Raw genomic sequence first — 72,089 nt, forward strand, 5'->3', positions numbered from 1 at the left:
AGGTCCGGTACCTCTCACTGGCGAGCAGGTGCTTCATCCACGAGCTTGTCAGCTCAATGACTCACGGGAGAACTTTAAATAGACAACAGGATGTGGGAGCACACTGCTGAACTCTCAGGCAAGGTTCACCCCTGGCATTCTCGGACATGCAGTCTCTTGTAGTTCGCTACGATATTTTCTAGTATTTCGCCAAGGTTGGCGCAGACAGTGCTGATCTCTAGACATGTTTCTGGTTTATTAACTGTCATCAGTAGAGAATACCGTCTTGTATTTTGTGGTTTGCTGAGTAGGCTGCCAAACAATATATTTGGTCCGGTACCTCTCACTGGCGCGCAGGTGCCTTATCCACGAGCTCATCAGCTCAATGACTTACAGAAGTACTTTAAATAGACCACAGGATGCTGGAGCACACCGCTGCCCTCTCAGACAAGGTTCACCCCTGGCATTCTGGGACATGCAGTCTCTTGTAGCTCGCTCCGATATTTTCGAATATTTCGCCAAGGTTGGTGCAGACAGTGCTGATCTCTAGACATGTGTTTCTGGTTTATTAACCGTCATCAGTAGAGAATACAGTCTTGTATTTTGGGGTTTGCTGAGTAGGCTGCCAAACATTATATCAGGTCCGGTACCTCTCACTGGTAAGCAGGTGCTTCATCCACGAGCTCGTCAGCTCAATGACTCACAGGAGTACTTTAAATAAACAACAGGATGCGGGAGCACACCACTGACCTCTCAGGCAAGGGTAACCCCAGGCATTCTGGGACATGTAGTCTCTTGTAGCTTGCTCAGATATTTTCGAGTATTTCGCCAAGGTTGGCGCAGACAGTGCTGTTCTCTAGACACGTGTTTCTGGTTTATTAACCGTCATCAGTAGAGAATACAGTCTTGTATTTTGGGGTTTGCTGAGTCAGCTGCTGAGCATTATATCAGGTCCGGTACCTCTCACTGGCGCACAGGTGCTTCATTCACAATCTGGTCAGCTCAATGACTCACAGTAGTACTTTAAATTAACAACAGGATATGGGAGTACACTGCTGACCTCTCAGGCAAGGTTCACCCCTGGCATTCTGGGACATGCAGTCTCTTGTAGCTCTGTCCGATAATTTCGAGTATTTCACCAAGGTTGGCGCAGACAGTGCTGATCTCTAGACACGTGGTTCTAGTTTATTAACCGTCATCAGTAGAGAATACAGTCTTGTATTTTGGGGTTTGCTGAGTAGGCTGCCAAACATTATATCAGGTCCGGTCCCTCTCAAAGGCGCGCAGGTGCTTCATCCACGAGCTCGTCAGCTCAATGACTCACAGGAGTACTTTAAATAAACAACAGGATGTGGGAGCACACCGCTGACCTCTCAAGCAAGGTTCACCCCTGGCATTCTGGAACATGCAGTCTTTTGCAGCCTGCTTGGATATTTTTGAGTATTTCACCAAGGTTGGTGCAGACAGTGCTGATCTCTAGTCACGTGTTTCTGGTTTATTAATCGTCATCAGTAGAGAATACAGTCTTGTATTTGGGGTTTGCTGAGTAGGCTGCCAAACATTATATCAGGTCCGGTACCTCTCACTGGCGCGCAGGTGCTTCATCCACAAGATTGTCAGCTCAATGACTCACGGGAGTACTTTAAATAGACAACAGGATGTGGGAGCACACCGCTGACCTCTCAGGCAAGGTTCACTTGCATTCTGGAAAATGCAGTCTCTTGTTGCTCGCTCCGATATTTTCGAATATTTTGCCAAGGTTGGCGCAGACAGTGCTGATCTCTCGACATGTGTTTCTGGTTTATTAATCGTCATCAGTAGAGAATACAGTCTTGTATTTTGGGTTTGCTGAGTAGGCTGCCAAACAATATATCTGGTCCGGTACCTCTCACTGGCGCGCAGGTGCTTCATCCTTGAGCTTGTCAGCTCAATGACTCACGGGAGAACTTTAAATAGACAACAGGATGTGGGAGCACACTGCTGACCTCTCAGGCAAGGTTCACCCCTGGCATTCTCGGACATGCAGACTCTTGTAGTTTGCGCCGATATTTTCTAGTGTTTCGCCAAGGTTGACGCAGACAGTGCTGATCTCTATACATGTGTTTCTGGTTTATTAACTGTCATCAGTAGAGAATACAGTCTTGCATTTTGGGGTTTGCTGAGTAGGCTGCCAAACAATATATTTGGTCCGGTACATCTCACTGGCGCGCAGGTGCTTCATCCACGAGCTCATCAGCTCAATGACTCACGGGAGTACTTTAAATAGACAACAGGATGCGGGAGCACACTGCTGTCCTCTCAGGCAAGGTTCACTCCTGGCATTCTGGGACATGCAGTCTCTTGTAGCTCATTCCGATATTTTCGAATATTTCGCCAAGGTTGGTGCAGACAGTGCTGATCTCTAGACATGTGTTTCTGATTTATTAACCGTCATCAATACAGAATACAGTATTGTATTTTGGGGTTTGCTAAGTAGGCTGCCAAACAATATATCTGGTCCGGTACCTCTCACTGGCACGCAGGTGCTTCATTCACAAGCTCGTCAGCTCAATGACTCACAAAGTACTTTAAATAGACAACAGGCTGTGGGAGCACACCGCTCACCTCTCAGGCAAGGTTCACCCCTGACATTCTAGGACATGCAGACTCTTGTTGCTCGCTCTGATATTTTTGAGTATCTCGCCAAGGTTGGCGCAGACAGTGCCGATCTCTAGACATGTGTTTCTGGTTTATTAACCGTCATCAGAAGAGAATACAGTCTTGTATTTTGGGGTTTGCTGAGTAGGCTGCCAAACATTATATCAGGTCCGGTACCTCTCACTGGTAAGCAGGTGCTTCATCCACGAGCTCGTCAGCTCAATGACTCACAGGAGTACTTTAATTAGACAACAGGATGCAGGAGCACACCACTGACCTCTCAGGCAAGGGTAACCCCTGGCATTCTGGGACATGCAGTCTCTTGTAGCTCGCTCAGATATTTTTGAGTATTTCGCCAAGGTTGGCGCAGACAGTGCTGATCTCTAGACACGTGTTTCTGGTTTATTAACCGTCATCAGTAGAGAATACCTTCTTGTATTTTGGGGTTCGCTGAGTAGGTTGCCAAACATCATATCATGTCCGGTACCTCTTACTGGCACGCAGGTGCTTCATCCACAAGCTCGTCAGCTCAATGACTCAAAGGAGTACTTTCAATAAACAACAGGATGTGGGAGCACACCGCTGACCTCTCAGACAAGGCTCATCCCTGGCATTTTGGGACATGCAGTCTCTTGTAGCTCGCTCTGATATTTTCGAGTATTTCCCAAAGGTTGGCGCAGGCAGTGCTGATCTCTAGACAATTGTTTCTAATTTATTAACCGTCATCAGTAGAGAATACAGTCATGTATTTTGGGGTTCGCTGAGTACGTTGCCAAACATCATATCAGGTGGGGTACCTCTTACTGGCGCGCAGGTGCTTCATCCACAAGCTCGCCACCTCAATGACTCAAATGAGTACTTTAAATAAACAACAGGATGTGGGAGCACACCGCTCACCTCTCAGGCAAGGTTCACTGGCATTCTGGGACATGCAGTCTCTTGTTGCTCGCTCCGTTATTTTCGAGTATTTTGCCAAGGTTGGCGTAGACAGTCCTGATCTCTAGACACGTGTTTCTGGTTTAATAACCGTCATCAATAGAGAATACAGTCTTGTATTTTGGGGTTCGCTGAGTAGGTTGCCAAACATCATATCAGGTGGGGTACCTCTTACTGGCGCGCAGGTGCTTCATCCACAAGCTCGCCACCTCAATGACTCAAAGGAGTACTTTAAATAAACAACAGGATGTGGGAGCAAACCGCTGACCTCTCAGGCAAGGCTCACCCCTGGCATTTTGGGACTTTCAGTCTCTTGTAGTTCGCTTTGATATTTTCAATTATTTTGCCAAGGTTGGGGCAGGCAGTGCTGATCTCTAGACAATTGTTTCTGGTTTATTAACCGTCATCAGTAGAGAATACAGTCTTGTATTTTGAGGTTTGCTGAGTAGGCTGCCAAACATTATATCAGGTCCGGTCCCTCTCAATGGTGTGCAGGTGCTTCATCCATGAGCTTGTCAGCTCAATGACTCACAGGAGTACTTTAAATAAACAACAGGATGCAGGAGCACACAACTGACCTCTCAGGCAAGGGTAACCCCTGGCATTCTGGGACATGCAGTCTATTGTAGCTCACTCAGATATTTTTGAGTATTTCGCCAAGGTTGGCGCAGACAGTGCTGATCTCTAGACACGTGTTTCTGGTTTATTAACCGTCATCAGTAGAGAATACCTTCTTGTATTTTGGGGTTCGCTGAGTAGGTTGTCAAACATCATATCATGTCCGGTACCTCTTACTGGCACGCAGGTGCTTCACCCACAAGCTCGTCAGCTCAATGACTCAAAGTAGTACTTTCAATAAACAACAGGATGTGGGAGCACACCGCTGACCTCTCAGGCAAGGCTCATCCCTGGCATTTTGGGACATGCAGTCTCTTGTAGCTCGCTCTGATATTTTCGAGTATTTCCCAAAGGTTGGTGCAGGCAGTACTGATCTCTAGGCAATTGTTTCTGGTTTATTAACCGCCATCAGTAGAGAATACAGTCATGTATTTTGAGGTTTGCTGAGTAGGCTGCCAAACATTATATCAGGTCCGGTCCCTCTCAATGGCGCGCAGGTGCTTCATCCACGAGCTCGTCAGCTCAATGACTCACAGGAGGACTTTAAATAAACAACAGGATGTGGGAGCACACCGCTCACCTCTCAGGCAAGGTTCACTGGCATTCTGGGACATGCAGTCTCTTGTTGCTCGCTCCTTTATTTTTGAGTATTTCGCCAAGGTTGGCCTAGACAGTCCTGATCTCTAGACACGTGTTTCTGGTTTATTAACCGTCATCAATAGAGAATACAGTCTTGTATTTTGGGGTTCGCTGAGTAGGTTGCCAAACATCATATCAGGTGGGGTACCTCTTACTGGCGCGCAGGTGCTTCATCCACAAGCTCGTCACCTCAATGACTCAAAGGAGTACTTTAAATAAACAACAGGATGTGGGAGCAAACCGCTGACTTCTCAGGCAAGGCTCACCCCTGGCATTTTGGGACATGCAGTCTCTTGTAGCTCGCTTTGATATTTTCAAGTATTTCGCCAAGGTTGGGGCAGGCAGTGCTGATCTCTAGACAATTGTTTCTGGTTTATTAACCGTCATCAGTAGAGAATACAGTCTTGTATTTTGGGGTTTGCTGAGTCGGCTGCTAAACATTATATAAGGTCCGGTACCTCTCACTGGCGCACAGGTGCTTCATCCACAATCTGGTCAGCTCAATGACTCACAGTAGTACTTTAAATAAACAACAGGATATGGGAGTACACTGCTGACCTCTCAGGCAAGGTTCACCCCTGGCATTCTGGGACATGCAGTCTCTTGTAGCTCTCTCAGATAATTTTGAGTATTTCGCCAAGGTTGACGCAGACAGTGCTGATCTCTAGACACCTGGTTCTAGTTTATTAGCCGTCATCAGTAGAGAATACAGTCTTGTATTTTGGGGTTCACTAAGTAGGTTGCCAAACATCATATCAGGTCCGGTACCTCTTACTGGCGCGCAGGTGCTTCATCCACAAGCTCGTCAGCTCAATGACTCACAGGAGTACTTTAAATAGACAACAGGATGTGGGAGCACACCGCTGACCTCTCAGGCAAGGTTCACTGGCATTCTGGGACATGCAGTCTCTTGTTGCTCGCTCCGTTATTTTCGAGTATTTCGCCAAGGTTGGCGTAGACAGTCCTGATCTCTAGACACGTGTTTCTGGTTTATTAATCGTCATCAGTAGAGAATGCAGTCTTGTATTTTGGGGTTTTCTGAGTAGGCTGCCAAACATTATATCAGGTTCGGTACCTCTCACTGGTAAGCAGGTGCTTCATCCAAGAGCTCGTTAGGTCAATGACTCACGGGAGTAATTTAAATAGACAACAGGATGCAGGAGCACACCTCTGCCCTCTCAGGCAAGGTTGGCCCCTGGCATTCTGGGACATGCAGTGTCTTGTAGCTCGCTCCGATATTTTCGAGTATTTCGCCAAGGTTGGTGCAGACAGTGCTGATCTCTAGACATGTGTTTCTGGTTTATTTACCGTCATCAATACAGAATACAGTCTTGTATTTTGGGGTTTGCTAAGTAGTCTGCCAAACAATATATCTGGTCCGGTACTTCTCAGTGGCACGCAGGTGCTTCATCCAAAAGCTCATCAGCTCAATTACTCACAAAGTACTTTAAATAGACAACAGGATGTGGGAGCACGCCGCTCACCTCTCAGGCAAGGTTCACCCCTGGCATTCTAGGACATGCAGACTCTTGTTGCTCGCTCTGATATTTTCGAATATTTCGCCAAGGTTGGTGCAGACAGTGCTGATCTCTAGACACGTGTTTCTGGTTTATTAACCGTCATTACATAGAGGAATACAGTCTTTTATTTTAAGGTTTGCTGAGTAGGCTGCCAAACATTATATCAGGTCCGGTACCACTCATTGGCGCGCAGGCGCTTCATCCATGAGCTCGTCAGCTCAATGACTCACAGGAGTACTTTACATAGACAACAGGATGTGGGAGCACGTTGCTGACCTCTCTGCAAGGTTCACCCCTGGCATTCTGGGACATGCAGTCTCTTGTAGCTCGCTCCGATATTTTCGAGTATTTCGCCAAGTTTGGCACAGACAGTGCTGATCTCTAGACATGTGTTTCTGGTTTATTAATCGTCATCAGTAGAGAATACAGTCTTGTATTTTGGGGTTTTGCTGAGTAGGCTGCCAAACATTATATCTGGTCCGGTACCTCTCACTGGCGCGCAGGTGCTTCATCCACAATATTGTCAGCTAAATGACTCACGGGAGTACTTTAAATAGACAACAGGATGTGGGAGCACACCGCTGACCTCTCAGGCAAGGTTCACTGGCATTCTGGGACATGCAGTCTCTTGTTGCTCGCTCCGTTATTTTCGAATATTTTGCCAAGGTTGGCGCAGACAGTGCTGATCTCTAGACATGTGTTTCTGGTTTATTAATCGTCATCAGTAGAGAATACAGTCTTGTATTTTGGGGTTTGCTGAGTAGGCTGCCAAACATTATATCAGGTCCGGTACCTCTCACTGGCGCGCAGGTGCTTCATCAACGAGCTTGTCAGCTCAATGACTCATGTGAGAACTTTAAATAGACAACAGGATGTGGGAGCACACTGCTGACCTCTCAGGCAAGGTTCACCCCTGGCATTCTCGGACAGGCAGTCTCTTGTAGTTCGCTCCGATATTTTCTAGTATTTCGCCAAGGTTGGCGCAGACAGTGCTGATCTCTAGACACGTGTTTCTGGTTTATTAACCGTCATCAATAGAGAATACAGTCTTGTATTTTGGGGTTCGCTGAGTAGGTTTCCAAACATCATATCAGGTGGGGTACCTCTTACTGGCGCGCAGGTGCTTCATCCACAAGCTCGTCACCTCAATGACTCAAAGGAGTACTTTAAATAAACAACAGGATGTGGGAGCAAACCGCTGACCTCTCAGGCAAGGCTCACCCCTGGCATTTTGGGACATGCAGTCTCTTGTAGCTCGCTTTGATATTTTCAAGTATTTCGCCAAGGTTGGGGCAGGCAGTGCTGATGTCTAGACAATTGTTTCTGGTTTATTAACCGTCATCATTAGAGAATACAGTCTTGTATTTTGAGGTTTGCTGAGTAGGCTGCCAAACATTATATCAGGTCCGGTCCCTCTCAATGGTGTGCAAGTGCTTCATCCACGAGCTCGTCAGCTCAATGACTCACAGGAGTACTTTAAATAAACAACCGGATGTGGGAGCACACCACTGACCTCTCAGGCAAGGGTAACCCCTGGCATTCTGGGACATGCAGTCTCTTGTAGCTCGCTCAGATATTTTCGAGTATTTCGCCAAGGTTGGCGCAGACAGTGCTGATCTCTAGACACGTGTTTCTGGTTTATTAACCGTCATCAGTAGAGAATACAGTCTTGTATTTTGGGGTTTGCTGAGTCGGCTGCTAAACATTATATAAGGTCCGGTACCTCTCACTGGCGCACAAGTGCTTCATCCACAATCTGGTCAGCTCAATGACTCACAGTAGTACTTTAAATAAACAGCAGGATATGGGAGTACACTGCTGACCTCTCAGGCAAGGTTCACCCCTGGCATTCTGGGACATGCAGTCTCTTGTAGCTCTCTCCGATAATTTCGAGTATTTCGCCAAGGTTGGCGCAGACAGTGCTCATCTCTAGACACGTGGTTCTAGTTTATTAACCGTCATCAGTAGAGAACACAGTCTTGTATTTTGGGGTTCACTGAGTAGGTTGCCAAACATCATATCAGGTCCGGTAACTCTTACTGGCGCGCAGGTGCTTCATCCACAAGCTCGTCAACTCAATGACTCACGGGAGTACTTTAAATAGACAACAGGATGTGGGAGCACACCGCTGACCTCTCAGGCAAGGCTCACCCCTGGCATTTTGGGACATAAGGTCTCTTGTAGCCCGCTCTGATATTTTCGAGTATTTCGCCAAGGTTGGCGCAGACAGTGCTGATCTCTAGACACGTGTTTCTGGTTTATTAATCGTCATCAGTAGAGAATGCAGTCTTGTATTTTGGGGTTTGCTAAGTAGTGTGCCAAACAATATATCTGGTCCGGTACCTCTCACTGGCACGCAGGTGCTTCATCCAAAAGCTCGTCAGCTCAATGACTCACAAAGTACTTTAAATAGACAACAGGATTTGGGAGCACACCGCTGACCTCTCAGGCAAGGTTCACTGGCATTCTGGGACATGCAGTCTCTTGTTGCTCGCTCCGTTATTTTCGAGTATTTCGCCAAGGATGGCGTAGACAGTCCTGATCTCTAGACACGTGCTTCTGGTTTATTAATCGTCATCAGTAGAGAATGCAGTCTTGTATTTTGGGGTTTGCTAAGTAGTGTGCCAAACAATATATCTGGTCCGGTACCTCTCACTGGCACGCAGGTGATTCATCCAAAAGCTCGTCAGCTCAATGACTCACAAAGTACTTTAAATAGACAACAGGATGTGGGAGCACACCGCTCACCTCTCAGGCAAGGTTCACCCCTGGCATTCTAGGATATGCAGACTCTTGTTGCTCGCTCTGATATTTTCGAATATTTTGCCAAGGTTGGTGCAGACAGTGATGATCTCTAGACATGTGTTTCTGGTTTATTAACCGTCATCAGTAGAGAATACAGTCTTGTATTTTGGGGTTTGCTGAGTCTGCAGCCAAACAATATATCTGGTCCGGTACCTCTCACTGGTAAGCAGGTGCTTCATCCACAATCTTGTCAGCTCAATGACTCACAGGAGTACTTTAAATAAGCAACAGGATATGGGAGTACACTGCTGACCTCCCAGGCAAGGTTCACCCCTGGCATTCTGGGACATGCAGTCTCTTGTAGCTCTCTCCGATATTTTTGAGTATTTTGCCAAGGTTGGCGCAGACAGTGCTGATCTCTAAACATGTGGTTCTTGCCTGAGAGGTCAGCGGTGGGCTCCCACATCCTGTTGTTTATTTAAAGTACTCCTGTGAGTCATTGAGCTGACGAGCTCGTGGATGAAGCACCTGCTCGCCATTGAGAGGGACCGGACATGATATAATGTTTGGCAGCCTACTCAGCAAACCCCAAAATACAAGTCTGCATTCTCTACTGATGATGGTTAATAAACCAGAAACAAATGTCTAGAGATCAGAACTGTCTGCTCCAACCTTGGCGAAATACTCAAAAATATCAGAGCAAGCTACAAGAGACTGCATGTCCTAAAATGCCAGGGGTGAGCTTTGCCTGAGAGGTCAGCGGTGTGCTCCCACATCCTGTTGTCTATTTAAAGTACTCCCATAAGTCATTGAGCTGACAAGCTTATGGATAAAGCACCTGCGCGCCAGTAATAGGTACCGGGCCTGATATGATGTTTGGCAACCTACTCAGCAAACCCCAAAATACAAGACTGTGTTCTCTACAGATGACGGTTAATAAACTAGAACCACGCGTTTAGAGATCAGCACTGTCTGCGCCAACCTTGGCAAAATACTCGAAAATATCGGAGAGAGCTACAAGAGACTGCATGTCCCAGAATGCCAGGGGTTACCCTTGCCTGAGAGGTCAGTGGTGTGCTCCTGCATCCTGTTGTCTATTTAAAGTACTCCTGTGCTGATCTCTAGACACGTGTTTCTGGTCTATTAACCGTCATCAGTAGAGAATAGAGCTTGTACTTTGGGGTTTGCTGAGTAGGCTGCCAAACATTATATCTGATCCGGTACCTCTCACTGGCGCGCAGGTGCTTCATCCACGAGCTCGTCAGCTCAATGATTAACAGGAGTACTTTAAATAGACAACAGGATGCTGGAGCACACCGCTGACCTCTCAGGCAAGGTTCACCCTTGGCATTCTGGGACATGCAGACTCTTGTAGCTCGCTCCGAATTTTTTTTTCGAGTATCTCGCCAAGTTTGACGCAGACAGTGCTGATCTCTAGACACATGTTTCTGGTTTATTAACCATCATCAGTAGAGAATACAGTCTAGTATTTTGGGGTTTACTGAGTAGGCTGCCAAACATTATATCAGGTCCGGTACCTCTCACTGGCACGCAGGTGCTTCATCCACAAGCTCGTCAGCTCAATGACTCACGGGAGTACTTTGAATAGACAACAGAATGCGGGAGCACACCACTGAACTCCCAGGCAAGGTTCACCACTGGCACTCTGGGATATGCAGTCTCTTGCAGCTCGCTCTGATATTTTCGAGTATTTCGCCAAGGTTGGCGCAAACAGTGCTGATCTCTAGACACGTGTTTCTGGTTTATTAACCGTCATCAGTAGAGAATACAGTCTTGTATTTTGGGGTTAGCTGAGTAGGCTACCAAACATTATATCAGGTCTGGTACCTCTCACTGGCACGCAGGTGCTTTATCCATGAGTTCGTCAGCTCAATGAGTCATGGGAGTACTTTAAATAGACAACAGGATGAGGGAGCACACATTGACCTCTCAGGCAAGATTCACCCCCGTCATTCTGGGACATGCAGTCTCTTGTAGCTCGCTCAGATATTTTCGAGTATTTCCCTAAGGTTGGCACAGACAGTGCTGATCTCTAGACATGTGTTTCTGGTTTTTTAACCATCATCAGTAGAGAATACAGCCTTGTATTTTGGGGTTTGCTGATTAGGCTGCCAAACAATATATCAGGTCCGGTACCTCTCACTGGCGCGCAGGTGCTTCATCCTTCGAGCTTGTCAGCTCAATGACTCACGGGAGTATTTTAAATAGACAGCAGGATGTGGGAGCACACCGCAGGACCTCTTAGGCAAGGTTCACCCCTGGCATTCTGGGACATGCTGTCTCTTGTAGCTCGCTTCGATATTTTCGAGTATTTCGCCAAGGTTGTTGCAGACAGTGCTGATCTCTAGACACGTGTTTCTGGTCTATTAACCGTCATCAGTAGAGAATACAGCTTGTACTTTGGGGTTTGCTGAGTAGGCTGCCAAACATTATATCTGGTCCGGTACCTCTCACTGGCGCGCAGGTGCTTCATCCACGAGCTTGTCAGCTCAATGATTAACAGGAGTACTTTAAATAGACAACAGGATGCTGGAGCACACCGCTGACCTCTCAGGCAAGGTTCACCACTGGCACTCTGGGATATGCAGTCTCTTGCAGCTCGCTCTGATATTTTCGAGTATTTCGCCATGGTTGGCGCAAACAGTGCTGATCTCTAGACACTTGTTTCTGGTTTATTAACCGTCATCAGTAGAGAATACAGTCTTGTATTTTGGGGTTAGCTGAGTAGGCTACCAAACATTATATCAGGTCCGGTACATCTCACTGGCGCGCCGGTGCTTCATCCACGAGCTCGTCAGCTCAATGTGAGCCTGTGAGAGGTACTGAGACCTGAAAAGTTTGTGACAGCCTGCTCAGCAACCCCAAATAATTTAATTTTTTTTATCTGTACTGATGACGGATGATATCCAGGAACACGTGTCTACAGATTTACAGCACTAACCAGCACCAACTTTGGTGGAATACTCCAGTGACATTTGAAGTAAACATGTACCATGAACTGCATTGACTAGAATGCCAAGGGGCAAACTGTGCTGGGAGGTGAAGCAGTGTGCTCCCACCCCTTCCTGTTTGAAAAGGCTCCCTTGAGCCATTGAGCTGACTAGCTTGTGGAGATGCACCTGTGCGCCTGTGAGAGGTAATGAGACCTGAAAAGTTTGTGGCAGCCTGCTCAGCAACCCCAAATAAAATTTGTTTTTATCTGTAATGATGACGGATGATATCCAGAAACACATGTCTACAGATTTACAGCACTAACTTGCACCAACTTTGGTGGAATACTCCAGTGACATTTGAAGTAAGCATGTACCATGAACTGCATTAACCAGAATGCTAAGGGGCGAACTGTGCTTGGAGGTGAAGCAGTGTGCTCCCAACCCTTCCTGTTTGAAAAGGCTTCCCTGAGCCATTGAGCTGACAAGCTTGTGGAGATGCACCTGTGTGCCTGTGAGAGGTACTGAGACCTGAAAACGTTTGTGGCAGCCTGCTCAGCAACCCCACATAAAATTAGTTTTTATCTGTACTGATGATGGATGATATCCAGAAACATGTGTTTACAGATTTACAGCACTAACCTGCCCCAACTTTGGTGGAATACTCCAGTGACATTTGTAGTAAGCATGTAACATGAACTGCATTGACCAGAATGCTATGGGGTGAACTGTGCTGGGAGGTGAAGCAGTGTGCTTCCACCCCTTCCCTTCAACGTTCTTCCCAATGTCCAACAGATTAATCAATCTATAATTTTTCTGGGCTTTCATATCTTCCTTTAAATGTACAGGTCTAATTAAAGATCCCTTCCAGTTGTTTGGAATTTTGCCTGAATGTAGAATAACCAGGAACTTATGTGACAGAAATACAGCCCACCAATTTATCTGTGACTTTATCATAGTAGCTGGAAGGTAATCAGGTCTTCCTTCTTGGGTTAGTTTTAGCTTCTTTATGGTATGCTTCTCATTCTCTACAGTGAAGTACCCTTTTTTAATCTTTCACTGCCCACCCCAATGCAACAGTTCTCCAGCTTCAGGCACTTTACATGTACCATAAAATTCCTTCGGTATTCTTCCCATGCTGCATCTTCTACCACTCAGCTCATGGCCCGTGGGGTTGTTCTGAAGATTCCTGTATCAGCTTCCAGAACTTCCGTAAATGTTTTGCTTTAATGGTTTCCACCAGGTGTTAAATAAAAGAGATATGCTGTTCCTCTGCGATGAGAGTCAATAAACAGGGAATATAAACCAGCCTAACCAAAGTAGTTAAAAATTTGGAATCCATTTTATTGGATTATAATGCCCTCACACACCCTGTCGGGTGTAAGGCTTCATCATCGGGCATCTCTTTGTCCGGTCGGCGGTGCAATACCCGACGGGCTGCCTATAGTAGGGGCACTTTTTCCACAGCTGTTAGGTGAAGTGAAGGTGAGGGACCTGGTTTGTGTAGATAAGTGTGTATTGGTGTATTTGGAGTGAGTGTAAAATAGATTTGGGAGTGCCTACGAAAACAATGTTAATCAAGGGGTCTCCTACCCAAGGTAAAAACAAATGGTAAAAAAAGCGCTAAACTGAGGTTATGTCTCAGGTTGTGGCACTCTTATACGTGGTAGGTCAACATGTTTTTCGCCAATTGAATAGTCTGCGGGCGATTCATCAGGACCAAAACAAGGGGTATACTATCTACAACTAAAACTAAGAAGTATGATGTGGCTGCACACTCACATCAACCATAAGACTAACTCGTCGGATACCTGGTAGTACTGGAACTACCCAGAACTGTGGATTAACCAGGCTTCACAGTACCCGGTAGGTAATCAACACAAGGGGTTCCTCATGTATTTGGTGCAAGAGCACAAAGTCTGTGGACCTACCCACTCCTACTGTGCCTAGGTGTTCCCAGAATTTCTCTTTGTGAATCCTTTTCTGGTTCCGGCCTAGCATTTTGTATTCTCTTCACAATTTATTAAGCTTTATAACTCTACCCAGATCACATTTATCCCTAAGATGTCTTTCTTCTCACCCCTTCCTTCCTCATACATTCCTCAGTAAACCACCTTGCTTGTTTACCTAGATTATTTGTTGATTATTCGAGCTTGATTTATTATTTCTTAATTTTTACTCTGAGGCATTGTACTACTTTTCCCCTCAAACCATTACAGTTTCTGACCTCTGGTACTTCCCATATGTATCTCCTGTTGGAAGTTCACCAGTTTTGCCATGTATTCATCCGTTAATCTAGTTGTCAAACGCTTAGGATACTCTACTTGTTGAGGAATTACTGTATCTCATGGACTCATGTCATCCGTTTAAGACTTCGAGCTGCAAGGGATTGTGACCACTGTCTTCATTTTGGCTTACCCGAAACCCCTTTATGAAATGCAAAATTCCATGTATTGTCAAATACATAGCATATTGACCTACGTTGTGTGCCTATCTTAAATGTTTGCTGGGCTGGACTATCGGTTTCTATCCTACCATTCAGGCAGAATAAATCCTTTGTCCCCAAATACTTCCCTAAAGAAATCATATTTCCTCCTGAGGCGGAAGCCAGGAGTTCGTGTGTGCTCTTTTTTTAATCATTGTATGTCACTAAATACTGTGTTTTTTAACTGCTGCACTTACCTAAATCCCTGACACCTTTCAGGACTTCACCCTTAACTCAACCGCGCAGCGGAGCTAACGCTGCTGCGGTAACGTAAAATTTGAAAAATATCTTGCCGCCTTTGACGGCGTGCGACGAGGCCACGCCCACTTCGAGGCCACGCCCCCCGCCCATGAGTATAAAATGCTGACTGAGAGCGTCTCGTACCTAGAATCATATTTCCTCCTGAGGTGGAAGTCGGGAGTTTGTGTGTGCTCTTTTTTTTTATCATTGTATGTCACTAAATACTGTGTTTTTTAACTGCTGCACTTACCTAAATCCCTGGCACCTTTCAGGACTTCACCCTTAACTCGACTGCGCAGCGCAGCTAACGCTGCTGCGGTAACGTAAAATTTGAAAAATTTCTTGCCGCCATTGACGGCGTGCGACGAGGCCACGCCCACTTCGAGGCCATGCCCCCCGCCCACGAGTATAAAATGCTGACTGAGGGCGTCTCGTACCTAGATTCATACTTCCTCCTGAGGCGGAAGCCGGGAGTTCGTGTGTGCTCTTTTTTTAATCATTGTATGTCACTAAATACTGTGTTTTTTAACTGCTGCACTTACCTAAATCCCTGGCACCTTTCAGGACTTCACCCTTAACTCGACCGGGCAGCGGAGCTAACGCTGCTGCGGTAACGTAAAATTTGAAAAATGTCTTGCCGCCATTGACGGCGTGCGACGAGGCAACGCCCACTTCGAGGCCACACCCCCGCCCACGAGTATAAAACGCTGACTGAGAGCGTCTCGTACCTAGAATCATATTTCCTCCTGAGGCAGAAGCCGGGAGTTCGTGTGTGCTCTTTTTTTAATCATTGTATGTCACTAAATACTGTGTTTTTTAACTGCTGCACTTACCTAAATCCCTGGCACCTTTCAGGACTTCACCCTTAACTCGACCGCGCAGCGGAGCTAACGCTGCTGCGGTAACATAAAATTTGAAAAATTTCTTGCCGCCATTGACGGTGTGCGACGAGGCCACGCCCACTTCGAGGCCATGCCCCCCGCCCACGAGTATAAAACGCTGACTGAGAGCGTCTCGTACCTAGATTCATACTTCCTCCTGAGGCGGAAGCCGGGAGTTCGTGTGTGCTTTTTTTTTAATCATTGTATGTCACTAAATACTGTGTTTTTTAACTGCTGCACTTACCTAAATCCCTGGCACCTTTCAGGACTTCACCCTTAACTCGACCGGGCAGCGGAGCTAACGCTGCTGCGGTAAGGTAAAATTCGAAAAATGTCTTGCCGCCATTGACGGCGTGAAACGAGGCAACGCCCACTTCGAGGCCACACCCCCCTCCCACGAGTATAAAACGCTGACTGAGAGCGTCTCTTACCTAGAATCATATTTCCTCCTGAGGCGGTAGCCAGGAGTTCGTGTGTGCTCTTTTTTTAATCATTGTATGTCACTAAATACTGTGTTTTTTAACTGCTGCACTTACCTAAATCCCTGGCACCTTTCAGGACTTCACCCTTAACTCGACCGCACAGCGGAGCTAACGCTGCTGCGGTAACGTAAAATTTGAAAAATATCTTGCCGCCATTGACGGCGTGCGACGAGGCCACGCCCACTTCGAGGCCACGCCCCCCGCCCATCTCTCTTGCCCTGATAATCATGTGCATTCACTGGACGCGCAGCGGACAGGCGCAGCAGGTGCGCCTAAGGCAAGCCCGTCTTCGCCCGTCATCGCCAAGTCATCGCCTCTCGCCGGTCCCCCTGCTCAAATTACACGGACGGCATACCACTACAATAAAGACTATCTCCTGGCACTTAACCCGGGCCAACGCTGTGAAAAGCAAGTGGGCTGCATTGGACAGACTGATCTACACTGTAAATCCTGTAATTTAGTCATACCTAAGCCGAGCCTACCTCGACACAAAGCCAGCATGAGAAAACATACTCCGCTCACGATTCTTCAGCTTAATGTCAGGTCCCTGGTAAAGCACCACCCTGAGGTAAATACTCTATTGACCGATGAGAACCCAGATATTCTGTTCCTGAGCGAAACCTGGCTCAAGGATGAGCTAACCAGCATCCCAAACCTTACGCTGCCGGATGGATTCTCTATGATATCCATCAATAGAGAGTCTAGGGGAGGCGGCATTGCCGTTATCTACAGAACGCTATAATTGTGCTCCTTTCTGAAGGAAGACATCACGGGATGTGAGTGCGCCCGCTTCAAAATCACCACTAGCCCTCATTTCTCCCTCTCAGGCATTTTCATCTACCGACCCCCGGGGCCCACCTCCAAATTTATGGAGGAACTCTTAGAGGTAGCCCACGCTCTGGTTATTAGCTCCGCCAACTTTACTATTTTGGGAGACCTAAATCTCCACTTTGATTCCACTTCGGATCCTACCATCAGTAATCTCCTGGCGGACCTAACAGCCCTACAGTTGATCCCTCTTATACAGTCCTCTACACACTCTGCTGGTCACCTACTCAACCCTGTTTTCTCCAATATCCTGGAAGCCAGAGCTGATCCACCCAAACCTATGGGTTGGACTGACCACTTCCTCATCAAATTTTTGATATCGGCTGATATCCAACCCAACAAGGATTCGCCTCCATCCTGTCTTAAACGGCCCTGGCATAAACTCCAAAATAAGGATCTCTCCGCTATCTTAGGAGAACCTAACCCCGTAACCACTAATGACATCAATACGTCATATGCCTCCTTTAAGGACTGGATCACTAAAGGACTCGACGCCCTCATACCTGCCAAATGGACTAGAGGACGCAGCACCCCCTCCAATCCATGGTATGATGAAAATCTGAAACTTCTTAGAAAGGAATGCAAAGTAGCTGAACGTAACTGGAGAAAGGACTATAAGGACAAGGATAAAGCTTTCTACCTGTCCAAACTTAAATCTTATCATAAAGCTATACGCGCGGCCCGCGCATCCTTCTATGCCAAGGAAATCGACTCCAGCTCCAACCCTACGAAAACCATTTTTAAACTGGTTCAAAAGCTGCAAAACTGTGGCAATCCTGCCCCGGGTATCTCTTCCACTCAGCAGTGTGAGGACCTCGCCACCTTCTTTATTGAAAAGGTGAGGAAAATGTATAACACCTTCTCACAGAATCCTTCTGACCTCACTAGTTCCTCCAACTCCTCCTTTATAGGCACCAGACTTACTTGTTTACCTGCAATCTCCCACGAGGATCTAGATAAACTCTGTAGAAAGGTGAAATCCGGTGCCCCTTCAGATCCCATGAGACTGGCTCAATTTCTAGAGGCTCTAGACTTCTTTCTTCCATCCCTGGCCACACTCCTCAACCTCTCCTTCTCCTCGGCAACCGTTCCCACATGCTGGAAACAAGCATGGGTCGCCCCCATTATTAAAAAGCAGACCCTGGACCCCACAAAGCCGGAGAATTATAGGCCCATCTCGCTGCTCCCCTGGGTGTCCAAATTAGCAGAAGCCCATGCTAACACCGTACTATCAGACCACGTGGCCCAAAACAACATCTTGGACCATTCCCAACACGGGTTCAGGCCAGGGCATTGTACGGAGTCTGCCCTTCTATCCACCAACGAACATCTTCGAAGGGTACTAGATGCCGGTCAAAGTGCTGCGCTGATACTACTTGATCTCAGCGCAGCCTTTGACACGGTTTCCCATAATATCCTGCTGAGTCGCTTGGAAAACATAGGGATCAGTGATCTGGCCCTCGAATGGTTCCGCTCGTTCCTATCGAACTGATCCTTCCGTGTCTCAGCACCCCCGTTCACCTCCCGATCACACTCTATCGGCCAAGGAGTCCCGCAGGGTTCGGCTCTCAGTCCATCCCTTTTTAACCTGTACGTGCAGCCTCTCGCGGCAGTGGCTAGAGAATGGAACCTCACGCTGGTGTCGTACGCCGACGACACACAGCTGGTAATTACCCTCACCGAGGCCCCCTCAACTTCTGCCACGAGATTTAGGGATGGACTGGCCGCAGTCCCCCACTGGATGACGGGTAACTGCGTACAATTGAACGCAGGGAAAACCGAGGTGCTGCTCCTGGGTAAGAACCCCAGCTGTTGGAGTGACCACTGGTGGCCCCCCTTGCTGGGCCCCAGCCCACCCTCTAAAGCTCTGGTAAAAAACCTGGGAGTTTGGTTGGACTCCTCACTGAGCTACCAAACTCACACCAAAAAAGTAGCAGCTACGTGTACTGAGAAGCCTTAATCCCATTCTAGGGTTCTTCGACCCCAAAACACGTCAGCTCATAGTCCAATCCATCATCCTTTCCCGGTTAGACTATGCTAGCGTCCTATTGTTAGGCGCTAACAAAGCTGAGACAACCAGGCTTCAACGAATTCAGAATTCTGCAGCCAGGGCGATAGTTGGCCTTCCTAGAAGATGCTCTGTTAGAGCCACCATACAAAGACTCCATTGGCTCCCAGTGGAAGCCTGAATCCAATTTAAGGCTCTTACCACTGCCTTTAAAATCCTCAAAACTGATGGTCCTAAACTCCTCCGCCCGCTTCTAACACCCTACACCCCCCAGCGCCGCCTCCGCTCCCTAGGTCAACATTTGGTAGTGGTCCCCCGCACGAAACTCTGCCGTGTCGGGGGTCGCTCTTTCAGGCTTCTGGGAGTAAAACTCTGGAACTCCCTTCCCCTGAACATCCGCCGCCTTGACAATTTGTCCGCTTTTCGCAAGGCAATAAAAACTCACCTGTTCCCACTGCCTTAAGCCTTTGGCCTCCCAACCCCCTCTCAGTAGGGTATGCTATGGTTTCTCAGCGCCGGGACGCCCCGTTGCTGGGGCAGCTGTCACGCTTCAACAAACTCGTAACATAATATAACATAACATATCCTTTCTGGAGGGTGTGCAGTCTGGGAAATAAACCAACATTATATTATATGCTTCCAATATTTCCTTTAACCAGGGATCTCACTTGTTTGGATTCAGTTTATGGTTGAAATTTCCCATTAGAAGTACCATATCAGTGTCATACTTTTCACACATGTTCCTTAAAATTCCCTATCTCAGTGCCATATTCCTAATACACATTTATAAGTACCAGATTTTCCCACATTCTGTCTGTGGACGACAAAGATATCCTACAGGCAAGCAGCCATTCGCATTTTACGTTTAAGCGTGTCACCTCTTTCACAATCTTAGTTGATATTAATGTCATTAACCCTCCTGCTGGGCGCCCAAACCTTTTTTTCTTCACTGGTCTATGAATTTGAACAAATCCTTCAATTATAGGGGTGTTGTCGCATAGCCAAGTGTCTTGTAAACATATAATCTCAGCACTGTGTGCTAACTTTACAGGTGCAGTGGATGTAACACTGGTGTCGGGGAGTCCAGGGAGGGGATGGACATGAAATAGTGGCTATGCTTTAGTGACCAAAAACGGAATTGGAGGGGGAGTTCGGGAGATGGAATGGGAATGGTCTATGCAGTCATCGTGAAGAGACAGATTAGGATACCACAATTTATTGTTATGTTATGTTATTATGACTTGTACAGCGCACATATACCCTTAGGAGTCTTGGCGCTTCCGGTTCTCCATACTGTGTTTCATAACACTGTTCCTAAAAGAGCCATGTCTTTAGTTGCTTTCTGAGCTCAAGGAGAGAGGGAATTTTCCTAAAATATAGTGGGAGAGAGTTCCATTCCTTTGTAGTATTGTAACCAAAACTCATCCCAACCCAGTTCATTTTTTTTATTTCTAACAAAGGTATCAGATTGGTATTTGACGATCGTAGAAGCCTGTTGGGGGAATACCATCTGAAAAGGTCCCATAAAAATGTTGGACCTTCTTTATGGAGAGCCTTGTGAGCAATACAAATTGCTTTAAATTTTACCCGCTGACCGACTGGCAGCCAACGTATGTTCTGAATCCCTGTTCTAACAGATTGATATTTGGGGATATCCAGTATGAGTCTTGCATCGGCATTTTGCAACTTTCTGAGGAGAGTGGATTGGATATTAATATATAGGCCATTGCAATAGTCAAGTTTTGATAAGACTACAGAGGTCACAACCGTCTTTCTGGATTTTTTAGGAATGAATGGAAGTATTTCTCTTAAGGTTTTGATCATAAAGTATGCGGATGACACCACCTTTGATACTTTGGGCTTCAGGCTCAATTTATTGTCTATAATAACTCCAAGGTTTTTGCCTTTAATTACAAGTGTAGGAGTGGGGGCCGAGATTGCCTGGCCACCACTCAGGGGACCAAGGTGGAAAAAGATTACCAAATATGATCACTTCTGTCTTGCTTATATTCAATTTCAAGCAATGATTGCTCATCCAGTTATTTAATTTAATCATACAGTCGTGAGGATTTTAGAGAATGATTGATATTCTTATCCACTGTTGAGATTACCAACTGGGCATCATCGGCGTAGGAGGTGGGAATCAAATTGAAACTTCAGATCAGTGTTGCCAATTCAGCCACATAAATGTTAAAGATCGTAGGGCCCAAAAAGGAGCCCTGAGGGACCCCGCACAGCAGTGTAAAAGGTGCTGACTTGAACTTGCCTAGGTGGACATTTTGAGTTATTTCTGATAAAAAGGATGTCAAAAGGGGGAGCGCTTCTCCTCCTATAGCTATTGTTTTTAACCCTTTCGATGCTGATGACGAGCTCAGCTCATCATCACCCACGGGTGGCGTGTGCTGATGACGAGCTGAGCTCGTCATGTATCGCGGAAAAGGGAAAACAGCCGCACAGCGCAAAAATCGCCGTAGCATCGATGCGGTTAATCACTGGACCAGAAGAGCATGAGCTACAGTATCAAATGCTGCAGATAGGTCAAGCAGTATAAGAACTGCTGACCCACCGCCATCTAATCAGGATAGGATTTCTTCTGTGGTTTTCATCAAAGCCGTTTCCGTACTATGATTGGTTCTAAAACTGAACTGGCTATGATCTAAAACCTGACTGTCAGCGATAAAGGTAGAAAGTTCTGCACTTATAGTTTTTTCTATTATCTTTGCAGGCAAAGGAATTCTTGCGATAGGTTGATAGTTGGCTGGGTTGGTCGAATTCAAATTAGGTTTTTAAAAAAAGGCAAGATACAAGCCTGTTTCCACACAGTGGGAAAAGATCCATGTGACATCAAATGATTAAACTGCTTGGACAAATAAGGTCACATGAATTGGCTAATACTGTGTAATATTCTAGGGGGGTAAGGATCTTCTGGTGATCCTGGTTTGGCCAGAGAAATAAGTTTAACTATTTGATTTCGCGGTAAAATTAAGAAAAGACGGTTTGGCAGTGTCTTCTTCTTCTATATTACTGTGCAACTTAGAGTGGGAAAATTGGTTAAAGATTTGATCCACCTTAGATTTAAAAGTGTGAGCAAGTGCATCACAAAACTCTTGACTAGGATTAGCTGAGTCCTCTTTCATACCTGAGGTCAGAAGTTTTTTAGTTCAAAAGAGTTCTTTACTGGAATTACAAGCTTTTTCTATTTGTGATGTGTAGTATTGACTTTTCTCGGAAATCAACTTTCTTTTAAGTCTGAAAGCAAAGCTTTGTACTTATCTTTTTCCGGTGCAGGTAATGTTGTTGCCATATTCTGTCTTGCCTTCTGCAAGCCTGTCTGTCTAATCTTAGGGCTTCCAAAAACTACGGAGCTAAAGGTGTTTTCCTATTTTATTAATCGTCGTAATGGAGGCAATTTTCGAGCAATTGGATTTTAACCATGTAGTATAGTTTATGGCTGAGGATTCTGCCTCTAGCTCCAAGTCTGGCTGGGTTTGGGCTAAATGGTCCACAAGCGACGAAGGATCAATTTTGTGCAAAGCTCTACCAGTGGTCCTGGTGTGGGCCGTGCTCGTGGTATTGGATCAAAGGAGCTTATATCTAAAAAGAATAGCATAATGGTCAGACCAAGTTAGTGGAAGAGTAGATATGTTAAAGATGGCGGGATTGTTGGAAAAAAGACCATCTAGAGTATGTCTTGCAAGATGCGTAGGTTTTTGGATAAGTTGTCTGAGACCCACTTCTGAAGTCATTTCTAGCAGCTCCTTTGTGTCTTTACCTTCTAGCGCTTCTAAATGGAAGTTCCAGTCTCCTAGAAACGTAAAAAAATTGGATTGAAGGCTTAGTTCTAATAGTGGATTTAAGTTAGTCAGAAAATTGGTTCTAGGACCGGGAGGGCGGTAGATCAATAGACCATTGATTGTGTCTTGTCCCTGTGTTGAAATTTTAAAAAGAAAAGCCTTGCAGTCAGATCAACAGACAATTGAACAGTGGGAGCTTAGTTCAATTCTATGTATTAGAGCAAGTCCACCACCTCTGTTCAATTGTCTACCGTGTCTAAATACTTTATAGCCATGAGGGACTGCAATGTTAAAATCAGGTTCAGAGGTGACATTGCCCCACGTTTCTGTTATGAACAGTATATCAATGTTATTGTCAGTGTTGAGGTTTATGTTTTATAAGTGACCTGACATTAATAAGGCTAGCTTTAGTTCACTAAGCACTGTGTTTGAAAAAGTAGCTTCCATGTGTAAATGTGATGTCACGTTTAAGGACTTTTGTATTTTAATGTTGCATCCCAGGCATTGTGTGTATTTGGATTTTATTAAATCCTCACCTGTAAACACATTGCAAGCCTGTCGTCTAGGCGGGCATAGAGCTCTTAGGCTCTCTCCAACGTAGTGTAATCTTAACGTATATTCGGTGCCTGAACCAGGGTTTCTGATCCTGGGCCCGGTGCAGGCATGGGAGGGCGCAGACAGGCTTACCTTTGGCGTGCCCTCAGGTACCACCAACGTGAACAAACATGCATAGCATGGATTGTACCTTGTCTATATTCCTCTATCTGAAATGTGAATTGCTTATATATAGGGGATTGGTGATCTGTTCTCCTCTTATAATCAACAGGAGGGACGGGCGGGGAACTTTTTCTTTATTCCAGTATATGAATGCACAAGATGTCGACATGATTCACAAATGCCAATAGAGTTCATTTTTCTTAATACGAAGCATAAAGAATTTATTTTCTATACTTCAGGGTCAAATGTGAGTGCAAAACCAGTTTTCACTGGAAAGTAAATTCCGGTTCTATACTTTTCTCCAATTTATGTCACTTTAGTTAAGCAAGGCAGGAGCAAAGTGTCTGCAACTATGTGTTATTCATGCACTGGTTGTCACAATAATTCATTGAAACGGGAGAACATTTGAATCAAGGCACTCACTGTGTCTCCTATGAATCTGTTTTCCTAAAGCTTGAAGCTTTGTATTGTCATATTAGTCAATGAATGCATTAAATGTATGACTTAGGGCTTGAGGCTGATCTGCAGCTAGTCTCGGTTTAGAAATTTTTCGCTTCAAACTTGTCCGCTATGCTGGTTAGATGGCAATGTTTATAAATAAGTCCAACATTGTTTACTCATTTAGTGGCATTACAAGACTCTAATAATTATAGAAAGATTGGAGGATATTCACTGTGTCAATTAACTGGTAAAAGTCTTCACCTGCAAAAAAACCTAGGGCCATATTTAATTATCGCAAACCGCCCTTAGCGTGATTTTTTTTATCGCCTACTATTGCTGGATTTTATCATGGAAATAACGCAGTATTACCAACATTTATCTCCACTGCGATAAAAAATCCAGCAATAGCGGTGAATCCCATCTATAACGTGAGATTTCCTGCGATAAAAATCCTATTGCTAAGGAAAATCTCGCTAATAGGCAGGTGGGGACTTAGCCGCAGAATCCACCTCCCATTGACTAATATGGCTAAGTCAGGTTTTTACCAGGTGTAAAATCATGGCGCTAATCGCGGTTTGCGCTCGTTTTTTTGTCGCGGGTATTGCTAATAGGCGATAGCTGTGTTAGCGACTGCTGTCAGTCGCTACCAGTTTGGGTACGCGCAGTTTGCATGACATTAGCGATAAATATCGCTGACATGCAAAGCGGGCCCTAAACCGTTTGCTATCGCCTGGAAGCTGTCGCTAGCTGCTGCTAGCGACAGCTTGGTAATTGGGGTGATAAAAAAATTGCTGCTTTATCAGCAAAAAGCCGCGATAACGCCCTTGCTAATATGCTCCCTTGTACCTTAATTAAATAGCTAATACCTTATGCCAATAGGTGATGCATATATACTTGTTGTGCAAAAGCTTTGTTTTGGGATATTTTAGATTAGGATGTCATATTCAAATAGGAGAGTACCTGCTTAAATATGGAGATGTTCAGATTCAGGCGATATTATCTTCTGCTCACTCATGATCATCACGAAATTATTTCTTGGTTGTTGAAGTATGCACGTTCTTAATCTTGTTTTCCTTTCAGAACTGCAAAATATTTGGTTCCTATTTACTGTGGGGGACTATAATACTTGGTAATTCTGAAAATTCTCTAGAATGATTCTGAACGTTGTTTTGGCACAACTCCTGTTCCTATTGCTGCACGATATTAAACATTTAAGCTTCTTTATCCAACTTTGCACTGAGAAGACAATTCTAATACTGCTTTTTAGAAAAGAAAGTTGTGTATTTCGCGATCCATTTTTCAATTTTAATTATTTATTTACCTCAGCTATTTTCGCTGCAACAAATAAACATTTCTGCATCTCCGTGTCCTTAGTAACTGTGCATTTAGTGGTAAATGAAGCAACAAAATGGATATTTACAGCAAGGCAGTCTAATTGCTGCAAACAAAGCAAGCAGACACACACAGGCACGGTAAAATAAATACGGTAAGCATGATAAAGCCAAGGGCATCTCTGACTATCCACGCTCAAATCCTAAACCTGTATTGCTTTGTTTATGAAAATAAAAGTAGGGATATTTTGCAACATGGTCTCTTTTTTCAATTTTGTACCAAAACCTGTTTCTACATGCAGTGCAAAAGCACAGGATGCACATCATGATTCGGGTATTTATATAATGTCTACAAAACCCAATTATTAATTTGTGCAAAGTAACCCGTTAGCAAAAATATGTTTTTAATGTTGCACTTTAAGTGTTCCACCATTCACCACATTTCCGAGTTTCATAACCTGTGCAAGGAAAAGCCACAACTAAATTGTGTTAAACACCTTGTTCTGCTCTAGCTTATATTATTCATCCATGTTAAAAAAATAATATAATAAATACACATCACCCGTCTGCCCTTCTTCTCCCCGTACTCATAAATAAAGGACATTGATTTTAAAGAATCCTATTGTCTTTAAGATTTTAAATGACCTCTACAGCATGACAATGTCATTGTCCAGTAGCCAACTGGCTTCCTGAGTGTTCTTAACCTCTCCCATGCTGATGACGGAACAGCTCCGTCATCAGCTGCGGTGCCGCTCTGCTGATGACGGAGCGGTTCCGTCATGGCCCGCCCGCCGCTCATGTGCGGCGCGAATTCCGCGCCTGCGCTGAGCGTTCTATTGAGCGGGCTGGGCCATGATGGAACCACTGCGTCATAAGCACAGAGCAACCGACGCTGGTGACGGAGCGGTTCCGTCACCAGCATGCGCCCGCCGCTCTTCCGCCCCGCCCCCTTAGCACTGCGGCGGAAAAGCCGCCGCAGTGAAGGGGTAAAAAACAAGAATCTTCTGTCCTCCCCGGTTCCCGAGCTCTGTGAAAGACATGAAAACATCTCTGTGTTGCACTACAAAGCATCTACAGGCCACTGAAAATGAAAATTATTATCGAAAAAATTAGTAGATGTTCCAATCTGATAAACGGTCTCTGGAGCCCCTGATTCGAATATCAAATGATAACTCCACTGACACTGTGTCTATCTTTTAAGATATTGAAATCTGCTAGTCCTGCCCTTCTGAGCAATCTGCTCGCCTTCTACGTCCCTTCCCGCCGACTTCGTTCAGCAGAGCAACTCCTGGTGGTTGTCCCTAGAGTGAGGCTGTCCCGTGCGGGTGGACGTTCTTTTTGCTACCTCGCTCCCAGGCTATGGAACTCCCTGCCCGAGCAAATTTGTGGCATAGACTGCTTGCTTGCTTTTAGGAAAGCTATTAAGACTTTTCTCTTTCCTTCAGTTTAGTTATGCAACAGGATACTTTGCCACTTTTTAGACTGTTACGTTTGTCTGTGCCCTCTTCGTGGCCAGCGCCTGGACGCTCCTTCGCTGTGGCAGCTGTGTGCTCTACAAAACCTAATAACATAACAAACCTAATAACTGAAGGGGCAAATCCCAATGTGCAGGGACATTTTAACCCCTTCGCTGATAGGCCTTTCCACTCTGTGTTAAGCTTTTTTTGGCTATTTGGGGTACTTTGTGCTTAGACCCCTGTAACTTTTTGACCACATAAAAGTATCCATAGCAAATTTGTGTCCTTTTTTTTAACATCATGGGGATTTTAAAGGTACCCAGGGTTTGTGGATTCCCCTGGAGGAAACTCAGAAATTAGCCAAAATGCAGGTACATAAATTTTTTTTTGGGTTGGGAGAGAAAAAAGGGCTACAGACGAAAGCGTTTTTTCCCTGCAAATGGTATAAAAAAAGGGGTTGTGTGCTGAAATCACCAACGTTTTCCTACCCAGAGTGCCCTGCAAACTTTAAATTTAGCTGACAAAATCACTTTTTTCTCAAATTTCTGTGTGGCAAAGTTCTAGACTCTACGTGGAACCAAACATTTCCTAGCACCCAACATTTCCCTAGGTCTCCCAATAACAATGATACCCCACTCGCGTGGGTTTGTCAAGTACCTGTGACAGGCAAGGGCCCAAAACGTATTGAGGATACATCAAAATGACCTATCACAAAACAACCTGGTTTTGCAAGAAGGGCCCCGGGCTCGGTGGCCATCTTGGAAAACTACCAAACCCACACATTTCTGAAAACTAGACACCCAGGGGAGTCTAGCGAGGTATGGCTTGCATGGGTCCCCCAACGTTTTCCTACCCATAATGTCCTACAAACCTCAAATTGAGCTGAAAAAAATATTTTCCACATATTTTTGGGTGGAATCACTGTGCTGGCACAAATGTCCAACCCAGCAGCGTACCCCTCAGTCTCTTAAGTAAAATGGTACCTCACTTGTGTGGGTTGGGCAAGGGCCTGCAACTGGAAAGAGCCCAAAACATAGGGAATAAGGGTATAGCACCGCAAAATCTAAGCGCTACATGTTTCAAAAAATACATTTTTAGCCAATTCTGCATTGGACACCTGTACAAGTGAGGTATCATTTTTGTTCAGGACACTAAGGAGAATGCTCTGAGGTAGGACATTTGTGCCTCTACGGTGATTCCACACAAAAATATGTGGAAAATGTGTTTTTACCAGCTAAATCTGAGGTTTGCAGGGGATTCTGGGTAGGGAAACATTGGTGGATACACACAAGCCATACCTCATTGGACTCCCCAGGGTGTTTAGTTTTCAGAAATGTGTGGGTTTGTTATTTTTCCCTAGATGGCGGCAAGCCCGGGGCCAAAACCCCAGGTGTCCCCCCAAACCAGGTAGTTTTGTTATAGGTAATTATGAAGTCTACACAGTACGATTTGGGCCATTACCTGTTGCAGCCACTATGCCTACCAACACAAGTGAGGTACCATTTTTATTTAAAGACCTGTGGAAACAGTGGGTGGTAGAACATTTGTGTCAGCCCGGTGAGCCTACAACTTTCCTACACAGAAATGTCAGAAAAAATTTATTTTTTCAAAAGAATTTAAGGTTGCAGGGGACTCTGGGTAGGGAAACTTTGGGGGACCCACACAAGCCATACCTTTCTGGATTCCCCCAGGTGTCTAGTTTTTCGAAATGTGCAGGTTTGGTTAGTTTCCATAGGTGGCCGCCGAGCATGGGGCCAAAAACTCATGGGACCCCTCTTGCAAAACGAGGTTGTTTTGTGATAGGTAATTTTGATGTTGCCGCAATAGGTTTTGGGCCCTTGCCGTCGCGGGTACTTGATCTACCCATGCGAGTGAAGTACCATTTTTATCTGGAGACCTGTGGGAATGCTGTGTAGATGGAAATTTGTGGATCCAGGCAGGTTCCAGAACTTTCTCACACAGAAATTTGAGAAAAAAGTGATTTTTTTCAGCTAAATTTGAGGTTTGCAGGGGATTCTCGGTAGGGAAATGTTAGGGTACCCACGCAAGCCATACCTTGCTGGACTCCCTAGGGTATCTAGTTTTAAGAAATGTGTGGGTTTAGTAGGTTTCCCTAGATGGCCACCGAGCCCGGGGCTAAAAACTCATGGGACCCCCCATGCAAAACCAGGTTGTTTTGTGATAGATACTTGACCCACTCACACAAGTGAGGTACCATTTTTCCCAGGAGACTTTGAGAAATGCAGGCGTGGTGGAATTTTGTGGATCCACACAGATTCCAGAACCTTCCACCACAGAAATGTGAAGCAAATGTGTTTTTTGGGACACATTTTGAGGTTTGCAATGGATTCTGGGTAACAGAACCTAGTGCGAGCCAGTCAAGTCACCCCATCCTGAATTCCCCGGGGTATATAGTTTTCAAAAATGCATAGGTTTGCTAGGTTTCCCTAAGTGCCGGCGGAGGTAGGGTACAAAACCTACAGCTAGACTGTGAAGATGTGGTTCGTCCACGTTGCGTTTTGGGATGTTTCCTGTCATGGGCACTAGGCCTCCCCACCCAAGTGAGGTACCATTTTTCTCTGAAGACTTTGGGAAATGCGGGGTGCGTGGAATTTTGTGGATCCACCTGGGAGGCAGACAGACTGACATTTCTCTGTGGGGGTGGAGGGTGGGGGATTTGCCATGCCCTTTTTTGGGCTGCCCCACCCCAACATCAATAAAATAAATCCCTGGGTTCTAGTGTTCTTTCTGCCCCCCCCGGGGCTGACATTTCTCTGGGGGGCATTGCCATGCCCTTTTTGGGCAACCCCCACCCCAACGTCAATAAAAAAAGAATCCCTGACTTCTATTGGACTTACTGCCCCCATCTGTCATCCAGATGGGGGCAGACTGTTGCAACCAAACAATTATAAGGTAGCAAAGGCTCTTGACCAACGGGCCGCTCCCCCCTTCCTGGTGCTAATGGGGGGATCTATGCTTGGGGATCGCCCTCCTAGGGTGATCGCCAAGCAGGGATCCAACAGGGAAGGGGAACCATTGGAAAGCAGAGAGTCCCCCATTTCCAACGATACCTCTCTTATCTTTGTCTGTGCTCGGGGGCTGAGATAGCTCCACAAGCACAAAAACTGAGAAACTGAAACTACGTTTCAGTTTTGATTTAATTGTAATGACGTTTGTGTCCATGCGCGCAACTGTCATTGCAATGAAATTTAAAAATAGGCCTGGGAAGTTTAGGGAAGCTCTTCCCCACCTCCCCAGGCAAAAAAAGAGAATTTTTTAGCAGGGTTTAGCCACAAGGCCTGTGGCCAAGCCCTCCACCAAACACGCCTGGGGGTGGCCAGCCACTGCTGCACATGGTCTTCATCTGTGTGCAGCATGGATTGCTGCAGGGCCTGGGTCCCACCTACAGCAGATGGCCAGCCCCCATTACTTACAGCCTACTGTTTGCTAGTTAGAACTGGGGTGCTTAGTTGTCAGAGTATGCACCCTATACAAGCATGAACCACCATTTTAGTGAGGGTAAGCTAGATACTCAGTAAAAGATAACCTGTGCTCATTCTCTGGTTGGCTGGCACAGGGCAGTTAGGCTTATCTAAACAGGCAATGTGGCAATGTGTAGAGTATTTGTTCAGACCACACACACAGTGTAACACAATGAAAACACCACAAAAATATTCCAAAGCGGGTTAGAAACAGAGATCATATTTTGTATTAGTAAAACAAGACCAACAAGTCAAAAATCCAATATGTAGAACTGGAGTTATGAGTTTTTTAAAGAATATATTAACAAGTAGTGCTTAGAAGCAAATAGTGCTTAGGGTTATGATTTACTGGGTTAATATTGGCGTTCACTCTTCATGAGATGTGTGTGACAGCTCTAATATCAATTGCTGTACTCTAAGGAAAGGAGGAATCACCCACCATCCTTTATTCAGATCTAAAGCGATCCGTAACATAAGACAATCCAAGCCTTGTGCACAAGTTAGATCCTATCATAAGTAAAAATACAATGGTACAAATGCACAAAGATTCTTTTTTTTGTTCTTTATTTTCCTTCTTTTTCCCAGACAACACATATTTCTTCATATAGGGAATTCCCCATAAAGTATTCAGGGCTGTCTTCTTTTGGCCTCTTTTATTGGTCACAGATTACCTTCCAACCGGTTAATCCTCTGTCCCGGTAAATCTTCGTGAGTCTTTCAGTCAATATATTCATCCTTTTCAATTGAATTCGTAGTTGCTGATATTCCAAAATAAGGCTTGAGTTATGCAATCCAATGCTCCATTGAAATAACATGCACCTCTTTCATATTTCTTTTAGCAAGTACGCAATGTATTCATTCTCCTAGTGTTCATGTTCTCCGCCAGCTGCAGTCAGACTGGAAGTGGATCTGTGACAAGTAAAAGAAGAAGACAGCCCTGAAGAAGTCATGGGGAATGCCCTACATGACAAAACAAATGTTGACTGGGCAAAAAAGACAATAAAGAACAAGATAAAGAATCTTTGTGCATTTTTACCCTTGTATTTTTTCTTATGATAGGATCTAGCTTGTGCTCAGGGCTTGGACTGTCAGGTGCCTAGGGGTTACTTGAGATCTTGCTGGACCAGGGTAAATGTAAAATTCATCCGACCAATATGGAGGGCAATCTGGCTACAGGAATCATGCAAGTCCAGCTGAAAAAGTACCTTTGATGAACTTGTTCCAATAAACGCTGGTGATAAAGGTTTAGTTGACAAATCCCTTTATGATGCAGGCACTGTGCCATCATGCAGTCACCCTCTCTGTCAACATTGAGCCATGGAATCTGTCAAAGCGATGTCCATGATTGGCTCCTGCATCAGAGGGAAATGCATCAGTTCCAATCGGCGCAAAGTTGTCACTGTGTCGATTGTCAAGGGGCTGTGCAGCAGAAGTCACCTTTCAAGGGACCAGGGCTGGATTGGCACCACATAGCATGGCAGGACTCACAGATGCCAGAGTCCAGGTGCTATTGCAGGGTTGAAGGAAATTGTTGATGGCCCTTGGACTTCAGAATAGGGGAAGCCAGCAAGTTCATGGAGTCACTCTGGGTTCAAGATAGATGAGTCGAGTCCTTGTCTTCAACAGGGAAGAGATCAGCAGGCAGCAGGGCAGCACATCAAAGCAGAAAAACAGCTGCTACAGAGTAGCAGTCAGACAGAGTGGCTTTCCTTGTTACATAGCAGACTTTAATCTTGGCAGAGTTCTTCATAGGTCCAGTAGTGTACTGTCTTGGTAGTGTCAGCACCCCACTACTTATACCAAGTTGTGTCTTTGAAGTGGGATTAACTTCAAGGAAGAGTCTTTGAAGTGCATACAGGACCTGTATTCCCAGCCCTGGAACTAAGCTATTGGTAGGGGGTAATCCGCCCTTTCTGTGGAAAACAGGACACTGTCTATTCAGGAGTGAGTGTCCGCTCAACCTCTCTTCCTGCCCAGGAAAAAGTATCAGATGAATGCAGATGAGTTCTCTGTCACACCCACCCTTTTTTTGTTTTTGGCTTTCTGGAGGGAATGCAGACCGTGTAGCTGTCGCACACCCAAGAAGTGTATTAGATAGGCTGCAAGACACACATAGCAATAGTAGAGAAATTACTATTTTCAGAATGTAAAAGACACACAATTGACTGGCGGAATGCTGAACAAAACAAAACACTCTCCATCAGTCAAGAAATCTGAGTTAAATCCATCATTCTTTTGCTCACCATGACACCCCAGTTTAGACCTGGCACAATGCAAATCTTTCTGGACCCTGAGTCTCATGGGAACAGTCCAGCCCAAACTGCCAAGTCAGGACCTCCCTGGACCGGAAAGAAGCACTGTAGGACCGGTTTTGGGGTTTCACCCCTCATCAGCCATGATAGCTTGAATACAGTGGCACAGTGAGCCCGGGACCCACGTCTGGGCATTCTTGGTGCACTTAGGGCGAGAAAGCAAAAGACACACAATTGATGGACAGAATGCTGAACAAATCAAAACATTCACCCCAGTCAAGGGATCTGGGTTAAATCCATCATTCTTTTGCTCACTATGCCACCCCTGTTTAGACCTGGTCATATGCAAATCAGTCTTGACCCTGTGCCTCATGGTTACAGTCCAGCCCAAAGTGACAAGCCAGGTCCACCCTGACCGGAAGCAAGCATCCTAGGACCAGTTTCAGGATATCACCCCTTATCAGCCAGGATACCCTGAATCCAGTGGCACAGTGAGCCCGGGAGCCACGTCTGGGCATACCCGGCGCACTTAGTGAAAGAAATCAAAATACATAGAATTGATGGCTTGAATGCTGAATAAATCAAAACATTCACCCCCAGTCAAAAGATCTGAGTTAAATCCATCTTGGTTTGGTCACCATGCCACCCCACTTTAGACCTGGCCATATGCAAATCATGCTTGACCCTGTGCCTCATAGAACGAGTCCCGCCCGAACTGCCTAGCCAGGTCCTCCCTGGACTGGAAACCAGCATCCCAGGACCAGTTGCAGGGTTTTACTCCTCATCAGCCAGGATCGCTTGAATCGAGTGGCATAGTGAGCCTGGGACCCATGTCTGGGCATAACCGGCACACTTAGGGTGAGACAGAAAAAGACACACAATTGATTGACGGAATGCTGAACAAATCAAAGCATTCACCCCAGTCAAGAGATATGGGTTCCATTCATCATTCTATTGCTCAACATGCCACCCCAAATTAGCCTGGCCAGATGCAAATCAGTCTTGACCCTGTGCCTCATGGGAACAGTCCAGCCTGAAATGCCAAGCCAGATCCTCCCTGGTCCAGAAACAAGTATCCTATTACCGTTTTCGGTATTCACCCCTCACCAGCCAGGATAGCTTGACTCCAGTGACATAGTGAACCCGGGACCCACGTCTGGGCATACCTGGCACACTTAGGGCGAAAAGCAAAAGACACAAAATTGATGGATGGAATGCTGAACAAATCAAAACATTCACCCCAGTCAAGAGATCTGGGTTAAATCCATCATTCTTTTGCTCACCATGATACCCCAGTTTAGACCTGGCCGTACCCAAATCAGTCTTGACCCTGTGCCTCATGGGAACAGTCCAGCCTGGACTGCCAAACCCGGTCCTCCATTGACCAGAAACCAGCATCCTAGAACCCGTTTCAGGGATTCACCCCTCATCAGCCACGATAGCTTGAATCCAGTGGCACAGTGAGCCAAGGACCCATATCCGGGCATATCTGGCGCACTTAGGGCGATAAAGCAAAAGACACACAATTGATGGACGGAATACTGAACAAATCAAAACATTCACCCCAGTCAAGAGATCTAGGTTAAATCCATCATTATTTTGCTCACCATGCCACCCCAGTTTGGAACGATGATGGATTCAACCCATATCTGTGACTTGGGGTGAGTGTCGAATAAGTTTCAGCATACTGTCCACCACCTCCTTGTGTTTCCTTTGTTCGCGCTAAGTTGGCAGGTATGCCCAGACGAGGTTCCCTTGCTCACTTTGCCACTGGATTCAGGCTAGCCTGGCTGATGAGGGCTGTTAGCCTGAAACCAGTCTTGTTTCTGGCCCAGGACTGTTCCCATGATGCACAAGGTCAAGACTGATTTGCATATAGCTGTGTCTGAACTCGGTTGGTGAAGTAAGCTAAAGAATGATGATGGATTCAACCCAGATCTGTGACTAGGGGTGAGTGTCTGATAAGTTTCAGTGCTCTGTCCATCAGCTCCTTGTGTTTGCTTTTTTTTGCTCTAAGTTGGCAGGATATGCCCAGACATGGGTCCCTTGCTCACTTTGCCACTGGATTCAAGCTAGCCTGGCTGATGAGGGATGTTAGCCTGAAACCAGTCTCAGAATGCTTGTTTCTGGTACAGGGAAGACATGGCATGGTAGTTTGCACTGGACTGCTCCAGGAGGCACAGGGCCAACACTGATTTGTTTATATCTGTGTCTGAACTGGGGTGGTGAAGTGATCTAAATAACGATGATGGATTGAATCGTCCATCATCTCCTTATGTTTGTTTGTTTCAGAAAGTGGCATTTCTAAAATAGTAATGTTAAGTACATTTTACAAGTGAATAGGATTCATCATTACCATTTTAAAGAAATAAAACGTGATGCAGCTACTTCTTTTCATTCTGAAATTACAGCTTAAAAGTGTATTAAGAAATGCCAGATGCTTTCCTATAAGAAGAGTAGGCCTTACAGTAGCTACAAATGCATTGGGGTGCTGGCCACTGCCAGAACATGTGAAACTCAAAAGACATGTCCTAACTTTTACTCACACAGCACCTGCCCTAGAGCTACCTAGGACATACCTTAGGGGTGACTTATGTGTAAACATGGGGGAGTTTAAGGTTCGAGAAGTAACTTTAAACACCAATAGGACGTGGGAGTAACCTGCACACATAGGCCCTGCAATGACAGGCCTGAGACAGGTTTGAAAGTCTGCTTGTGTGTGTGGTACAATTAGTGCAACCGGTCCACTAGTAGCATCTAGGTTACTGGCCCTGGGTATGTCGTATTCTACTTTTCAAACATTACCATTTGTTTCACCTAGCGTCTGGCAACATTGGAATGCAAAAAAAACACTTAGGCTAACTGTAGAGCAAACAGTATTATCAGGTGATTTCTAACGGTTTTTTATGTGCTTAATTTCACAATAGCTTTTACTTTTATTCTTTATGTATGCAACCAGATAGAAAAATTGCAAGCAATTTGTGGGAATGGGGATAGTGTGACCATGCAGTAGGAGAAATAAAATATACTCTCTGGTACATTAACAGAATGTTGTGAGTTACCTGGAAGTTCCATTACCTTTTAGAAGAACTCAGGCTTCCACCTCATTCCACTGTATCGTCATGAAACTCTTTGTTGACTTGCAATATTCTTACAATGTACAGCAGGGGGTATTTTACCTCATATGTAATGTTACTTTGCTGAACCTTCCTATTGCCATTGCATGAGGTCATTTAAACTTCTTTTTTAATTCAGATGTTTCAGAATCATCTTTCTACTCTTGGAGGAATTCAGTATTTGATAATCATAAACTAGACAGTGCTTCTGCTTTAGGTACTATAAGCACATTTAAAATGGTATGTGGGTTGCTACTTAGTGCTTTATACAACTGTTTTGACCCTTGCTAATTTTAGAGCTTCTGCTCTGTATCCAATTTTTCTGTCTGATTCCTTCCTTTTTTGCTTTCCTTTTTCTCAGTTTTCTTTTCTTTTCTTTTTCTTTTTTCTTTTCATGATTCTTATAGCCCTAAATGTATATACCGTTCTGTTGGTAAGGTAATTAAACTATCATCAAATATATGGTGCTAATACTGTATTCCTTAATGTACATACTATTGTTTTGTTGTCTTAACAAAAATGTATTAAAGTAGAAAGAAATTACAAATGACTGTCAGCTGAAACATGTTTTAAATAAATATTAATAAAAACATTCTTTGAACACACAACAAAGAACTGTTAGTTTACAGATATATCCATGGGTAACCTACTTATATGCCCTAGTGCAAACTATGACCCACATTTACAACTGGCCTGGGCCGCCGGAGCGTCACTTTTTATGATGATCTGGTGGTGCAGGCCTCTCAATCTTATCTATGAGATGGTGCAAAGCCACCCTGCATAGCTTTGCATAGCCTCATAGATATGAAGTAAGCAGAGGCAGCGCAAACTGCTGCCTTGCCTTACTCTACATCATAGTGGCATTCCATGTGTGTTGATGTGGGTGTTACCACTCAACACTCATGGAATTTTACACTACCCCAGATTTTGAACATCGCGTAACCTGGGCAGGGCCAAAAATATACGACTCCCAGAACACGTGTAGCAAAGAGAAATGTTTACATGTTAATGTTCATTCTTCTTTCCATGTGTGCTGCATTCAGCAGCACCCATAGAATGAGGAAAATGCCTCTCCTGTTTGATTTCGTACATGAAAGTGCCCCTTCCTCCACAAAAACAAATATGGCAAAAACAAGATCACCCTTGCACCAAGCAGGGTGCCTGGATTGGCACTTGACTGCAAATTGTGCACTAGCTTAAAGGAATGCGCTATATCTTGCACATACAGTGCATACCTGCCCTTTCCAATTGGCATAGAGCATTTGAAGCAAAATGACTTGTGGCGCTGCCCTATGCCAATTCTTTGTAAATGAGGCCCTATTTCTTTTCAAGATCAGGGTCTTACTTCTGCTCTCTTTATTTGGCCCGCTACTTCTGAATGAGTTATTCTGCAAAGAAGCCCCATTAATAAAAAAAATATGATCTTGCTGCATCAAATCTCTGTATGACTGGATATTTTGTTAACTAATCACCATTTTCTATTGCATACCTACATTCTAATGTCTTTTTAGAGGAATGTGTGGGCAACACTGTAATGAAAATGAATATTATGAGACCTTTAGGAAGCAGTAGGATGTCACTGGCCACTCCATTAATGAACTCCCGCTATGTATCAGATACAACTCATTAAAATTGTGTTTTCCCTTAGAACGTCATGCATCATTAAACATAGTGAAGGAAACCGTACTGTAATGGAAGAGAACGTGATGCACGTTTTTTTATTGATTTCCTTATCAGATTAATGAGAAAATAAACAACCTATGTAAACTCTTACTTCATTTACAAAGCTTCTGAGATTTTGTGTGTGGACCTATAATGAAATTCCAGCTTTCTGCAAACAAATCATCAGAAAACTGTCATTATGAGCTCAAATGTGTTTAATTACGATTTTTTACAGAAAATGAAGATAAGCCTGCCTGAAAAATTATGACATTGGGAAATATTACATTTTTGCGTATTAAACCGATTTTAAACAGCATTTGTGGTGTGCTGCAACAGTCTGGCCTGACACTGGCTCACAAAGGACAGACTCATGATTCAAATTAAAGTTGTGAAAATACAAGCTGGAATAGTTAACATGTGGCTGAAACGCTAAGAGTTCCCCGGGGAGGTGGCAGACCTGGGGCTTTAGCGTTCCTAGGAGGGGGGCTTACGTGCCCCCCTTCTACATATATTGGACATGCCCAAGGACCTAGCCCACCCGATGGTCAATTAGAAATTAAGCTGGGAGCCCGCACTTCACTTCCCCCAAAACAATTCAGTGGCGTCCACAGATTCAGTGTGACTCTCGCCAAAGTTGTTTTCCTCTAGGACCCCCCTAATAGGCCTAGAGAGTCAGGGTGTTTCTACCCTGTCCCCTTTTCTTTTTTCTTAACTTTTTTTTTTTTTTTATTCATTTCTAGTCTCAATATGGCAGCCAAAGAGATCTTAAAATGAGATAGGATGTGTCACGAACATTTCACGTTCCCAGTTGTATATTTGAAATACCTTTAAATAACTCCTCAACTACTGAACAGATGTACACCAGTTCACAAAAAGGTTGCTTTCTGGACCAACAGCTACCTTTCTGAAAAAGTTGGTGTCATTCAGTTCAGCAGGTCAGGCTCAGGATGAAGGGGAGCCTGCTAGGAGCCCCCAAAGTCAATTTCCAACAGCCTTTTCGTGTTGGACAGACAACCGGTCGGTTGGAAATGCTGTCCGTAGAGCTGTACGAATTGCCTCTGACTGACTTGGATTCTCTGATTGCCGGTCGGGACTGATTTGGAATGACCGTGTGCATCGGAATCGGTCGAGAGGATTGGATTTTGACCAACTTGGGCAGATGGGTTCCTACTCGTTCTAGGGCAATCTGATTGTCGGTCGTAAGCGTTCTGACAGACATTGCAATAAGGCCCAAAGTATCTATATCCATACCCTCACTGGTCACAGTCTCACACTTATGTACCTATTTACAGATCTACTCAGACACTCATACACCCACTCACATATCCACTCAAACACTAATGAACTCACTCAAAGACTCACTCAGTGACTCATGTGTGTACTCACATAAGCATTCAGAGGGTCATGCACCCACTTACAGATGCACTCAGAGACTCATGCACCCACTCACATAGTTAGTCAGAGACGTATACATCCAGTCACAGACCCACTCAGACACTCACAAGCCAACTCACAGACCAACTGAGAGACTTATGCTTCCAGTCTCATACTTACTGATAGACAAACCCACTCAGACACTTATGCCCCCACTCATAGATCCAGTCGCAGACTCATGTACCATTCACATTCCCACTCAGACACTCATCTACCCAGTTACATACCCACTCAGACACTCACACACCCACTCACATACCCACTGAGAGACGTATGCATCCACTTATAGACTTACTGAAGGGCTCATGCAGCCCATCACAAACTCACTTGCAGACTTATGCACCTACTCACTTAACCCAATGAATCATTAATATACACTGTTATAGAGATATTGGGAGACTGAAGCATGTTTTTATAGAGTTATTTAGAAAAGGTATTTAGTGTGATGGTTAGCATGAATTATATAGTTATACATTCTGAGTGTGGTGGTGGCTATGGTAGTCTTGCTTTAGCTTTGCGGTTTCATGATGTATTCGCAGTGATCCCAGGCACCAATGTCACTGCAAATCCTGGCGTCACTGTGAAAACTGAAAATAGGTTTTAGAGATGGTTTTTGTAGAAACTAATTAGAAACACCTGAGTTTGGACGGTACAGTGATAAACTCCTAGTGCCAAAAATATTATGATTGCATATGTGTTTTATAGTCTGTGAAAAAACATGTGAGATCGTTACCGTTATTGACATCATCACTACCCCTGGCATCAACCCAAATATCCAAATAGGTTTTAGCGATGATTTATTACAGAAACACACTAGAAAACATGACTTTAGACAATACAGTATTAAACCCCTAGTGTGTAAAATACTGTAATATGTGTGAATATATGTGTTGTACACTTTTTAAAAATGGCACATTTTTCGCAAATTAATGTTTTCATGACACCCAGAATAACAGCAAAAATGGAAAATAGGTTTTACAGATGTTTTTTAAAGAAACGTAGTACAAAAACATAATATTAAACATGTTTTTTAAAGATGCATTTCTATAGTAATATGTGTAGTGCAATGTTTAGAATGGATTTTCTTTTGTTATTATTTTTGCATGTGCTGGTGGCCGTTCAATGTCAGCTTTTGTTTTCACAACATATTTGTGACCATCAGGATGTTGTCATGAACATTCCCAAAAATTGAAAAAAAAAGAATCTTTATAAAAAAATTAACAATATTTTGGGTACGAGGGTGGCCTGTGTGTTGATTGTGTGTATATGACAGAAAGATATAACACTGGATGCAGTGTTTCAGGTTACTTAGAAACTCCCTGTTGCCACCTGTAAAGTGCTCTCCATAATTTCTATAAATTCTATGAAAGGTCAAAATGTAATGTTGTTATAGATATAGCCCATTCGATGGTCGTTGAGGAATGCAGAAACAGTCTTATTAAAATGATTTCAGGCTTTGTAAATCTGTGGACAAAATCGATTTGACCACTTCTGTCTTTGGCATATCATAGAGTATACCAAGACAGTGTGAGGGAAAAGTGTCATCAGTTCTGCAAAGATATCCTTCATTAGGATTTCCAGCCCTACCCCAGTTAGTGTGCCTAGGTAATTTCCACCACAGTGCACAATCATGAAGTGAGGAGCTCGACAATCCACAGTAATTTTAACTGAGGTGTTTTCTTTTTTAAAGATATATTTGATTGGATTCTGTCAGCGTATAAGTGAATACAATTAGGTAGTGTCTTGGATGCATTAGCACGAAGTCTTATTATTGGATGTTGTTTGCAATACAGACAGAAAGCTTTTGAATCTGTAGAGTAATCCACACCTGCTATATCTCATTTGGAAGCAACTGGTCATGACGGGCCCTTTTAGGTCAAAATAATTCCAGCAGGAGAGGAGGGTTCCACAGGGCTCATGTTTAAGCCCCACCCTCTTCAATGTTATATGGCCACACTGGCCAAGATTGTGCGACGCTATGGGTTTGAGGTCGTCTCATACGTAGACGATACTCAACTGATTATTCCCATTGGGTCAAATTTAGAAGAAGAGAAAGTGCGCTTTTCGACTGGAATGTTGGCTATTGCTAATTGGATGGCAGAATATTGCCTCCAATTAAACCCTGAGAAAACAGAGCTGATGTTTCTGGGGAAAAGGCAGGACTTAAATCTAGCTGACTGGTGGCCGGCCCAGTTTGGCACGGCCCCCGTCCCTTCAACATCAGTAAAAAGCCTAGGAATACAACTGGATGACAAGCTGACTATGAAGGACAATGTCAGAAACATCATGAGTTCATGCTTTCATAGCCTCCGGCTACTACGCAGAATTATCCCATATTTAGCACTGAAACATCGTAGAACGGTGGTCCAGGCGTTGGTGGTGAGTTGTTTGGTTTATGGAAATGCTTTACTGGCAGAAGTGGGGGAGACCCTGATAGCAAAACTCCAAGTCATCCAAAATACGGCTGCCCGGATGGTTTTAAATCATCCCCCGGGTACGCCATCTCTTCCTCTGCTGAGGGAGCTACACTGGCTCCCGGTGAAAAAGAGATCTTTTTTCAAGACGTGCTGTCTGACCTTCAGAGCGACCAATGGAATAGTTCCTAAATACCTACAAAATAAACTTCGTAAACAGACATCCTATTGCAATTTAAGATCGAATGGAAAGGCCCTACTGTCGACTCCACGTATTTGGCAGACACGCTTGGGTGGTAAAGCCTTCTCTTATGTGGCCTCAAAATATTGGAATTCCCTACCGGAAGCCTTGCGCAAGTCCTCATCCTACCTTGCCTTTAGGAAACACTTGAAAGCTTTCTTACTCTTGTCATGACATCTGACTCCTCCCTCCTACAGGTTTCTGTCTAGTTAGCACAGAGATGCCCCCGGGTAAGTCATGCGCTTCATAAATAACCAATAACAATAACAATGGTCCTTCTTGAATGTTCCATGGACTTGTGACTTACTGGTTCCACTGGGTTGCTAGATACACTGAGCTAAAAGTGTATTGGGGCAAGGGTGCTAAAGAGACAGAACATTTTTTTTAATTTGAGGAGTTATAGCACAATTTAAGTAATGATAAACTTTAATTTCCAATTCAGAATTATCTAATAAACTGTTGTGCTGCATTTATGAAGTTAAATCTAGGGTTGGACTCTTGTTTTATTTTGCAAATACTCCACTGATGATAGCGAAAACATTGCAAGCATGCAAAGATAGGAATCTCTTTTTGAAAGAGAAGGAAAGGCTTAACAGAAGATAACCATACACACGTGGAGATAGAGTATTCTAAAATGAGAGACATGATTTCATTTACTGCCTTTCTCTTGATCATAGAGTGGAAAGTTGAAGAGTTTGCCATTCCATAGTTGCTGTGTATTAGAGTAGTGTACCATTCGTGTTCTTAGTTTTCACTAATCGTAACAGGGTCAAACTATCTAAAATGAGCTAAAACAACAATATAATCTACAATCTCAATTCACTGGTTTGTGCATAACGTTTTAATTATTTAAAAGATGTACATTAGAAATGAAGAATTTTTCAATATGAATCGCTTTAGTGCATCAAGAAATATTGTATGGGATTGCTACAAATCTGCACTAAGGGGGGAACCATTAGTTTCCAAAATAAAGCCGGAAGAATCTTAAGAAAAGAATATGAATTGAACATTTCTGCCCTGGCCAGAGCTGAAGAAGAACATACCGTTAGGATTACACAAAAAACAAGAAGCCAGGCACTTGATGTTTCAGGTAGCAGTGTTGAAATCTGAACTAAACACTAAGCTCAGTCAGAAAGCCGCCCAAACATATCAAGCACACAGGAAACAAGTTTATGAAAGTGGAGAGAAAGTTGGTAGGCAGCTGGCACTTCATACGCGCCAGAAAAATGTTAGGAATAGCATTTCCTCAATAGTAGATAATGGGCAGACATTTACTCATGCGACAGACATCAGTCATCAATTCCAAATATATTATCAGAGCCTCTACTCGGAGGAAGTACCAGCTACCGAAAATGATATAGCAGATTATCTTGAGAATTTTCTTACTAATTCTGAGGCTATGAAGCTTGTGGGACTGCAATTCTGGACCCTGCCGTTCCACCAGCCTCGGGGTCCACACACTGGTATCGCAAATGTCGTCGTACCATGACGAATTCGGTATCGACGGACCGTAATGATTAGGACATCATCCCTATGCATTTGCGTCATGATCGAGTGATGCTGACACCCTTAAATCGTGGTTTCCGTCTCGAACCCTCAGACGCCATTTTGTGAACGGCATCCATCTTGTAGCTTGCCCTCATATAGTCAATTGATTAAGGCTGAGTTTGATCTGAAAGGACACGTCCACCGTAGCTGACTTCCCCATGACCTGGCCGAGCTGACTCCACTGCCTCCAGCCAAGCCTGTTTGGGCAGCTCCTCGCCCAGTGGCCGAGCCAGATATCATCAAGGCACAACATGTCATAAACCCTTCACTACATACAGACCCTGTTTTCCATACACACACACACCTGTCCCTGATTCTTGTTTATGACCCGTTTTATGATGGGAGGGTGCTCGACCCTATTGGCATTTCATCGATATCTGATGGGAGTTCTGGATCTGGCGGGGTAATCCATCACCAACTGGACATCTGAAATATGTGCTGACCAGCATGACTTTGCTCTTTGTATTATTGTGGAAATATTTGTATTGCCATATCGTAAACTTAAGAATTCTTGCCCGCAGCTGTTATTTCTGTATAAAGAGGGAAGGCTGGTTCTGTAAAAACGAACAGTCTCCTGAGAACTTACGGCCCGTGCTGTCGTACTTCTAGGACACATGTTACTTGGTTGCAGCCAATAAAACTCGATCTCTGACTTCAACTAGAAGACTCTGTGTTTCTGTAAGTCCAGAACAGGGAGAACCTAGAGGTCTTCGGGTGTGGTCCCCTGGCACCACCGGGTCTCTAAAAACCCGGCACCTCAGTTGGCGCCCAACGTGGGGCGATATCAAGCGGTGACGGTCCAAGCCAGATGTTCGTGAGGAGCTTTGTGTGAAAATTCCGGAGGACGGCCAGCCACTTCAGCGACCCCTGCATGTCGACGTGATTCCGAAGGTCTTTGCTGCAAGGTTCCCCGCGTCCCGACAGCTGCGAAGGACTGCTGCCCTGACTATCGCCCTGTTTTGGACCCAGTGATCCTTGGTAGAGCGAAACGACAGACGAGTCTTCTAGTGACGTCACCGATCTTCAATACTCAGTTAAGTATAAGTGGAGCGTCTCCCAGTTCTTAGTTTGGTTCTTAGTTTGGTTCTTAGTCTTGGTATCCCAGGGATACGGTTTGTATTGGTACTTGCAAGCACCAAAACCGAGGGATTCGTGTATTCTCGACAATATCATAATTAGATAATCCCTTGAAGTTTGAAGCTAGACTAGTGAGCGAAGATGCCTGGTCTCAGCAGACTTGGAAACTTGTTTTGTCTTGGTTGTAGTAAGGACTCCCGATTAGAGGATTCGTGTCCGGTTCCTCCGATTGGAACTCCAACATATGAGTTATATATAAAGGACTGAGTAGGTCCTATCGCGTATAATGAGGTATGGATAAAATACACCCGCAAGGATGGTGTTTTAAAATGGCCCCAACATGGTAGTTTTGACTCAGAAATATTAGACAACCTCGAGGTCAAATTGTTCAAGAAGAAAGCCCGGCCGGCGATGTTTGACTCTTTTCGCTTATGGCGCAAAGAAGCCAAACAGAAAGAAATAAAATTAGCAAAGAAAAACAAAAGAGGTATGTCGATGGTACAAGCTGCCATCGCATACAGGGATAATGAGGAAGAGCAGGAAAGTGAACAAATGCTCAGAAGCAAGAAACTAGCAATAGATAAATGCTACCCGATGTTACCACATGAGGGACAAGACTCAAAGGGTACATCCGAGAAAGATCCACTAATGTCCCATTTATTGAACTCACCACCCCCATATACATCAAGTGTTGTGGGACCCCCGAGACGTATTGTTATACCGCGCCCTGGCGCACGAAAAGCAGCCCTTGCACAAGCACCAGCTCCTCTTCAGCTGGTTCCTACTTCTCCGGCGCAGCCTTCTCAAGGGCCGCCGCCTTTGCTCCACACTCTATCTACTTCTACATTTTTGCCTACCGCTCCAACTATTAACTATGATACTACGTCTGCTACTGCTTCAACTTCCTCTGCTGTTGCTTCGATTTCCTCTTTACATCAGCCTGTCTTTTCTGGCGCATCTGCCTTGCCGCAAGCTTCTCCTTCTGTCAGACAGAGAGTGACAAGTACTGTCACTGGTCTATTATCGCCTTTCTTCGGGTCGCCGAAAACGACCCCGAAAACAGAACGTAGACAGTTGCGTAGTCAACTACCCGACTACGAGGAGAGAGAAGTGCTGAACGAGTTAGCACGCAAATGGGTTACTGATACTGTAAGGTATGATGTTCAGTCTGTCATGAAAGTCTTCAGTCAGTGGGATCCGTCCACTCAGAGATATGTATTTGAGGAGATGTGCGTGTACCTCTGGGAAGATTTACAAGACAATGACCCAAAACGCAGATTGCAGGAACTAGCCCGCATGCGATTCAAATTTTACGAAGGCATGATTGTAGGTGCCGATGTTGAAAAAGCAATGGATCTGTTGTTATCTCATAGGAGTCAGGGAAACAGTTGTAGATCATTCGATGAGGATGATGTGTCTGGTAGGAAAAAGGCGCGACAATACCCCATGAGAGAGGTTCCTCCAGTATGGAGGGAAGGTGATGCGAATGCACAACCACCTGTTCCACCGCATTTCCAGCGAGTATGGGTACATGTCCCCTGGAAAAGATCCGAAGTTTTAGCACTCAAACAGACATTACCTGATCCACGTAAAAACCCAGCAGGATATTACAAGGAGTTGTCACAGACTGCCAGCTCATGTATAATGAATTTAGCAGACATAGACATGTTGTTTGGGAATGTTGTTCCGCATCCTTTATGGAGTAAAATTCGTCATACAGATCATGATCAAGAACTAGGTGACTCATGGGCTAATATTACTGCTACTGATAACAGACAAATTTTGGTTCTAAACCCGAGCCCTTAATAACAGAACTTCCCGGTAGGATAGGATGAGAATGTGTCTGACTTTTTCACGAGATTTGAGGAGACTTTCACTGATCATAGTGGTCAGGACATGGCTACCGAGGGTGGCCAAAGATTGTTTGTAGACAAATTTGTACGTAATCTGCTTCCTGAACTGTGCAATAAATTGAAAGATTCAGAGAGTGCTTGGGCTGTCTCCACATCAGCACAGATTTTAGCCACAGCCCAGTACTACGAAAATAGGCGCAAAGACGAGCTAGATAAGACAGAGAAGAAGACTAAAGAACTAAAGACTAAAGTTCTTCTCCAGCAAGCGTATACGCCTCGCACTCCTAGTCAACCCAATTATCAGCAACCACCGCAGTATTCGAGAAACGCGCAAGGGAACGAGTTTTTCCCACCAGCGTTCTCCGTATGGCCCGAATCAATGTGCATATTGCAAGGAAGAGGGTCATTTCAAAAGTAATTGTCAAGCTCTTGCGCAACGCTTAAATGGTGTTTCCGGCGCAAGAGGTAGAGGTGTTCAACAGGTTCCTAGAGGTAGGGGCCGTGGAAATTTCTCCCAGAACACCACTTCTTTTCCGCCTCAGAATTCTATGAATAGCTTTGACCAACAGAATAATGCGTCTTCCAGGTCAGCTCAGTACTATGCAGATGACTATTACGCAGAAAACGAGAATGAGGGTAATAGTTGCTAGGACAGCCATGGACAAAGAGAGGGAGTTGTTTCAGTTCCAGTAGACCAGAATGGACCTTATGTCGAGGTAATTACATCCGGAGTATCGGAGCCATTTCTGCTGGATACTGGTGCTACAAAAAGTTTGAGTATGCACTCAAAACTTCCTGGCGCACCTTTGTCTGGCGAAATGAATGTTTCAGTAGGTTTTTCTGGCGCCCCTGTTAGAAACCCGATCTCCAGGTCCCATGCCCCTTTCTGTTGGCCCATGCGAATTAGAAGCACCCCTCATTCTTACCACAGGTTGTGGCGAAAATCTGTTAGGTTTAGATTTACTGAAGAGACTATATGCGACCTTGTACTGTTCTCCTTCGGGAGTACAACTTACGCTTGGTAAGAGAGTGATTTCCCCGATGTGTTTGTCAAAAGAAAGAATTCCGACTGAGTTGTCATCTCTTCCAGATGTACTTTGGGCGAATGGTTCTAAGGATGTGGGTCATTTAGAGATAGCACCGTATGTTATAACATTGAAAGCTAATGTTAGGTTGCCACGTATTCCCCAATATAGAATATCAAACGAATGTGAAAAGGCTTTGTTAGCGATCGTCTATGATCTGATTGCGAAAGATGTCATTGAAGAAACTACGGGCAACATTTGTAATAGTCCTGTTTTGCCTGTCTTAAAGCGTACCGATCCTTCACAGCCCCCTGTGTACCGATTTGTGATCGATCTAAGGGAAGTGAATAAGATCGTTGTACCGCAGTTTCCAGTCGTTCCCGACATTACTGCCTTATTGACAATGGTTCCAGCCTCAGCCAATTAGTTTTCGGTGATTGACCTGAAGAATGCTTACTTCAGCATCCCGATTGCCGAGGAGAGCAGAGATATCTTCGGCTTCAATTTAGGAGGACGAAGCTTCCGCTTTAAACGCGCTCCTCAGGGCTACTGTGAGAGCCCATCAATATTCAGTCAAGCTCTGAAAACACAACTAGATACGATTATTCTACCTGGTGGCGCGACTCTGATCCAGTATGTAGACGATCTACTGATCGCTGCAGATACTGAAGAAATCTGCAAGCAAGCCACGTTGTCATTGTTGCGTCATTTATGTGACATGAAGCACAAAGTCTCGCTTTCCAAACTACAATTTTGCCGACAAGAAGTAACCTACTTAGGTCACATCTTATCGAAGGAGGGAAGAAGACTGACCCCAGAAAGAATACAGGCGATTGCAGAACTGAGTGTCCCAAGGACACAAAGAGAAGTGCCTGCCTTCTTGGGTATTACATCGTACTGTAGACAATGGATACCGAACTTCTCACTGTTGGCCAAACCTTTGCTGGCATTAATGCGTAAAGACACACCCAATCATTTGCCTTGGTCTGAAGATTGTCAGGCGAGTTTCCATGAGTTGCGTGAGGCATTATGTTCGGCTCCTGTGTTGGGCAACCCCGACTACAGCAAGCTGTTTACATTATACGTCCACGAGAAGGAAGGTTGCGCATTATCAGTCTTGACGTAGCACTTTGGGGACAAACAACGCCCATGTGCATATTTCTCCGCGACTCTAGATCCCGTAGCTAAGGCATTACCGAGTTGCTTGAGGGCCACTGCCGCAGCGGCTGTCAGTATTCGACAGTCCGCTGGGTTAGTCATGAATAATACTCTGACCGTCATGGTCCCACATGCAGTAGATATTTTACTAAACAGAACGAAGACACAACATCTGACTAGTGCTCGACTGTCCAGCTATGAACTGACCCTGTTAGCAAGTCACATTCACATAAAAAGGTGTGATACACTCAACCCCGCTACGTTATTACCTATTCCAGCAAAGACAGATGAGGTCGATAAACATGATTGCTGTTTTAGGACAGAGGAAGAGACGAAAGGGAGAGTAGACTTACAGGACACTCCTCTCTCTGAATGCAATGATAATTTATGGGTTGATGGTTCATGTTTCAAGTTGCCGAATGGTGATACGACTGCAGCATATGCCGTGACAACATTACACACGATTGTAGAGACAGCTCGCATCCCCCACAATTCTGCGCAAGCAGCAGAGTTAGTCGCACTCACAAGAGCGTGCGTGTTGGCGAAAGGAAAACGAGTGAATGTGTACACCGATAGTCAGTACGCCTTTGGCGTAGCCCACAGTTTTGGAAGATTGTGGCGTGAACGTGGGTTCCTAACGTCGCATGGTGCAAAGATTCAACACGGCCAGCTAGTACACGACCTTCTCGAGTCACTGACCTTGCCCCTACAGGTTGCGATCGTGAAGTGTAGCGCGCATAGAAAGATCCGAGATGATGTTGGTCGAGGGAATGCATTTGCCGATGAAGTCACGAAAGAGACTGCAAGGAACACAATGAGTCAGATGTATGTTGTAGGTCCTGCTAGATGGACCCCTGATGTGGGTATGTGTGAGGACACCATCGAAAGCGTGAAGTCCATACAAGCTGATGCGACTGAGAAAGAGGTGAATGAATGGAGAGAAAGCAAGGGTAGGTTAGACGCGAATGGTTGTTGGGTCGAACTGTCAGAACATCAGCGATGGTTGTTACCGGATGCTTATGTGCTCGCAGTGGTAACGATGGCCCATGGAATGGCACATGTCAGTGTGAAAGGAATATGTAAGTTGTTGGCCCCAGTATGGCAGAATAGTGGTATCCCAAAATGTGCAGAGAATCTGGTCAGAAATTGTATGGTGTGTTTGAAGCACAATCCCAGTAGAGGAACCCCAACCCCAGCTGGTCATTTTGCACCTCCAACGTATCCGTTCGAGGTCTTGCAACTCGACTTCATTCACATGGAGAGGTGCAATAACCTAAAATATGTCCTTGTTGTCGTTTGCGCTTTCTCCAGGTGGGTAGAAGCGTATCCCCTTAAGGACAACACTGCATTGTCAACTGCCAAAGCCCTTGTCAAAGAATTCTTCCCTAAATTCGGCATGCCTAGGATTGTCTGGAGTGATAATGGAAGTGAATTTGTGGGACGAGTAATGAAGAGAGTGTGTGAGTGTCTAGGCATCCGCCAGAAGTTCCACGCTGCAAACCACCCCCAATCGGCAGGATTGGTAGAGTGCTATAATGGCACATTAAAATTGAAATTGGCCAAAATCCAAGCCAGCACAGGTCTCAAGTGGCCAGATGCCTTGCCTTTAGCACTCCTGTCTACCAGAATGATTGTCCATTCCAGGTTAGGACTTAGCCCACACGAGATCGTGTTCGGGCGCCCAGCAAATATATGGGGAGTACCGAGGCCAAGAAAGCTCAGTGAAATCGAGTACCCTGCACTGTTTGACTATTTGCACGAATTGACAACTAAACTGCATGCTTTACATCAACAGGTCCAGAGCTCCTCTCCACCGGCATCTGACGATCCAGGCCATGCTATCGAACCTGGCTCCTGGATCCTGATTCGCAACTTCAGACGAGCAAAGAACGAGGAGCCTCGCTGGACCGGACCTTTCCAGGTTTTGCTGTCGACCCGCTCTGCAGTACGTGTCCACGGAAAGAAACATTGGGTGCACGGTGCCCATTGCAAAAGGGTCCCGTTGCCCCTTCCATACGACCGATGGGTCCAGCAAGGAGTCGCTGACTCCGAGACTGAGCTTATACCACGTTTTGCCCCCTTCAGCGATGCACGACTAAAAGGAACTGGTACCGACAAAGAGAGCGATCGTATTTTGCAAGAATCTGTGCCACCGTCGCAGCAGTTGGACCCTACAGAACCTGAAACACTGTTTGAAGATCACACCGTGCCTGGAAAAGAACGATATAATCTGAGGTCAAGACCAAGGAACTGACACACACTCGAACTAGTGCGATCTTCCCTTTTCCCATGAACTATTTTTGATTCCACAGCTCTCTCGCCCAGGGAACTAGCTCATTTTTGATTTTCGAACCACCATCCGGTTCTGCTGCTAAGGCCGCGGTTTAAGTCTGAGGAGTGCAGCCGGGGACGCCTAGGTCAACGGTTCTGGTCAGTCTGAGGGAAACACCCCGGACTGGTTAGAGCGCACATCTTGGCAGAAGCAACCTCCCACCGTGGGCAGCAACCAGAGGATGGAGTTTCCGAGGGTAGAGAGACCTGCTAGACGCATGAACTTTGAAAAGAGAATATGCACTATAATGGCAAAGAGACATTTCTAGTGTTGAGCATCTCAATGTTGTGTAGTATAATAATGTTTTTAACTGGCTATGCTCTGTCCATCTTTCGAGTTCCATTCATACACAACACTCAACTCACACCTTCTCCTACCGTTTCCACACACTCCTTCCATCCACTACCTGAACACGAGTCTGCCAGAAAACTAGAATTTGTAAATAATTCATTTATCTTGCTCCTACACCAGCACCAGTCCGTTATGAACACCACGAACTGTTGGATATGTGGACTCATGCCACACACAACCGATAAGGGTTTCCCTTACTTCGTCCTGCCCTTCAGTTATTTCGTTTCCTTGTGGACTTTCCAGACCATGTTCCTGTTCTCCCTTGAACCATACATTCGAGGGGAAAACTCAAACAACAAGGCACTAGTGGCAGGAATCAAGAACATGAGTAGAGATATTGACACGATCAGAGCAACTCCCAAGGATGAGTTTACCCCATTCAGTAGGTGGAACATCACCAAGTATGGGATCTTATTAAGTGAGAGCCAGAAATCAAAAAAATCATCCTCAGTATGGGTAGTACCCCACCGTGGTCACTTGTGTCTGCAAGGTATTGGCAGGGATCCCAAAGCACAGTTGGGGAAGAGCATATGCACGGAAACGTATGTGTTTGCCTCCCGAACTTCCCCTCCATTCTTGGCGGCTAAGGGTACATACTTCGTCTGCCACGACAAGGCATACACATGGTTGCCCGCTGACTTCTCGGGCACATGCTTCATCTTGTTTCTGCTGCCACCCACCTACACGGCCGGGGCAGATTACCACCAGACAAGGACAGTTAGGGGTGTCGTGAGTCAAGACGACACTGCGGGTCAAGAATTTGGAGACTTCGCAAAGGGTTTTCCGCCATTTTGGGAGCCTATGGTGAACAGCAGGAACATTCGACAATTGACGAGAATAGTTGAGTCCGCCGTGACTGAAACGGCCGGTGCCCTTAGCAACTTCACAGCTGAGCTTCAGTCGGATCGACTTATGACCCTTCAAAACCGGGTTGCCCTGGATGTCATACTTGCAGACCGTGGTGGTGTATCTAGAGTGATCCAATCTAGTTGCTGCATTTTCATCCCCGATAATGCTCCGACAGTGTACCAAGCCATCTCCAAGTTACACAAAATCTCTGATTCCCTTCACATGGAGAAAGGGGATTGGTCTCTGCTAGGGTGGTTCTGGGAACTGATCTCTGCCTGGAGATGGAAAACTCTGATCTTCATTGGGATGATCTTAGCCATTCTGTTTATGTTCTGCCTGTTTGTACAGTGCGCTCCTGCATTATGTGGCCTCTGTGCTACTTCATGTGTGAGGAAGCCTGTATCAAGGGACGACTTGAGCAACAGAATGATGCTCCAACAGCATCTCCACGAATTCATCAATACAGATCTGGATTCAGATTAGAGTTATTGCCTAATATGAGGGCAAAAGGAGGGTCTGTGGTACTGCAATTCTGGACCTTGCCGTTCCACCAGCCTCGGGGTCCACACACTTGTATCGCAAATGTCGTCGTACCATGACGAATTCGGTATCGACGGACCGGTAATGATTAGGACATCATCCCTATGCATTTGCGTCATGATCGAGTGATGCTGACACCCTTAAATCGTGGTTTCCGTCTCGAACCCTCAGACGCCATTTTGTGAACGGCATCCATCTTGTAGCTTGCCCTCCTATAGTCAATTGATTAAGGCCGAGTTTGATCTGAAAGGACACGTCCACCGTAGCTGACCCGTTTTATGATGGGAGGGTGCTCGACCTTATTGGCATTTCATCGATATCTGATGGGAGTTCTGGATCTGGCTGGGTTATCCATCACCAACTGGACATCTGAAATATGTGCTGACCAGCATGACTTTGCTCTTTGTATTATTGTGGAAATATTTGTATTGCCATATCGTAAACGTAAGAATTCTTGCCCGCAGCTGTTATTTCTGTATAAAGAGGGAAGGCTGGTTCTGTAAAAACGAACAGTCTCCTGAGAACTTACGGCCCGTGCTGTCGTACTTCTAGGACACATGTTACTTGGTTGCAGCCAATAAAACTCGATCTCTGACTTCAACTAGAAGACTCTGTGTTTCTGTAAGTCCAGAACAGGGAGAACCTAGATGTCTTCGGGTGTGGTCCCCTGGCACCACCGGGTCTCTAAAAACCCGGCACCTCAAGCTTCTAGATGATACCACATGGGAAGAGCTTGAAAGAGAAATTACTTTGGCAGAGGTGGGCTCTGCATTATCTTTATTGTCATCTGGTAAAGCTGCAGGTCCAGACAAATTGCCGATTGATCTGTTAAAAATTCTTAGCCACAAGCTGTGTCCCATTTTGTATGATTTATTCCTTGGGATTCAATGGAATGGTGTTCCACCAGACTCTTGGGATGAGGCTAACATAATCCTTTTTTCAAAGAAGGGGAAACCCCCCGAGCAGCTAACTTCGTATTGCCCCATATCCTTGAATAATTCGGACTCTAAATTATATGCAAAGGTATTGGCTCTCAGACTCAGTGGGGTCATTGAATGTCTTGTCTCCCCGTGGCAGCATGGCTTTATCCCTGGTAAAGGGACTACAGATCATACCCGCCGGGTAATTGCATTGTTTGATGCTATGGCTACGCGGGGGGACAGATGTCGGTGATCCTACTTGACTCTGAGAAAGCCTTTGACCGTGTCTCATGGGACTTTCTGTGGGAAGTCATGAATCGCAATAATTTCGGCCCCAAATGTATCAAATCTATTAAGTCAATGTATCGCCGCCCCTAAGCAAAAATTCTAGCAGCATGGTCAGTATCAGGATGTATCAATATTGCTAGGGGCACTACGCAGGGGTGTCCGTGTTCGCCCCTGCTTTTTGATTTATATATTAATCCCCTTATCTTGAAACTATTAGAAAGTAACATTATTAAGCCTGTTATTAGCTGTCATTTCGAAACTAAAGTATTGGCCTATGCCGATGATATCGCGGTTACTACATCTGACACGATTGAAGCTATTCGTGATCTAGAGAGAGTGACCACGGAATTTGGGAGCTGCTCGGGGTACTCTCTTAAGAGAGGAAAGACGATTATTCTGTGCACCGATAATACCATTTGTCCGGATCAACGAAGAGCTGAAAAGGCTACGTATTTGGGAGTTGTTGTTTGTGCTAATACTAAGTTATTAGCAAAAGCTAATTTTGATCCACTAGTGGTTAAGATAAAGGATGACCTCGATAGGGTTAATAGTCTCCATCTCTCCATTATAGGAAGAGCCAACTATTTAAAAATGAACATGTTACCCAGATGTCTCTATTTATTCCGGGCAATTCCGCTAGCCATAGATCAGAAAGTGTTAGTGCTGATTAACTCGCTTATGTCTAAATTCATGTGGCAACATGGTAAGATTCGGAGATCGCTTACGCTATTATCACTCCCTTATGATAGAGGCGGCCTTACTATACCTAACATAATTCTTTATCACTGGGCGGCGTTTTTTAAACAGCTTACTCCCTTGATTAGTGGTCTAAGTGTAGAGAGCTCGGAAGGCATTGGTGCAATACCTTCAATATATGAGCTTTTATTAGGTCAGGAGGCCAAGGGCTTACTCTTACGGAACACTGAGGCAAAGAACTATAAGGATTTTAAGGGAGAAGTTATAGCTAGTGCATGGAGAATTTGGAATAAAGTGGCCAAATATATGCATATTGGGAAGATTAATCGATATACACCGCTCTGGCGCTCCAATGCCATTCAAGGTCTCGATTTCAATCCTGTCGCAAGGAAATGGGACAATCTGGGAATCAAAACAATTGGTGAATTCTTAGTAAATAACTTTGATACCACCTTTTTTGATTTGAAAGTAAAATATAATTTACAAAATGGAGACTTTTTAAAATTTGCTCAGGTATTTTCTAAATTAAAGGCCAAAGAGTCTCTAATTTGCCTTTCTAGAACTGAAACCTTGGATGCTATATCCACAATGCACACCAGGATAGGGACCCTGTATAATATTCTTTTGAGCAAGATACATGATGATCTAGATAAAATCGAAATTAAATGGGCAACAAAATTAAATAGTCCTAACGTGGACATTGATAGAGTGCTAGAGATGAGTCAGAAGCTTTTTATGGCTAGCAATCTTAAAGCGCAACTTTTTAAAACATTATTTGATCTTTATTTCACTCCTGCTAAACTGTTTTCGTGGGGTAAGCGTGAGAATGATTTATGTCCTAGATGTACTCAAGGGCCGGCAAGCCTTATTCATATGTTTTGTAATTGTCCCGATTTGACTTTAATTAAGAGTATGATGTTATCCTTTTGGTAAGAGGTATTTGGTCACAAAATACCTGAGTCAGAAAGTTTTGTTTTTATTAGGACATGATTATTCTTTAAATCTAGCAAAATCAGAAGAAAGATTATTGTTTATAGGCACAGCGGTATTAAGGCTAATTCTGTCGGCTCGTTGGAAAGAATCTGACCCGCCAAGTTTTCAGATGTGGCTAGCACGCTTCCTAGCAGTCTATAGATATGAAACTGCTATTTTTGAAACTAGAGAAGTTAAATCTAGGGCGCGTGGGGAAGTGCTCTGGCGTCCGGTTACTAACTGGTAAGCTGGAATTATTCCTAGTGGTATTGGTTGATCTAAGTATTTGTGCCTTTATTTTATTTCATTGCCCTATGTGTTTACTCCATGATTTCTTCTGTTTAAATTATTGCCTTTGCTTGATTATTCGCCTTGTCTTTATTCTTTGCTACATGGTGTACTTATGTTGTGTTGGTTGCTTCTACTCTTTGTAATATGAATCTTGCTTTTCCTGGTTAAAAAATTAAAATAAAAAAAAGAAATGAAGATATATATGGTAGTGTGATAAAAAAGAGTATCTATCAAGGTGTTATGAAAAAAATATATCAGATGAATTGTATCTGGCAGAGGGTATGTGTTTAGAATGTTAGGACCAAATTATCTTACTAACCCCGATCGAGTTACTCTTGCTATCAATCCCTCACAAAAACTATGTGATGACATTAATGTCTTCTTCTTAGACAAAATAAAGAAAATATAAGAAACCATTGTCCCCAGCCATGAGGATAGGCAAAACTCACCTGACAATAGTAAATCTAACACAATGGCTACTTTCCCCAGCCTAAATAAAGAAAAACTCATGGAACTACTGAGTAAAAGTAAAATCTGGATCTGCCAAATGTTTGTCCCCCTCCCATGCAAAAACTTATTTTCACCTCCTTTCCTGAAGCACTCTCTCACTATTGAACCTCTCCCTCACACAAGGAGTTGTCTCATCAGCTTTCAAAGAAGCAGTGATTATTCCACTTTAAAAAAAAGGTATGGATCCCCATGCCTATATCTCTTATTCCTTTCCCCACAACATTATAGAGGCTCATGTAGCCAACACCTTTGCTCCTTCATAGAAGAAGCACATTTCCTAGATTCCCACCAGGCAGTTTCCAGCCCTCCCACTCCACTGAATCTATTATTTTATCAGTAGTGGATGACCTTAAAGAAATGGCTGACCATGGGTGCACTCAGGCACTGGTCCTATTGGACCTGTCTGCAGTGTTCAATACTGTTGATCATGAGATCTTAATAGAACAAATTGCTGCAGCAGGTCTCCTAGGCTCCACCCTGAATTGGATGAAATCTTTTCTAAAACATCAAAAGCAATCAGTCTGTCCCTCGCTCACCCTATAACTCTGCTATGGTTAGAATGACTGTGGGGTACCTCAAGGTTCTTCTCTGTCTCCCCACATTTTTCAACATCTGCATTCATCCTCTGATACATATCCTACAACAAAAACAGTTAAGATCTACTATTATGCGGATGACATGCAGCAAATTTTTACAATCAATGAGACACCTGACTTTAAGGTGTTTCTTCAGAATACCATGCTGTTCATTAGAAACTGGATGGACTGCAACCAGTTAAAGCTAAACTCTGATAAAAAAAATTGTCATCCCTAACAATAAACTCAACCACTGGACCCCTGCTCACTGTCCAATGGAGCTTGACCCCACACCCATACCTAAGAGTATGATAAAAAGTCTTAGCAGCCAAATCGATGCAGACCTATCTATGAAATCCCATATAAACTCAGTTACATCTACCTGCTTCCTCCAACTCCAACTTAAGGAATTTAGGAAAATCAAAAGATTCTTTAGTAGAGAGGCCAGTATCCAAATTATTATTGACCTGATTCTGTCTAGAATTGATTACGCTAATGCTGTCAACTCGGGTCTCCCAATCCCTCAAAACTACTGATTACAACTGATACAAAACCAAGCCACCAAAATCATTTATTTCCAACCTAGGCATTGCCATACAAGGCCAATGATGAAGGAGCTTCACTGGCTTCCAGTGGTGCAGTGGTCTATGTTCAAAATAGGATGCATCATCTTTAAAGCAACCCACAGCAAAGGCCCAAGATATCTATCCTCAAGGATCCATAGATATTTCCTGAAATTCAATCTAAGATCTGCACAAATGAACCCATTGGAGAACCCAAGATTTAGATGCAGAAGGACAGCAGGCTATCATATTTCCATGCAATGACATACATTTTGAAAATCTATGCCCATTGCTATCAGACAGGCAGCAGACATTGTTTGTTTCAGGAAAATCCTAAAAACATGGCTTTTCACCAAAACATATAGTGAGACATGGACCCCTAACTATGGAGGCTTCATCAAACCAGCGCCAAGAGACCTTTCGGTGTATGTGCGTTTGATAAATTCCCCGTAACATAACATGTATCTAACAGCAATGGAGGTATTCTCATAGTCACCTAGGCCCTATTCAGGTACTCATCTTATCACCCACCCACTACTCACGTACTCATCCAATCACCCAGACACTAACCGTTCACTTATATAATCACCAAGACTATACCTATACAGTCATTTAAACACCCAGGCTCAACCCATGCACTCATCCAAACACCCACTTATAACCCATGCTCTCATTCAACTACTGATCCACAAGTCATGCACTCATCCAATAACGCAGGCAGTACCATTGTTGTGAACCTATTGCCAATTCAGTACCTATGCACTCATTCAATTACTGAGGCAATGCTCTTAACTTAACAATGGACTCATGTAATCACTCCGACACTAGTCTACTCTCATCTAATCAGCCAGACACTACTAATGCACTCATTTAATTATCCAGGCACTAGAATTGCACTCATTCAATCTTCTAACCACTATCTATGCATGTAATGAGTTACTGAGGCATTAGTCTTGCACTTATCTAATCATTCAGGCACTGCTCATGCACTCCTCCAAACACCTAGATAGTAGTGATATTCTCATGCAAGCATGCAGGCAGTAACTATGCAGAAAGGGAATGACCCATGGAGTTCCCACATGCTCAGGGAATCATACAGGCACTACCTATATCCTCAGAAAATCACCTAGGCACTACTATGCACTCATCCAATCATCCTGGGAGTATTGATGTACTCAACCAAACATATGTATTTACAGGTTTTAGTAAGGACCATGTACTCTTTTAGAACCATCTGGTGAATTATAAATACCTGTTACACACTCTTTGCATGTACTCAGAAGATTTAGTGAGCTACGTGTTCTGATATAGATTAATATGTAGATTTGTATTTGCTCCGTTTTCCAAAATTTAAATCCAATGCATCTAAGTAGAAAAGTACTGAGATACTAAATCCACCAGTGACACAGTGGTAGAGAGGCACACAAATAGCTCTTAGGTTGTGTTTTCAGATTTATAGTATTGCACTCCTGCACTTTGGTTATGGTCAATTTAAGAAGAAGGTATAAACTGACTTTCACCATGTATAAGTGAGAACTGAGATATGGTGTAGCTGTGTTGTAGGAGAGGGTGCTATAATGTTAAAACATAAATAAATAAAGTTTTGTGTTTATCTTTGGGTTTTGGTATATTGAAGTAAGTGCATGTAGTTATATAGGTAGCTTCATCTGTAGATTTAAAACTGTAACATAACATAAAAACTATTTTCCTATTATGTGTAAGTCAGTAGTAAAGTAGTTGGTACCTTGGCTAGCGTAAAAATTCAAATATACTTTTCTTTTTTACAGAAAAATACCTACATAAATACAAAGAGTTAGAATGCCTACAAAAGCTTGGAGGAAAAAGCAGCATAAGCAACTAAAGTATTTGTGCAGAACTGAGACACAAAAGAGAAAAATGCAGAAAATGTGGTGAAAGAAAAAAGAGCTGCTGATAAGAGGACAAAGTCATTTCTCAAAAATATATGCAGCCATCTGCAAAGATTATAAAATAATGAACATAAAAAGCAAACTATGAGAAAGAACAAGAGTGTACAGAATCTATATTACAAGAACAGGAGAGAATGTAATAAAGAAAAACACACATTACCCAGGATACAGAAGCAGTTTAAGGAAATCAGACCTAAGATAATTTGTAGAACAGTGGTTGTAAATCAACTGAATTGAGGGAGTAGTTGATAAGGTCTTTGCTTTGAAGAGGAAGCTTTTCATTTGGATTATAAATAGAATTAAGACTGTTGACAAAATGGTATTTTACATGAGGAGACAAAACCAGAAGAAAAGATTGGTGAATAGAAGTAACTTCTGTACAGTTTTTAGTGGAGAATGGATACATACTTTTAATACAGAGCCTTTCTTTATTTAAAAAAGCTATCTGCAGTATAATGCATTAGTTTATGCAATGGATGAAAGAGGGCGATGTTATGAAATGAAGAATGGCACTCCTATAGTGAAAGAAGTGATAGTACCTAGAATTGTAGAACAAGTTATTGGAGAAGAGATACAGTGAAGGCGTAGTCAGGCCCTGTATACAAATGGAATTGTAGTAGTGTTTGTAGTATCCAACAGCAATAAATTAACACTATAAGAAGATTTCAACATATGTTGCCAAGGCAAAGTTTAAAACACACAGTAAGTACTTTACAAAGATTGTATCCTTGCAAGGTTAGAATACATACACATTTGAAGGAACACTCACTAGTTTGTTTAACAAAGAAAGTGCTCCAGAGCACCTTCCTTCATTTCAGGATACAAGCTGTACACCTCTCAACAATGCAAACTTTATTTAGAAGGCTCTGCTATGTGACAATTCCTGCTTTATGTTTAGGAGAAATGAATAAAGCTCTTTTGAATGGTACTGTGGCAGAGGTAGAAAAGGTTTGTGTTGGTGTTCAGTTTGGTTTCTTTGGTCCATAACAGGACTCTAGGGAAAATAAAGAGTTGATAACAGGAGGGGTTGCAGAACAGGACAGATGTATTGTAGATGATAGCTTTGAAGAAGAGATTACAAAATGCAACACTGTGCGCTCTGAAAAATCAAAGTATGTTTGTATAAATTGTCGACACACTCACTACAGGATTCAAACACAGACTGTTGACTTGTATTTAAAAAGTGAAAAAGAAAAAATAAAGATAACTGGCAAAAGCTTGCTGTGTACTTATTTGTAGTGGAACACTTTGACATGTCCACACGGCAAGATATATGTAAGAACTGTTACAATAAATTTGAGGATAATCAAATGCCTGCTAGAGCTGTGCATAATAGTTAATTCTGGTTCCAATTCTAGAACCACTTCAAGGTTTAAATGTTTATGAGTCAATTCTTATACAAAGTATATATCTATTTCAGGCTATAGTCTGTGTGGAGGCTAGGGGTGAGCGGGAAATCCGTTACGCTCGCGGATTTTTGGGAAATGCGCAATCCGCGAATTTTGCGGATTTCCTGCAAAATCCGCAAAAAAAAATCCGCGAACGTAACGGGTTCAAAAGTTGAACCCCCACTCATGCAACTATTTTACAATGGCGCCAGCAAGCTGCCAGCGCCGTTGTAAAATAATTACAAAGTTAGCTTGCACAGGAACCACTAGATAAAACGAAGCAGGTGCTGCTTTATTTTATCTAAGTGCTTCCTGTGCAAGCTAACTTTGTAACTATTTTACAACGGCGCTGGCAGCTTGCTGGCACCATTGTAAAATAGTTGCATGGCTGGGCACAGGTCTGCAGCTCACTCAAGGGACCCCTGCGCCCTTCGGGGCGATTGCATAGTAACACACACATGGTCGCTCGAACTAGTTGATGCTCAAATTCAGTGACTCATTCATTAGCCCAAAAACAATCGTGAGTGACGTCGAGGCTGGACAGGTGTGCCTTCTTCCCAAATCTACCGTGGAAAATCAGCTGTGATGCTGGATAGGCTTTGCATCCTTGACTTTCACGAGCGCAATACCCGTGCTGTTCCTGTGACCAGGAGCTTCTTTCTCTTCATCTGCTGAACTGATCTTTCTCTGACCTTTTATTCACACACGAGAGGCACATACCCTACTGGGCACATTGTGTTCGCACGGGTTTCTGCAAGTTCGCACGCGTTTTGTACAATTTCGCAATTTGCGAAATTGTACAAAACCCTCGCGAACTTGCAGAAACCCGTGCGAACATAAAAAAAAAATTATCCGCGCGGATTCGCGGATTTTGCGGATTTTCGCAACCCGCAAATTCGCAAATCCGCAAATTCGCGGATTTCCAATCCGCTAAATCCGCTCATGCCTAGTGGAGACAAAGACAGGCAAGTTACCACCAACAGAGCTGCAGAAAGGTTTAAATGGTAGAGTGGTGTACTGTATTGTTAGTGTTTTCTCAAAATGTTCAGCTGGACGCTCCATAATTTTTTATGGTAATGCTAGGACTATTATAGGAAGAGGATGTAAATATCTATGAATTATTTGGTTTAACTTATAAATGGAACCAGGACTGTGAACATTGTGAATTCACGTCTAGCACTCACATCAATTAGGAACAATTCCTCTACTTGACTACCAGATTGTAAAGTTGCAGCCTTTGAAAATTTAACCAAAAACTCCCATCAAGTTGTTACCTGTCGAAACTGCAGCGTTTAGATTTCCTTCCCAAGAAGCCGAAATGCGTCAAGGCGGTGCATGGTGTCTGAAGGAAAATAAATATATTCATGCACTCAACTTTCTGGGTCCATGTTCGTCTTTCCGTCATGATTTGGAGTTTTGAAGATGAAGTTCTGCTTCTATTTTTCACCGGTTTGCTTCTTCGGTTTTTCATGGATCCTTCCTCTGTTTGGGCAGCGCAGCAGGAAGCTGGCTTCTGGTGACCCGGAAGCATCTGTTTGTCATATATATATATATTTATATATATTGAAAACAAAGGTGCCCCACCCACCATTCCAGGATGCACTCAGGAAAAGACAAATATCAGTTTTCAGCAGCATTCTTTATTTTTGGAAAACCGGAGCAGTGTCCAGAGTATTTTGCAGAAGCCCTACGTGTTTCAGAGTTCATCCTCCTTGTTCACGGGCATGTGCAATTAATTAAGGCAAAGGTAAGAGAAGGTTTGGAGTCATCTTTTATCACTCTCTGGTGGGCCTCTATTCAATCCAGCATTCTGGGACTTGTAGTGTCCTTCCTTTCAGTGAAACACCATTTGTGGGTCCCACCTCAAATGATTAATGCATATTTAAACTCTCTAGTGAGCCTCTGCAAAAAGCCTTCGGTTTAAATTAAGTTATTGAAACTGTTCATCTGACAGCACACAGACAGTCTTTGTGCCACAGCCCACCATTTTGTAGCGGTGCAATCCTCCCGACCAGGACTGGCCGGATAACATTTTGAAAACAAAGGTGCCCCACCGTTCGAGGATGCACTCAGGCACATGCAAATACCACAGTTTTCAGCAGCAGTCTTTATTTTTAGAAAACAGGTGCAGTGTCCAGAGTATTGTGCAGAAGCCCTACGCGTTTCAGAGTTCATCCTCCTTGTTCACGGCATGTGCAATTAATTAAGGCAAAGGTAACAGAAGGTTTGGAGTCATCTTTTATCGCCCTCTGGTGGGCCTCTATTCAATCCAGCATTCTGGGGCTCGTAGTATCCTTCCTTTTAGTGAAACACCATTAGTGGGTCCCGCCTCAAATGATTAATGCAAATTTAAACTCTCCAGTGAGCCTCCGAAAAAAGCCTCCGGTTTAAATTAAATTCCTTAAACTGTTCCTCTGATAGCACACAGACAGTCTTTGTGCCACAGTCCACCATTCTGTAGCGGTGCAATCCTCCCGACCAGGAGACTGTCCGGATAACATTTAAAAACAAAGGTGCCCCACCGTTCGAGGATGCACTCAGGAACAGGCAAATACCACAGTTTTCAGCAGCATTCTTTATTTTTGGAAAAGCTTTTGGACCTTTGAAGAAAAGGCAGGAGCTTTGAAACACGTCAGGCGCTATCAATTTTGACTGGAATGCATATGTTGGTTCCTTTGTGAAAATAAACCTTTTGGTTTTCACTAGCTGTCGAGTGCGTCCTTGAAAGCTTTTGGGTCTTTGAAATACATTAATTAACATGTGTCGTGGAGGAATGCACCATCACGAATGAGAGAGGCTGCTGGTAGGAACTATGTCCATGCCTGTTGAAGCCCAGCAAGTGAGGTAATTTGACCTGCTTTGTATTCTGGGTTCCACTGAGGAAAATAATGGATTTTAAAGTGTGAATGATTAAACAGAACTCACTAAAGGAGGTGATTGGTATTGAACTGTACCACCAATTCTAGCATGCACTGTAAAGAAAAACGCACTGAGCGAGGCTCACTAAAGATCATCAATTACTGAATAGGATGCAGCTGGGAATGAAATCAAAGCTCTGGAAACATTCACAATCTGCAAGTCGCCTATGAAGAAAAGGCAGGAGCCTTGAAACGCGTTAGGTGCTATCAATTTCGACTGGAATTCAAATGCAGGTTCCTTTGTGGTTTTCATAAGCTGTCGAGTGCGTCCTTGAAAGCTTTTGGGCCTTTGAAATACATATATATTTTTTTTTCACTGAAAAAACCAATGGATTCAGGGACGTTATAGTTAGTTGTGAGTGGGGTAGCAAAGGTCCAGGGATTTTAAGGCTTGAACAACACTTGAATAAGTAGTATTGATGGGTGGGTGGAGACACACTCGAAGCTCTGGACCTCTTGGGCTTCAAATAAAGAGACAGTTTTGAAAAGTGGTAAGTGTGTTCTCCACAGAAAATCACATCAGTTTTTCAAGATTAATATCCATTCTTTCCAGATCGTGGTATGGAGGACAGAGACATTTTTGTTTGCAGTGAAGTTTCTTTATTTTTATTCATAGAACAAGGACAGCCGACACGTGTTTCGCCCCCTCTTGGCGATTTGCGCCGGGGCTTTCTCAAGGCTGTTGAAGGGGATAAGAGAGAATGTTTTAGTTGTGTGGTCTGAGAGCAGTTGACCCCAAGAAGAACAGAGGAAACACCTAGTGTGAGGAAGTGGTTAAGGTGATTTTGTGATACCATGGCAAGAAAAAGGCTTATCTTCATGCTCAAAGAGAGGTGGTGATTCTTAAGTCAAATGCAGTGATTTGGAAAGTTCCAGAACCCCGCAGAAGAGAATTCAGAAAGAAAAGATATAAGTGTTTTTAGAGTTTTTTTAGAAAGACGGCTAGTAAGCGTAGAAAAAGGTGTCACGATATTCAGTTTGTCAATCAAGAAAAAGGTCCCAAAGTGCCAAAACAGAAAAGGGTAAGTGGGTAGAAAAAGGTGCAGTGTGGTAAATGGAATACAATCATAATACCTAGGTTGGCTAAATCTCGTAGACAGTTGTCGTTTCCATATATTTACAGTGTCCCAAATACGAAAATATAATTCTTCAAAGGTAAAACATTTTCTGTCAATTCAAACAGAACAATTCATAAGTACGATTGTTTTGACATCCGGTCTTTTGCATAACATGTTTAAATAAAACATTGTGAGAAGTACAGACAAGCTTGCACTATATAATAGTATCTATCTATAAAAAAAAATTTTTAACGTGAATATCAGGGTTCGTGATATCTTTCATGAAGTTTATCTAACCCATTGGCGGTAGTGCCTATTATTCAATTAGTTTGAACATGGCTATTATGCCTGCATCACGAGGAATACCATCCAAAGGATCATATATTGGCAATTAGTTCAAAATGGTGATGGTCCTAGTGACTTACATTGGGTTATATCGTGCATGTAGCAAAGTCATGAGTTGCCCCTATTAAAATGAGTTTGCTTAATTTCTATATTCAGAAGACACATGATTAAAAAATATTAGCCGATCTATACATCTTCATTACACATTTTTTAGCATTGTTTTTAAAACGGAAAGTCATTCCTGTATATGGCTGAGATACCCGCCACCCCCTCTCAACACGATCCCCAAAAGAAGGGAAACCGGAAACAGTTCTTCAAAGTTTTTGGATGTGGGAGGGAGTGACCCTCCCGCGGCCGTATTTATTAAAACAAAAATTAAACATTAAACGTTTCATATTATGTACAATTTCATTATCACATTTGCGATGTTTGGCTAATCTTAACATATTCTCTAATACAGAGGTTCTCCTAGCCGAACTAGCATCCTACAGAAACATTCTCTATAAACACTGAAATTGTACATCCTAACGTTTAAGGGCCAACGGCAAGGTCATAACCGGTGTCAAGATCCCTAACCAGACTTACCCCTCCCACTTGGGAAGGGCGACAGCACAGAGGCTTACCTCAAGTGCAACTACTAACAATTTCCCTTGACTTGTCGGGGGCACTTAAGACTCGACGCCATTTAAAGGTCGTTCGAATACTTGTGTGTGGTATCTAGAAGGTATCGTGGACCTCCCCCCACCCCACACAACTTACCGCATCTGCCGTCGCAGATGACCCTGGCCCCGGGAAATTCCTCAGGAGGGGGCTGTAACCCCTCCTACACAGGAAGGGGCCTTGACCGCCTTTCCTTAACTTCCGGCGACCCGCCCTTAGACGGGACCGCCTCCCCATTGAGGGGCCAATGGCCACCTCCCCCGAGCGCTCCCATCCGTGTTGGGTGACGCCCACTCATAGGGATCTACCAATTAGTGCTCACCGATCATGACCTTACCGCCTACCAAAAAATAAATACGACAATTCGAACTTATGAAAACATTGGTCGCTACGACCGAAAGAGCATGCTCAAAAAGCAACACTACATCAAGTCCTTTTAATCGTAACAACCTAAATGATATTCACGATACTTTATTATGAAAAACAACAAAACTGATACTTTCACAACCTGTAAACGAAAAAGGAAGAACATACTTAGAAAATCCACTTTATTGCACAACAACTTGCTGTCCTCAGGGGCTGGTGGGTGGGTCAAAATTGGCTCTTTGTTCTGTCCCGAGCTCACGTGTAGCGAGGAGGTGCAGCTTCGGAGCACAAGAACAAGAGGACGTCTTCCGGCCTTGCGTCTCCTTTTATCCGTCTTCAGGGCGGGCGTAAACCCGCCCCTGCCCGTCCCGAGGGCGTGGCTGGCTGCGTCAGTGTCTAGGCCAGCCCACTCTAGGGCGGGAACAGGCGCGCCCCGGCTACGCCGCTTCGGGCATACCAGCCGAGACGCGCCTCCCGCCCAAAAATGGCTTCCCGGGGGGATCGAGGCACTCCGCCATACGTTCGGGGGGACCGAGTGGTCGCCCCTTTCCATATGGCTGAGATACCCGCCACCCCCTCTCAACACGATCCCCAAAAGAAGGGAAACCGGAAACAGTTCTTCAAAGTTTTTGGATGTGGGAGGGAGTGACCCTCCCGCGGCCGTATTTATTAAAACAAAAATTAAACATTAAACGTTTCATATTATGTACAATTTCATTATCACATTTGCGATGTTTGGCTAATCTTAACATATTCTCTAATACAGAGGTTCTCCTAGCCGAACTAGCATCCTACAGAAACATTCTCTATAAACACTGAAATTGTACATCCTAACGTTTAAGGGCCAACGGCAAGGTCATAACCGGTGTCAAGATCCCTAACCAGACTTACCCCTCCCACTTGGGAAGGGCGACAGCACAGAGGCTTACCTCAAGTGCAACTACTAACAATTTCCCTTGACTTGTCGGGGGCACTTAAGACTCGACGCCATTTAAAGGTCGTTCGAATACTTGTGTGTGGTATCTAGAAGGTATCGTGGACCTCCCCCCACCCCACACAACTTACCGCATCTGCCGTCGCAGATGACCCTGGCCCCGGGAAATTCCTCAGGAGGGGGCTGTAACCCCTCCTACACAGGAAGGGGCCTTGACCGCCTTTCCTTAACTTCCGGCGACCCGCCCTTAGACGGGACCGCCTCCCCATTGAGGGGCCAATGGCCACCTCCCCCGAGCGCTCCCATCCGTGTTGGGTGACGCCCACTCATAGGGATCTACCAATTAGTGCTCACCGATCATGACCTTACCGCCACAGGTCCGGATAGTTGACCGGCTATCCGGACCCCCCACCAGACTCCTACCTAAAGGTCATGTTTTAACGATTTTAACCAAGCTAGGAAGTCGCCTATGAGTAACTCATTGCCCACCCTCGACAAATGCACACCATCCCGCAAATACATACTGTCATCATTAATACAACTATGCGAGATCGAATGTAATGTCTTGGAACGGAACAACCGACTCACTTTGTTATTCAATTTTTTAACGGAATGATTCAAAGCAGGGATCGAGATAGCCCCCCGCCACACTTTTCGTGGGATCATATGAGACCACGCAATTGTACACCCCGGAACTCTCCTTGCTAACCAACTTACCGTGGAAAGCATAGCCTCCAGGAGAAGTCGTCTACCGGTGGTGACTAGATCATTGCCCCCCAAATGTACTATGACTATGGACGGCGGTGACCTCATCCGCTCTAACAAACCCTCAAAAAATGCCTGAAACTGGTCAATACAGAGACCGCCCCTTCCGTAGAAGGACACTCTGTACCCGTATTCCCCAGGTACGTGAATCATATCACCTGCTTTGAATACGTCTGCGGCCCGTCTCACGTATGAGTGGCCTACAACCCACACCTCCTTTCTCTCAGCCGGTGATGTGTGACCGCTGGCCTGGTGTTGGGTCAACTGCACAGTCCGCCCTGCCGCGTAGGCTTGCTGAACTGAAAACAAACAGAAGACAAGAAGCGTGAGTACATGATTACAGCTTCACAACATGTGCAATCGCACATACCTCTTATAACAATTGGAGGACCAACGCCCCACCCGTTTCACTTGTTCTACATTGAGACCCCTGGCTGTAGCTTCTGTGGCAGCCCCTATACGAAAGGAATGGGTCCCAAATTCACCCGGGTCCAAGCCCGCTGCGGCAATGGCCATTGCAAGCACCCGCTGAAACTGAAACCTCGTCAGCGGGGTGGCGTCTACATGCCTCAACAATGTCCCCCCCCATGATGCCACCCTTCGTGCTAGGTAATCTTCTAAGCACTGAACCGGACACATGGATGACTCGGGGATCCTGCGAATGATCGTGCAGTCCCCCCTCCCATCTTGGTCAGTCTTGGACCTGAGAAAGGAGACAATCATCGCATCACCCCTGATCTGAACCTGCTCCCTGCACAAGCCCCCCGTCACATCCCGTTTGTTCCTTGCAACCAGCTCACTAACTCTCATAGCCCCGTGAAATGCCAGCATAAATGCAGTCCGGAACAAACAGGTCTCGAACGGGGACGAGCATGTGTTAGGGAGTGTGGTCAGCAACTGGGACAACCTGTCTAGACCTATCGGTCGTCTTACGTCTACTCTGCGACCCTCCAGACGTTGCCACCCTCGCAGCGCTTTCTGTACCGTAAAAGACGCTGTCGGGTCCAGGATGCCATGGGCCCTGGCAACAAAGGAAATGGCGGCACGATGCCTTTGGGCCGTGGCCACCGATTTCCCAGCCCTACGTAAGGACATCAGGAAAAGTACTACCAACTCCTCCTGCCCCCAAAGTCCCCCTCTCTCTGCCCCCAAAAAGGCCAAATAGGCCTGGAACGCCCCTTCATATGCCTTCCTTGTCCTGGGTGCTAGACTCTCTCCCACGAGGTGACGAAGTTCGGGGCACCGAGAGACCAGAGAGCTTCGGGGAAGGGTGCCGGCTCCGGGTCCGCTGAAGGAAGGAAGCCCGAGAAAGCCTGCATGTGAAAACGAGACAGTGCATCAGCGGCCTGATTCATCACCCCAGGGACATGTTTTGCTCTGAATACCACGTTCAGTTGCATACACAGTAAGACAATTTCTTTGAGCAGCCTCAAAATCAATTTACAACGGGCTGCCTGACTATTGATGCATTCTACCACGGTCATATTGTCGGACCAGAACACAACAGAATGATCTCTGAACCCTTCTGGCCAGGTTCTCAGGGCCACCAGAATGGGAAATAATTCGAGGAAAGCGATGTTACTTGTCAGCCCCTTCTCGTGCCACCATAGGGGCCACTTCTGTGCCGACCATTTTGTGCCGAAGATGGCGCCAAAACCTACGCTTCCTGCTGAATCTGTCCATAGCCCAAGCTCATCGGAGGACATGACTGGCTTGTTCCAGACAACTCGGCCATTGAAGTCCGCCAAGAATGCTAACCAGATCCGCATGTCCTGGCGGACCTCAGTCGATAACCTTGTGCGATGATGACCCTCCTTCAGGCCAACCATCGCTTGGGCAATTGAGCGGGAAAAGGGGCGAGCCATTGGTATCACTCTCAAGGCAAAGTTCAATTTTCCCACTAACTGTTGCAACTGATGCAGTGTAACCTTGGATGCAGTTAAACATACTTGGAGGGCTGCCCTAAATTTCGACACCTTGCTAGCTGGTAAACGGAAGCACCCCTCCCTTGAGTCCAACTCGATCCCCAGAAACTCGAGGCAAGTCGTGGGACCCATAGTTTTACCCGGTGCCAACGGCACGCCGAGATGACCCATTAACACACAGAATTTGTCTAAAGCCTGGGCACATTCGGGACTACCGGCGGGGCCAAGGAACAGAAAGTCGTCAAGGTAATGCATTACATTTCGGAAACCCGCTGTCTCAGTGAACACCCACTGCAGGAAAGTACTGAATTGCTCAAAGTAAGCACATGAAATAGAGCAACCCATTGGCATACACCTATCCATGTAAAATGATCCCTGGAACCCGAATCCCAAAAGACGCTGATCGTCTGGGTGTACCGGGAGCAACCGGAACGCTGACTCGATATCAGATTTCGCCATCAACGTCCCGTGCCCCAGGCGATTCAAGATGGCTACTGCCTCATCAAAAGATGCGTATCGCACCGAACAAACTTCTGGATCAATTGCGTCGTTCACCGAAAGACCTCGTGGAGCAGACAGATTATGGATCAAACGGAACTCACCCGGGTCCTTCTTGGGGACCACCCCTAACGGAGAACAAACGAAACCTGGTACCGGAGGTTCACTAAACGGGCCGGCGACCCGTCCCCGGCTAACCTCTTTCTGAATTTTCTCCTGCACTACCGATGTATGTTGTAAAACGGAAAGTTGATTTTTGCACATCCCTACACCCTGAAAGTCCCCTACCGGGATGCGGAAACCATGTGTAAAACCGTTCCGTAGCACCCCAGCAGAAGTACGATCCGGGTATTCGCTGAGCCAGGGAATCATTGCCAAGGTATCAATCGGGGTTGGTAAAGGCGCCCCTCGGCCTAGCTTAGACCTGTTTGGCGCCCCCCTTACCCCCATTCTCACCCGTTCTGGCTCTGCACGATGACTCAGGATGGGACGACCCACACGTACTACACTCATGTTTGAACTTACACGATCCCGGAGGCCTGGTACATTTCCCCTTGTTGAAATTAAAACAGAAACCCTTTTTCCCTGTATTGCCTGCGGGCCTTGACTGGTCGTCGGTGCTCGTACTTGGTCGAAAGGGCGTCCCCACATTCTGGCGGGAGTAATCAACAACATTGCTCCCGACCAATGGCATTCTTAACATTCCTGATTCTTTCATTTTGTCCCAAGTTAACGAATCGTAACAATCCCAAGTCAAACTCTTGTTATGTTCCTTTTCCTTTCTGAACAGATTGTCATAACAAAACCAATGGTTACCTTGATACGTTGTCGAGTAACCCATAATTCGTGATTGGTAAACGGGAAACTCAGGGAGCAACTCGGGCCTACGTTCCCCCAAAATCGATGTGAAAATACCCCATGCATTGCCCCAGTTGCCAATGTTCTCATTAACCTTAAAGGCGGCCATTTTTGCGCGCCAAACACTCGGATGCATCAAGTCCTTCTGACTTTTCACATGCTCCACATCATAATGATCAACAAGCAGGGAAAAAATATTCACGTACTCTCCCGCCCAGATCTTTTCTTTTATAGCTAACGGCACATGTTGTCCCAATCTCTCTCTACGAGAGGGTGCTGACTCGTCCCTTGCAATCGGCAATGGCCGCTTACCTGCACCGGACGCAGCTTCTGCCGCTTGCGGCTTGTCTATCCCCGCCACTCTAGCTGCCTCTTTCTTCTCACGAAGCCCTTTTATCAGCGCCTGTGCCTCGGCAGCCGTGGCGCCATCACCACTATCCCCCAACCACGCTGCTAGCTGTGCTGCCAGCTCGGGGGGCATGTCTTCCTTGGATGTCGGGGAGACGACCCCCGGGATTGGATTCCCCTCTATCGGTACCGGGGTCGGCGCCTCGAGAGTGGCAGAGGGAGCCGGGACGTCCCCACCGGCTGGAACCTTTCTCGGCCTCTTAGGTCTCCCTCCAGCCGGCGAAGGGCCCGAACCCTCCTCCCCATCTCGCTCCGCCAACCGTTTCTTTATGTCGGACATATCTTTAAAGAGTGCCCGAACCATCTGGTCAGTCGTCATTCTCTTTTCGCCTTTCCTGGGCATCTTCTTCGACGAAGTATCTGGAAGACAAAGAAAAAGATCAAAACGCTCAAAATTGGCTCTTTGTTCTGTCCCGAGCTCACGTGTAGCGAGGAGGTGCAGCTTCGGAGCACAAGAACAAGAGGACGTCTTCCGGCCTTGCGTCTCCTTTTATCCGTCTTCAGGGCGGGCGTAAACCCGCCCCTGCCCGTCCCGAGGGCGTGGCTGGCTGCGTCAGTGTCTAGGCCAGCCCACTCTAGGGCGGGAACAGGCGCGCCCCGGCTACGCCGCTTCGGGCATACCAGCCGAGACGCGCCTCCCGCCCAAAAATGGCTTCCCGGGGGGATCGAGGCACTCCGCCATACGTTCGGGGGGACCGAGTGGTCGCCCCTTTCCATTCTGTTGATTTCTCAAAAACGGACATTATTTACATAGCGGTACAGGTATTACTGAGTTCATTGAGTTGCTGTTATTGTGGCATAGACAAATAGACATGTGGTAAGTGCTAAGCCACATTTCTGTACAAACATAAAGGTTGCTTATAAAAGGCAGTGTCGCCCTGATAAGTACGTCTGTTTGTATAGATAGTTTATAGTTGAAGGGTAGAAGTGCCGTTCGTCGTGTTAGGATTATACCGGAAATGAGCAGGGGACGTGAGCAATTTAATGGGCTGGTGACACGCGGAAAAGCGGGACGGCGTGCAGCGGTAATTAAAACAATTGTACACACCAAATGAATTGGCGTGTTGTTGATGTATATAGTAATTTCGGACGCTTCCGTCCACGAAGGAGGGGGATGGTATACATCCGTGATTACAGAGAACGCATAGAGCAATTTGAACGGCATGCACAAGAGACTTACTTGTTAGGCTGATGCCCCTG

The sequence above is a fragment of the Lissotriton vulgaris genome, chromosome 2_1, assembly GCF_964263255.1.
Source record: "Lissotriton vulgaris chromosome 2_1, aLisVul1.2, whole genome shotgun sequence".
Lineage (NCBI taxonomy): Eukaryota > Metazoa > Chordata > Amphibia > Caudata > Salamandridae > Lissotriton > Lissotriton vulgaris.